This window comes from Nicotiana sylvestris, chromosome 6, assembly GCF_000393655.2.
Source record: "Nicotiana sylvestris chromosome 6, ASM39365v2, whole genome shotgun sequence".
Lineage (NCBI taxonomy): Eukaryota > Viridiplantae > Streptophyta > Magnoliopsida > Solanales > Solanaceae > Nicotiana > Nicotiana sylvestris.
In genome coordinates this window covers 184,517,785-184,589,873 of record NC_091062.1, presented here as the reverse complement: position 1 = coordinate 184,589,873, position 72,089 = coordinate 184,517,785, and the positions used below count along the sequence as shown (strand labels likewise).

The 72,089-nt window shown below is 38.0% G+C and overlaps 3 protein-coding genes, 1 long non-coding RNA gene and 1 other non-coding gene across 5 annotated transcripts; 2 read left to right on the top strand and 3 right to left on the bottom strand.

Moving 5' to 3' along the window:
• Positions 1-13,625: 13,625 nt before the first annotated feature.
• LOC138871795 (uncharacterized) lies at positions 13,626-16,151 on the bottom strand. The gene is made up of 4 exons (XM_070149697.1): positions 15,843-16,151; positions 14,877-15,236; positions 13,991-14,135; positions 13,626-13,819 (listed from the first exon to the last, which is right to left on the bottom strand). The coding sequence occupies exons 1-4, from the start codon at positions 16,149-16,151 to the stop codon at positions 13,626-13,628; spliced, it is 1,008 nt and encodes a 335-aa protein (XP_070005798.1).
• A 13,964-nt stretch (positions 16,152-30,115) lies between these two features.
• LOC138872111 (uncharacterized) lies at positions 30,116-32,726 on the bottom strand. Its single transcript, XR_011400542.1, has 2 exons — positions 32,393-32,726; positions 30,116-31,872 (listed from the first exon to the last, which is right to left on the bottom strand). It is a non-coding gene; the product is annotated as an uncharacterized lncRNA (long non-coding RNA).
• Positions 32,727-33,029: 303 nt separating this feature from the next.
• Positions 33,030-34,295, top strand: LOC104239651 (non-specific lipid transfer protein GPI-anchored 5-like). The gene is made up of 3 exons (XM_009794335.2): positions 33,030-33,454; positions 33,662-33,787; positions 33,972-34,295. Exons 1-3 carry the CDS (start codon positions 33,136-33,138, stop codon positions 34,103-34,105), a joined length of 579 nt encoding a protein of 192 aa, XP_009792637.1. The 5' UTR covers positions 33,030-33,135; the 3' UTR covers positions 34,106-34,295.
• Positions 34,296-36,178: 1,883 nt separating this feature from the next.
• On the top strand, positions 36,179-37,758 carry LOC104239652 (non-specific lipid transfer protein GPI-anchored 5-like). Its single transcript, XM_009794336.2, has 3 exons — positions 36,179-36,647; positions 37,116-37,160; positions 37,387-37,758. The coding sequence occupies exons 1-3, from the start codon at positions 36,332-36,334 to the stop codon at positions 37,503-37,505; spliced, it is 480 nt and encodes a 159-aa protein (XP_009792638.1). The 5' UTR covers positions 36,179-36,331; the 3' UTR covers positions 37,506-37,758.
• Positions 37,759-39,553: 1,795 nt separating this feature from the next.
• LOC104239653 (uncharacterized) lies at positions 39,554-42,309 on the bottom strand. Its single transcript, XR_011400334.1, has 3 exons — positions 42,094-42,309; positions 40,028-41,855; positions 39,554-39,923 (listed from the first exon to the last, which is right to left on the bottom strand). It is a non-coding gene; the product is annotated as an uncharacterized protein (transcript).
• Between the last annotated feature and the right edge of the window lie 29,780 nt (positions 42,310-72,089).

Below are 72,089 nucleotides of genomic sequence, written 5' to 3'. Positions count from 1 at the left end.
TCTTTAAGAAATCACCAATTGACTAAGAATCATGGACGATGTTTTAGTTTTCATGAAACTGAGGCATTAAGTAATTTATTTTAGTTAATTGTCTAATTTTGGAATATGTTAATAATTATGAAGATTTTCACTATTGGAAAGAAGTAGGAAGTAATATGTTCTAGTCTTCGTATGAGTCAGATTTAGTTTTGTTTAGTATAAATTAAAAAAAATAAAAATAAAAAGCTTTTCTGTCAAATGGCAAATGATAATTAATCACAATTAAGTTCAAATCTGATAAGCATTCCGTTACTAACTAAATTGTGTTCTGAAGGTTTAATTAATCATGTTTCTAGTTTTAGGAATTCCTTTACGTTTTAAAAAAACAAGTTGCCATATTCCTTCTATGTGAATCTAGTAGCATATATAAATTTTTGTATTGTGTGTAGGAATGGTTAATAGTTCATATTCATTTAGGGGTGGAAATAACTTTGTTGAGTACAGTTCTTTTCCCATAGGATGTCCGTTCATTTAAATTTCCTTTTATTTTCAAGGCCTATTAATAGAAAATAATTAAAAGCAAAGGATACGAGTTTCTAGTTAACTCCAAATCTTTTATAAGAAATAAAAAGAGTGGTAAAAGAAATTGTGAGGGAACAAAAATGAGTTAGGAACTAATTGAAGACTCCTTGTAGTAAGTAAAAAAAATGTATAACTAAATGTCTCGGATCAAAAAGATAAATAATAATTGAAATATCTGAATACGCTCGAAAATTTTTAGATGTACTTTAAATATTAGCCCATATATTCATACCCAAATCTTGGATTGATATGCTTAAGTAACAAAAAGGATCATGTGCGCATTCCCGCGTCTCGATGTCTTTAAATTCAAAATAATTATGTTTTAATCATGTGTACATTCTGTACCTTGGTTTAACATCTAATTTTAAAGAAATGCCTCGTGTGCATATCACATCTGGGTTCAAACAATTAATAAAATATAATAATTAATTAAGCGGAAATAAATAAGTCATAATCAATAAAATACAAGAATAGTTAAAAATTGATTTAAGCCTTACATTAGTCAATAAAGCGACCGTGCTAGAACCACGGGACTAGAGGGATGCCTTACACCTTCCCCTCTGTCAACAGAATTCCTTATTCAGTCTTTTGTTTTCGTAGACCATGAATTAGGTGTCAAATCTTCCTTTTAATAAGGGATTCAATAAAAGATGACTTGGAACACCAAAACTCAATTCCAAGTGGCGACTCTAAATAATAAATAATCCCTTTTCAAAATGTCACTTCAATTGGAAAAACTCTTCTAACTCAACCACGTAATAAGGTTGCGGGAAAAAAAAGGTATGACAAACCTTACTAGGGGGTGTTGTCATTGCTGTTGTGTTTGTTGAGGCGAACATGGTGACTAACAAAACTGACTGGATATTGGACACAGGCGCTTCAAGGCATCTTTGCGCCAACAAGGAGCTGTTTCACGACTTTGAGGAATCTGCTGATGGCGAGTGTGTCTACATGGGTAACTCCACTACAGCTGAAGTTATTGGTAAAGGAAAAATTCTCCTTAAATTAACTTCTGAAAAAACCTTAGCCTTTAACAATGTTCTGTATGTACCCTCCCTTCGTAGAAACTTAGTTTTTGGTGCGCTTCTCAATAAAGCAGGTCTTAAACTTGTTTTTGAATCTGATAAAATTGTTATTTTTCGTGGAGGAGACTTTGTTGGGAAGGGTTACCTTAGTGGGGGTTTATTTGTACTGAACATCGCTCAAGAGATTACTAATAATTCTAGTATTTTTAATTCTGCTTATATTGCTGAGTCTATTGATTTGTGGCATGGTAGACTAGGTCATGTTAATATTGCTTCTATTAAACGACTTAGAAAAATGGAATTAATTCCTGCAATTAATGTTGATAATTTTTTTAAGTGTCCTGTTTGTGTAGAAGCAAAACATACCAAAAAGCCTTTTAAGAATCTAACTAGTAGAAAAACAGAATTGCTTGAACTAGTACATTCAGACTTAGCAGATTTCAAGAATATTATTAGTAAGGGTGGAAAGAAATACTACATCACCTTTGTAGATTATTTTTCTAGATTCACTAAGGTATATCTTCTTAAGTCAAAAGATGAGGCTGAAAGCATGTTTTTGAAATACAAGGCAAAAGTAGAGAATCAATTAGACAGAAAAATCAAAAGGCTTAGGTCTGACATGGGTGGTGAATATAGTACTAATACTCTAGAAGCCTTTTGTGAGAAAAATGGTATTATACATGAGGTTAGTGCTCCATATACTCACCAACAAAATGGTGTAGCCGAACGGAAAATAGAACCCTCAAGGAAATGATGAATTCTATACTTTTGAGTTCGGGTTTATCTGATAATATGGGGGGGGGGAGGGGGGGATCTGTTTTATCTGCATGTTATGTTCTTAATAAAGTCCCTCATAAAATGTTAGATAAAACCCCGTATGAGTTACGAAAAGTGTCTGCCCCTAACTTGAAATTTTGAAAGTGTGGGGGTGTTTGGCTAAGGTTGGTCTACCTGATTTTAAACAAGTAACTGTTGGACCCAAGATTTTTGATGCTACTTTCATTGGTTATGCTCAAAACAATGCTGCATATAGATTTATGTCTTTGAATGATAGTTCTATTTGTGAATCTAGAGATGCAGAATTTTTTTAGCATGTTTTTCCATTAAAAAATAATGTGCCTAGTGTTGTGCCTAGTAATGCTTCTACATCTATGCCTGTTAATTCTTATATTGTGCCTTCTTCTAGTGTTACTGCTAATGAGCATGAAAATGAACTTAGAAGAAGTAAGAGGCGTAGAATTGAAGCTAGCTTTGGTCATGACTTTATTACTACTTTCTTGACTGAAAATATTGATCTTGATGTGTTGAGTGATAAATTAGTGTCAATCTATTTAATAGAAGAACACCCTAAGACATACAGTGAAGTGATGAGGTCAATAGATGCTAGTTTTTGGAAAGAGACCATTAAAAATAAATTAGACTCTATAGTTTCTAATCACACTTGGGACTTATCTGATTTACCTAAAGGTTGTAAACCCATAAGTAGCAAGTGGTTATTTAAGAAGAAATTAAGACCTGATGGTATAATTAAGAAATATAAGGCTAGACTTGTTATTAGGGGTTTTAACCAAAAGAAAGACATTGATTACTTTGACACTTATTCTCCTATGACTAAGATAGCGACTATTAGAACTCTTGTTGCTTTAGCTGCTATTCATAATTTAGTGATACATCAAATGGATGTTAAAACGGCTTTCCTAAATGGTAATTTAAAGGAAGAGATCAATATGTCTCAACCTGAGGGATTTGTGATTCAAGGGCAGGAGAATAAAGTATGCAAATTGAGAAAGTCTTTGTATGGTCTAAAGCAGACACCTAAGCAATGGTACGAAAAGTTTAATAACACATTAATGGTTAATGGTTTTGTTGTTAATGCATCTGATACTTGTGTTTATTCCAAGATGATAGGATCAGATTGTGTTATTATATGTTTGTATGTGGATGACATGTTAATCTTTGGCCCTAATGTGAATGTCGTTAATGAGACTAAGAATTTTTTGTCTTCTAAATTTGAAATGAAAGATCTTGGAAAAGCATATGTGATTTTAGGGGTTAAAATCAAAAGAACTTCAAATGGTTTTTCATTGTCTCAGTCTCATTATATTGAGAAAATGTTGAAAAGGTTTAATTGTTTTGATGTAGCACCTGTGAGAACTCCTTATGATCCTAGCATACACTTGAAAAGGAATAAGGAATCTAGTATTTTTCAAACTGAATATGCTAAGATAATCGGTAGTGTAATATTTCTTATGAATTATACACGACCTGATATTGCTTATGTTATTAGTAGATTGAGTAGATATACTCACAACCCTAGTAGTGAACACTGGAATGCTCTTCATCGTTTGTTAAGATATTTGAGAGGTACTATGGATTGGTGTTTGCATTTTAATAAATTTTCTACTGTTTTAGAAGGATTTTGTGATGCAAACTGGGTTACTGACAATGATGAAGTTAGCTCCACTAGTGGCTATATATTTACTTTGGATGCAGGTGTTATTTCATGGAAGTCTTCAAAACAGACTTGTATAGCACGATCTACTATGGAGTCTGAATTCATTGCTCTTGAGTTGGCAAGGCAAGAAGTCGAGTGGTTGAGAAATTATTGGCAGATGTGCCTTTGTGGGGAAGACAAGTTTCACCAGTTTCTCTACATTGTGACTCACAGGCGGCAATTGGAATTGCCAAAAATAATGTGTACAATGAAAAAAGAAGACATATCCACGTTAGTCATGGCGCGATCAAATAGTTGTTGAAATATGGTGTTATTTCCTTGGAATATGTAAGATCTGAAAGAAATTTAACGGATCCTTTAACCAAGGGTTTGGCAAGGAGAGTTATCCTTGAAACATCGAGGGGGATGGGGATAAAGCTCATGGATTGAGGAAGTATGGTGGATACCTTTTTGTGGTCAAACGAAGCCATATGAGACCTCAATATGCACTATATTTTCTATCCCTATGGCGTGGTGGTAGTGCTTTATAAGGTTGAGCTTATTTTGCTCTTAATGATTTCATAGCCTTAAGGTAGTCTATGTGTAGATAGACTTGATGGAATCACCTACTTGAGTGTAAAGGTGCGGTCGCCTTTTATGAAAGACTTGGGATGTCTTTGTAGAGCACTCATGAGAGCCAAGGTATGTGCATGACCATAAAAGTACTTTGTTATTATTACGGAGTTTGCATAAAATTAAGGATATAATATGTGTTGTGGGTGTCTCAACTAATGTCCATTCAGTTCAAGAGTACTTCACTTTGTGGATGTTAGTTGTTGCCTCATTTCACTACGTGTCAATTCAAATCGAAAGATATTGACACTTAAGTGCATGTTCCTTCTTTTGCCCAGAATTGTTCTATTTTTGTCTTTGCATTAGTGGGGGATTGTTGGTATTTTTTATAATGCAAAGTCAAAATTTTCTTTTTGAAAATCCATTTACAATCAATAGCCATGTGTCTTTTTATTTTTCAATCTATTTCCAAGTGGCTTCTTGCATGAAACCTTAAAGCCAAGTGTTGAATGGCTTTGAGAAGTCGCTATGCAAATCTACTATGTGTCTTCATGCATGGAAGACTAGTTACACTTGTCAAATAGACTAATATATTTGGACAAGTGTTAAAAGACTCTCCACACTTGTCATACATGCAACTTCCCTAATTGCCTATAAATAAAATGATCATTAACCATCATATTCACTCAATTCTTAACCAATAATTCATCTTGCTAATCATCATTTTTTCCGACAACATTTTAATTTCTGTAACAATTACAGAAAAAACCTTCATCTTCTCTTCTTTCTGGGCAACTGTTTTGTGCAAATTCAAAACTTCCAGCCACGAGTGCACGTGTATGGAGGTTCTGTGGAACCTTGGGGAGCGATCGATCTTACCAATTTGCACCCAGTCGGGCTGAAATCGCTTTCAAGGCAGTAGCTTGCCACGACACAGTATTTTTTATAAGTTGTTCTTCTTTCCTTTTTGTTCTTAGTCAATAATGTCGCGCTCCTTTTTTTCCTCTGCGGGGAGAGAAGTCCGGGTTTCGACATTCATAGGGGGTAATAACTCCTTTCCTTTTTGGGAATTGGGTATTTGAAGAGTCGCCACCTAACGGGTTATGGTGCGTTAAGGAACCTAGAGCGACTAACTCTTGGATTGGTTTGTGTTACCAGAGATTAGGGTAAGGGCTCGAAATGACCTTGAGGGGAAAGTGTTAGGCACCCCTCATGGTCCACAACTGTGGGTCCCGACCGAACTTATACTCACGAATTAGTCCGTTAACAAATAAATAGTTGAATCAAATAATTTACAAGTAAAGCACGTTGGACGTTGTATAACTCAAACAATGAGACAAAGGTTTGAACAAGTTGTATACATAAAGAAAAGTTTAAAACACAAGGAATTTGGGAAGGGGGGGAGGTCCTAGGTTGGTTAGCCTACGATATCACCCCACACAAATGTCCGGTAAACATTTCTCAATGAGGGGCTACACGTGACATTAGTGCATAGTCATCATATCTCATATCTACCCTTCCCACCCCCTTAGTGGTCATTAAAGCGAGTGTTGGTCAGTGATCTCTATTGTATCTATTACTCGTCCCTTCTTAGTGGTCCTGGAGGGATTTAGGACTTCTACCTATAGGAGGTTCTAGACAGACCTCTAAGGTTTAAAGGAGAAAATACTAAGGCGACATGCAAGAACAATTAGGACCTTAGCACATAAGGCAAGAAAGAACAATTAAAGGCTCAAGTTTACCTCCACAAATAATGCACATAAGCAGCACAACTCAAACACAAATTAGAGCCTTTTGTTAAACAGTATCCTAAGACATGATGTCTAAGTGAATATCAAGACACAGAAGATAGGCAGTTTATTTTATAAACTCAGAAGTAAGGACCCTATCAGTTTGCTTACTGATTTATTAAGCTTGTTAAATCAGAATAACATTAAGTGACAGAAATAGTTTCAGAATTGCAAGATTATGAAAACGCCTTATTGGCTTGCCTATACGCGGAATACTGATAACTACGTTTTATATAGTAAAACAAGGCAGGTTTTTTAAAACAGACTCTTGAATCCTTATAGGCATGCTGTCTAATGATAGATTAAGGCAGTTTCTGAAAGAACTCGTTTTAAGGCAAATAAACCATTAATTAAACTAGTTTCGAAGTGAACTGGTTTAAATCTATAGGCAGAATTTCTGGTGTTGTTCCCTATAGGCATGATATCTAGTTGTTTAAAACTGATTTTAGAAACTTGCAGGCATGATGACGAATGAAAAGACACATATAAACTCTTGTTATAACAGAAGTTGAACTGGACCATATCCTATAGGCATGGTATCTACTTGTGAAGTTGATTTTAAGATCTATAAACATGATTTCTATTATTGGAACCACTTGAGACCTATAGGCATGATTTCTAACATGGTAAGGCAAACATAGCAAAAATATAAAGTCATATAGGCATGGTTTCAACCCGTATTCCCCCACAAATATGTAACTACCTACCCTTTTCACTAGTTACCCCAATATTTGTTTACAAATTATTACAGACCATCTGAATGAATTACATAAATAGATAAAAAGAAAAAAGAAGAAGATATAGTATAGGGAGCCTGAAGCAGGCCCAAGTGATTTCCCAAAAACCTCCAATGGCCTCAAATGTCAATTTCATAGATAATATCATTGTCTAGGTGCATCAAAGTTTTCTAAGGATCTCAAGGATTCCGGGCAGTGCTTACACCTAGACTTGGTAACCAAATTGAGTAAGTGCAGTGTGAAAGGGCCAGCCTCAGTGTGCCAGAGTTCAGAGGGTTCTCGGGAGGATCCCAATGCAGTACACACACTGGAGGGGGCAGAACCTAATGACTTAGGAGTAGAATGAGAGTTCTTGACACAGTTTAAAAGGTTTCAGTAGGAAAACAGTATTAAAAGGAGGTTTATTTGAAATGGTTTTGTAAAACACATAGGGAGTTATTGAATAATACAATTTTAAAAAAAGGGTTAGTGATCAACAATCAACCAAACCAAATACAGAACTATAAGAAGTTCATCAGCACTTCAATACATGAAGTCAGACAGGTGCACACATCCTCTTAGGGGGTAATAAGGATTTGGGGTAAGCATAGGGCGCATAGTAAACATAGATACACATAGGTACAGAACTAGAGGGGCCCTTAAAAGGGGGGTCAAGGCTTTTTAAAGTATATCATGAACTGTATAGTTAATACAGAGTTAAGTGGGGTAGTTTCAAGTACCTTGGGTCAGTTATTCAGGGGACCGGGGAGATTGACGAGGATGTCACACACCATATAAGTGTGGGGTGGATGAAGTGGAGGTTAGCGACGGGAGTCCTGTGTGACAAGAAAGTGTCACCGTTACTAGAAGGTAAGTTTTATAGAGCAGTGGTTAGGCCTACCATGTTGTATGGGACCGAGTGTTGGCCGGTTAAGAACTCACACATCCAGAAGATGAAAGTAGCAGAGATGAAGATGTTGAGGTGGATGTGCGGGCATACAAGTATGGATAAGATTAGGAATGGACATATTCGAGAGAAGGTGGGCGTGGCCCCCATGGAGGACAAGATGCGGGAAGCAAGACTCAGATGGTTCGGGCACATTCAGAGGAAGAGCACTAATGCACCGGTGAGAAGGTGTGAGCGACTGGCTGTGGTGGGCACGAGGAGAGGCAGATGGAGACCTAAGAAGTATTGGGGAGAGGTGATCAAGCAGGATATGTCGCGTCTTAGGATTACTGAGGACATGACCCTTAACAGGGAATTGTGGAGGTCGACCATTAAAGTTGTAGGATAAGGGGAAGTTGTGGATATTCCTACAGCGCACTAGAGTAAGACTAGCCAGTTAGGAATTAATCTTAGGATGCCACTGATCAGCTACTGATGCAAGGATTTATCTGTTGGATATTAGCATACCTTCCATCCTTCCCGTATTTCCTATAATTCTTACATTGTTGTTATTTTGTTATTTTATGTTATTTTATGTATTTTATGTTATTTTGTGTTATTTAAGTATGAGTTTATTAATTGTACTAATTTTTCGTCTCTTTTTGCTGTCTTGAGCCGAGGGGCTCTGGAAAACAGCCTCCCTGCCCCTCGGGGTAGGGGTAAGGTCTGTGTACATATTACCCTCCCCAGACCCCACATGTGGGATTATACTGGGTTGTTGTTGTTGTTGTTATTGTTGTTGTATAGTTAATACAAAATCAATAAGCTTAGGAGAGCCAATTACTTTACACAGGAAGGGGGCATGCCAGGGATCAGGGAAACATAGACACATTAAGACATACTAGGAGAGGATCCTAAGGGGTATATAGCATGCAGTAAAGAAGACAATGAAGTAGACATGCTAATTGGAGGTTGAACAACAAAACCATAGGTAAAAGCATATTAGAAACATGACAAATTTAAGTAATAGGAGAAGTATATTGTTTTTGGGACTTGAATTAAAATTAAAACATACCAGTAAAGGGGGTAGTAAATACAAAGTGAAAGAGAACTCAGTAGTCAGCCTTGGCTTACAGCCGGCTGACTTTAGACAGTAGTAAGTGAAACAAAAGAGAGCAGAAAGCTTTTTAGTGTGAAAGAGAGAGTTTTTGAACTGATGTTCATGTGTTTGTGTTAATGAGAGAGTGTGTATATATAGTAGTTCGAAATTACATAAAAATAAGGCAAGAATTATAGTATCATAGTAATTATGGAACTAAATACTAATCAGAATCAAATCAATGCAAGTACTCCTTTACTTAAGGGGTAATCAACCAACGGTAATAGGCAAAAATGATTAAGGAAAGAAATCAAGTAGAGCATAAGGTACAAAATAGACAATTAGGGGGTAAGTACATAGGGGTTCAATTAAGGAAACAGTTAATGAAGAATCAGTAAAATACTCGGTTAACCAAATAAGGTAAGAAAGCAAAATAAAATTGCAGAATATGAAAATAATCGAAAATCAGCATATAGTAAATCATGGAATCAAGGATTCGAAATTACTGATTTAAGGAGAGTAACCTAGGTTCCCATGAATAAGAAAATAAACAAGTTAAAACAGGAGAATCAAAAGTCTAAGGGAAGTTTTTCAAATCAAGCCAAGAAACAAGGAGCTCAGAGTTAATCAAGGAGAGAGTCATGAGTCAATGTTTCAGCATATAAATAGAGTGAGATAGGAGTAACCAAACATAGCAAGCAAAGAGGCAAGTCTTGACCAGTCAAGACAAACACAAACACATAGAGCTGATGTAGGTTAGGCATAAGAAACTCAGTAGAAACACATTTGAAGCGAGGTAGTCACAGAAACTCAAACAAGAACAGGCCAGTCACAAAATCAAACGAAGAAACCTAGAAAAATTAGGGCTTTCAACATAGGCGAGTTGAAGAGATAGTAAACTCACAGAATCAGCCGAAATATGCAAGAAATAGAAGTTTAAACATAAAAAATTAGTTTAATTAAGTTTTAGAAGAAGTTCCGAAAACCCTAATTTTAGAAGAAGACGAAAAGCACTTGGAATCAACAATTCTCGTAAAAAAGTTCCAAGGACAGTGTAAAACATTAAAGAAACAAACTCGAATCGTTATAAATCTATACAGATCTAAGAGATATAGGAAGAAATTAGGGTTTTAGAAGAAATCCATATAGAGATGAAAGAACCTGTCTAGAATCCCAAGGATCGTAACAAATACAACATGATTTTGTTCGAAATCACATAGAAGTAGCCAAGAATAGACAAGTGACGAACCCTAGACGCAAGTCGGAATGGCCCTGGGCCCTTGAAGACCTTAGAGAAGGCAAGTATGGCATTACGGGAGCCATTGGAGGCTTAGAAGTTGATGGGAGATCACCGGGGAAGACCGGAGAAGAGAGGTCGGCGATTAAAGGGGCTAGGGTTTGATTGAGTTAGTGAGAGAGGAGAGGAGATGAGAGAATACAGAAGCGGCGGATTTGGAAAATGTTTTAGGGTTGGGGGTTGTTCGGAATAAAAAAAGGCAAGAACAAATGGGGGACGTTGATCTTTTAGATCAACAGCCAGGATTTGATAGGTTTTGGGTCGAGTAGGGGTAATTAGGGTCTGGGTCGGGTAATTTGTTTAGAAATTGGGCTGGGGTTGGGTTAAAATTGGGGCTACAATTGAAATGCAATCTGGCTATGTTTTAAATAGTCAATTTAATCCCATATAATTTATAATAAATAACAAATACTTTCTAGAAAATAATTTTGTGTACTAAAATAATTTAAAATAAATATTTAATATTTTAAAAATATAGAAGATCATGTTTATGCATATAAATGTAATTATACATTAACAAGGCTAATATTGTAATTATATGCAATTTAGCTTTAAAAATACAAAATGCAATTATAAAAGTGCATAAAAATATTTTAACCATATTTTGGCATAAATATAGAAATTAAATGACTAAATCACCACAAAAATAATTTGATGGATAATTATTGGAGATTTTTTGAGTAAAAGGGAAGGAAATAAATCAATTTATAATCTTTAAAATTATGGGAAAATTATAACAACCTTGTGCATGCTTATATATGCATATATATGCTATTTTGAAGGTATTTATGCATATAAAAATATAGGAAAAAATTGGGTATCAACAGCTGCCCCTTTTTACACGATGAGGATGAAAGAGTTTTCGGGTAAAGAAATGATAGCCAATTTTGATCGGGCGGGATGTTTTGAAGGACACAGACTGCACTTTGGTCTTCGAGTTACCTACATATCCCTGGTTTTACAGGAATCAGGCCATGTATAGTTCTGGATTCATTTGCGGAATATGCCGATGAAATTACTACAAGAACGAACACACGATACGGAAGCGGCTACGGCGAGCGGTTAAAGCTCGGGATGGTTGGGGGGAACTGGAGCGAGATCATTCCTGCTAACATAGCGGTTGCTTGCTGGTTACCTGCATATAAAAGATGCTACAAACATGTATTTGCAAAAAATTAAACATGATGTAAATTCCCTTTGGACCATGAAGGTTGTCTTCGGACGGTTAAAGATGACGTCCTCATACCATGACATCCTGGGGCATGAATTGTTCGGTAAGGGATTCATAGGCCGTGAAATGATGTTCTCGGTTCATGAAGATGGTGCCTTCGAACCATGATGCCTTTGAATAATGATATGCAAGTTTGAGAGATCCTCAGGCCATGGCATGGTGTCTTCCAGCTATGAGGATGACGCCTTTAGACTATGACGCCTTCGGATAGATTGACAATATTTCAGCCCATGATATGCAATAATATGATGTTAACAAGACAAGGCTTAGTCTTGTGAAATGGAGGGCAGAGCTTAGCCCGATTGGAAAACAAATAGATAGTAAAATAAAGCAATATCTGCGCAAAATGGGGACAGTGTTTGGTCCCATGCGAATGTGGAGGCAAGGATTAGCCTCATGCAGGTATGGAGGCAAGGATTAGCCTCATGCAAGTTGGGAGTCAGGGATTAGACTCATGCAAGTAGGGAGGCAAAGATTAGGCTCATGCAAGTATGGAGAGGCAAGGATTAGGCTTATATAAGTATGGAGTCAAGGATTAGCCTCATGGAAGTAGGGAGGCAGGGATTAGCCTTATGCAGGTATAGAGTCAAGGATTAGACTCATGCAAGTATGGGGAGGCAAGGATTAGCCCCATGCAAGTATGGAGTCAAGGATTAGACTCATGGAAGTAGGGAGGCAGGGATTAGCCTCATGCGGGTATGGAGTCAAGGATTAGACTCATGGAGATATGGAGTCAAGGATTAGACTCGTGCAAATAAGGAGGCATGGATTAGCCTCATGTAAGTATGGGGAGGCAAGGATTAGCCTCATGCAGATATGGAAACAAGGATTAGACTCATGCAAGTAGGGAGGAAGGGATTAGCCTCATGCAAGTATGGAGTCAGAGATTAAACTCATGCAGATATGGAGGTAATGATTAGCATCATGCAAATAGGGAGGTAGGGATTAGCCTCGTGCAAGTATGGAGGCAGGGATTAGCCTCATGCAGGTATGAAGTCAAGGATTAGACTCATGCAGATATGGAGACAGAGATTAGTCCCATGCAAAAAGCGAGCAACAAATAAGAGTAATGTATGTCTTAGCTGGAGATGTATTCGATGTCTGATGGCCCGATTGATAGTGAATTATCTTTGTGTATACAGGTTTTGAGAATGCTATCGTTACGTCAAATGTGCCTGCATTCAAAGAAAAATTGTAAGTATTGTGAGGGGAGGTTGGTACGTGCTTCGTCTGCCGGCCTTGCTTTGCTCCGTTCTAAGAGCCTTTCGAGTTCCCTTGGGTGACACCTGACTGTTATGAAAATAGAGTTATCGAAAATATGCAATTATTAATAAAAATAGAGCTGTTTTAGAAACGTATTGATATATCAAGTAATTTGGATGAACTAGTGACTGTAACACATCTCAAAGGCATTGCAGCTATCTCATATTGGAAATTCTGCCCCAGTTTGGTAAATGATCTTGTGACCATTTGGGGATAGTGGATCTTGTTGCCTTCTTCGGAATTTTGAGAATCCTTCTCAAAATTCTGCCTCAGTTTATTAGTTGATTACTAACCTTCTGGCACATGTTGGCGTTGGCTGGACTTGCTCCAGAATTTTTGAGGACCCTCCTCAAAATTCTGCCCTAGTTTTTGATCTTGGGGGAAATAAAAGTTTTATTATGATATGACCGAACCCATAAGGCTGCCTACGTATCCCCTCTTAAACGGGAATCAGGTTAAGCGTAGTTCAATTACATCAGATGAGGAAATTTAAATAATCTAAGCATAGTATCTCTTCACCGTGTCTGAATTGATTGATTTTGGTCAGACTTCTCCGTCCATTTCTGCAAGTATGAGTGCTCCTCCTATCAGTACCCTGTGAACCATGTATGGACCTTGCTAGTTGGGAGAGAATTTCCCTTTGGCTTCATCTTGATGTGGGAAGATCTTTTTCAATACCAGTTGTCTTGGTGCGAACTGTCTTGGTTTGACCCTTTTGTTGAAAGCTTTGGATATTCTGTTCTGATAAAGTTAGCCGTGATACACAAAGTTCATCCTCTTTCCATCGATAAGGGCCAATTGTTCATAGCGACTCCTTATCCACTCTGCATCATTGAGTTCAGCTTCCTGTATGACTCTTAAAGATGGTATCTCCACCTCAGTTGGGATGACTGCCTCGGTACCATAAACCAACATGTAGGGAGTTGTCCCTGTTGATGTGCGAACTGTGGTATGGTATCCCAACAAAGCGAAGGGTAACTTCTCATGCCACTGTTTGTGGTTCTCTACCATTTTCCTTTGTATCTTCTTAATGTTTTTGTTGGCGACTTCTACGACTCCATTCATCTGAGGTTTGTAGGCTGTGGAATTCTTGTGCTTGATTTTGAAAGTTTCACACATAGCTTTCATCAGATCACTGTTCATATTGGTGGTGTTATCAATGATAATGGATTCAGGAACACTGACTCGGCAAACAATTCGATCCTTGATAAAGTCTGTGATGACTTTCTTGGTCACAACTTTGTAAGATGCAGCTTCTACCTATTTTGTGAAGTAATAAATGGCTACCAGAATAAACCTGTGTCCGTTTGAAGCAGTAGGATCGATCGGACCAATGACATCCATTCCCCAAGCAGCGAATGGCTAAGGTGAGCTTGTTGCATTGATCTCGTTTGGCGGTACTTTTATCAAGTCGGCATGTACTTGACATTGAAAGCATTTGCGGACATACTGAATGCAATCCGTCTCCATGGTCATCCAAAAGTAATCTGCCATGAGTATCTTCTTAGCCAAGATGAAACCATTCATGTGTGGACCACAGGTCCCTGCATGCACATCCTCAAGTAGCTTAGAAGCTTCCCTTGCGCCAACACATCTTAATAAACCCAAATAAGGAGTTCTTCTATACAAGTTCCCTCCGCTGTGGAAGAAGTGATTTGACAATCTCCGGAACGTGCGTTTCTGAGTGTGATTTGTATGATCCAGGTATTCTCCTTTTGATAAGTATTCTTTGATGTCATGGAACCAAGTCTTTCCATCTGCTTTTTTCTCGACACGAGCACAATATGCCGGCTGATTATGGATCCTCACCGGAATGGGATCAATGTAGTTCTTATCTGGATGTTGTATCATGGATGACAAAGTGGCCAAGGCGTCGGCAAACTCATTCTAAATTTTGGGCACATATCGGAATTCTATCTTTGTAAACCTCTTTCTCAATTCCTGCACATGGTGCAGATACGACAATATCTTGGAATTCTTGGTGGCCCACTCTCCTTGTACCCGGTGCACAAGCAAATCTAAATCACCGATCACCGACAACTCCTGAATGTTCATGTCGACTGCCATGTTGAGCCCTAGTATGCAGGCTTCATATTCTGTCATGTTGTTGGTGCAAGGAAATCTAAGTTTGGCAGCTATCGGATAATGTTGACCCGTTTCTGATACCAAAACTGCTTTGATTCTCACTCCTTTAAAATTTGCGGCTCCATCGAAGAACATCCTCCAACCATCATATGTTTCGGTAATGTCTTCCCCCATGAACGACACTCCTTCATCAGGATAATATGTCTTCAAAGGTTCGTACGTTCCTCCCACCGGGTTTTCAGCAAGGTGATCTGCCAATGCTTGTTCCTTAACCGCCTTTTGAGTTATATAGATGATATCGAACTTACCTAATAGTATCTGCCATTTAGCCAACTTCCCAGTAGGCATGGGTTTCTGAAATATGTACTTCAGAGGATCCATCCTAGATATGAGATATGTAGTGTAGGCGCAGAAGTAGTGCCTCAATTTTTGAGTTGTCCAGGTCAAAGCGCAGCAAGTGTGTTCAAGCAGAGAATACCGTGTTTTATAAGGTGTGAACTTCTTACTCAAGTAATATATGGCTTGCTCCTTTCTTCCTGTCTTTTCATGTTGTCCCAAAACACATTCGAAGGCTACATCTAATACCGATAGATAAAGTAGCAAAGGTCGCCCTGACTCTGGCGGGACCAGAACTGGTTGTATAGATAGATATTCCTTGATTTTGTCAAAAGCTTTCTGACAATCCTCTGTCCAACTTGTTTCGGCATCCTTTCATAGCATCTTGAAGATGGGTTCACATATGATTGTGGACTGTGCTATGAAGCAACTAATATAGTTGAGACGTCCTAGAAAGCTCATCACATCCTTTTTGCTCTTAGGTGGTGGTAACTCCTGAATAGCCTTGACTTTAGATGGATCTAGCTCGATCCCTCGACGACTGACGATGAATCCCAGTAACTTTCCTGGGGGAACCTCTAATGCACACTTTGTGGGGTTCAATTTCAAATTGTACCTCCTAAGCCTGTCAAAGAACTTTCTCAAGTACTCTATGTGACCTGCAGTCCTCTTGCATTTGATAATGACGTCGTCCACATACACCTCTATTTCCTTGTGGATCATGTCATGGAAGATAGTTGTCATGGCTTTCATGTAAGTGGCCTCAGCGTTCTTCAAACCGAATGGTATCATCTTGTAACAATATACACCCCTTGGTATGATAAAAGTCATCTTCTCTGCATCTTCTTCATCCATCCAAATCTAGTGATAACCCGCGAAGCAATCGACAAAGGATTAGAGTTCATGCTTGGCGCAGTTATCGATTAGGATATGTATATTCGGCGGTAGGAAGTTATCCTTGGGACTTCCTCTGTTTAAATCCTGGTAGTCAACACATACTCTGACCTTCCCATACTTCTTCGGAACTGGCACATTGTTAGCTAATCAGGTTGGGTACTCAACCACCCTAAGAACTTTGGCTTTGATCTGCTTGGTAACTTCCTCCTTGATTTTTAAACTCATGTCTGGTTTGAACTTTCAGAGTTTTTGCTTGACCGGCGGACACATGGGATTAGTAGGCAACTTGTGAGCTACTCTGGAAGTGCTCAAACTGGTTATATCATCATATGACCATGCGAAAATATCCTCATATTCTTTTAGGAAATGAATGTACTCTTCCTTCTCTACCGGTAACAAATGAATGCTGATGCGAGTCTCCTTGATGGTCTCGACGTCTCCCAAATTTACTGCTTCGGTCTCGTCTAGAATGGACATAAGCTTGTTTTCAAAAATTTTAACCTTCTTGACGATTTCCTCGGGTATCTCATCTTCTTACTCTAAATCACTATTCTCATGTTGCGTTGCCTCATTACATGTCACAGACACTGGATCATCAGAAAAAGTAATAATAACATTTTGGAAAGAAAAAGTGTAAAGATAGTAGCGAATAATAAAGAGCAAATGCATTTGATTAAAACTTGAAAAATTGTCCAGACAAAGCACAACTCGATGAATCGAGCATTTATTTTGAAACAAGTAAAGCTTAAAATGAAACTATAGGAAATCTTAAATACCTAGAAAGGCTATAGAAGTAAATTCTGCCAAGCTACCCAGGGAGTCGGCGGGTTCAAGATGGTGTGGTGGTGCAGTTCCTAAGAACTGCACCCTTCACCACAGTCTGAATAGTGAGGCCTTCTTTTTCCTCCTCCTTAATTATGGCAAAACAATCCATATCCTCATCCTCCAAGAACAAATTCTTCAACCCAACTAGTGCTTCTTCCTCTGCAGTTTCCTATATTGTGTCAGCCTGATGAAAAGCTTGTTCCAAACATGGCACTGGTTGCTCAAGAGGGTAATACGGTCCGTGCTACGGAGGCGACCAATCATTGTACTCTTGCCATGTATACTGGTATCCGAGCCCAAATGTGGTACCATGATTTTTCAGCTGTATTGGTTTGGTGATACCTTAGAGGTTCTTTCCCAATCCTTTGTCTGGTTCATATCCAGACCATGCTAGTATGCTTTCTATTTTGTTACTCCACCATTTATCCTTCTTGATGACATTGACCCGTTCGATGTGATGATAGGTTTCCCCTCCTAGCCTTCTTCTATGTCCAATGGTCGGGATAGTTTGACTAGTGTAGATGGGGTTGCTCCCATCTCTGTGGATGATCACCTCCTGATGGTTCCATTCGAATTTCATGGCTTGATATAGTGTGTAAGGCATGGCTCCAGCAGCATGGATCCATGGTCGGCCCAACAGAAGATTATATGAGGTTGGTATGTCAAGCACCTAAAATTCAACGTCGAACCAAGTTGGCCCCATCTACAAGCAAAGGTTGATTTCCCCGATTGTGGCCCTCTAGGACCCATCGAAAGCCTTCACATTCATGTTTCCTACTCGTATCTCATAGAAACCTTTGTCCAACCCCTTCAGAGTGTCCAATGGACAAATATTTAGGCTTGAACCTCCATCAACCAGGATCCTGTCAATGAACTTGTCTTCAAATTGCACCGTAATATGCAATGCTCGATTGTGATTCAAACCCTCGGGCATAGCTCATCTTTGTGGAAGATAATCTTATGGCTCTCCAGTACTTGCCCAACCATGTTGGCCATTTCTCCACCAGTGATGTTTTTGGGTACATAAGTCTCACTCAGTACTTTCATCAGAGCATTCTTGTGTGCCTCTGAACTCTGAAATAATGACAGGATAGATATCTGAGTTGGGACTATGTTCAGATGGTCAACAACAGAATACTCCTTTGCCTGTACTTTCTTCCACATATCATCTGGCCCGGTCTCAATGATAGGCTGCCTAGTAGTGGCATCCTTACTTGATCCTCCCAAATGTTCCGGTGTATAGACTCTTCCAGTTCTAGTCATTCCTTGTGCAGCATCAGATTCCTCTACCTTGGTCTTCCCTTTCTGTCGAGCCTTGGCAACATAGTCCCAGGGTATTGCTTTTGAGTTAAATGGGGGTGTGGTTGATACTATCACAGTAAAAGGTGTGACCACCTCTATTTCAAATGGAGTGGAGGTGGTTGTGGGCGGATCCACCTCTACCTCGAATGGAACTGATGCAGTTACCTCAACCTCGATTGATGACTGAGTCTATACCACAATAGGAGTAAGTGTGATGGCAACTTTAAAGTCATCACCTTCTCGAATAAGCCCAATTGACCCCTAAGGGTCCCATTCTTCATTCATCACTATCACATGTACACCATCACTTCTGTGATCAGGGAGGGGATTATTGCGGACATTAGGTGTGGCTTCCTTTGCTTGTATGACCTTGTTGTCAATTAGCGTCTGGATCTTATCCTTTAATGTTCAGCAATCAGCAATGGTGTGCCCTTTCATACCGGAATAGTACTCACAAGTTTTGTTCGGATTGACCCATTGGGATGGATTTTCTAATGCCACAGCGGGAACAGGGGTGACGTAATCTGTGGCTTTCAACCTTTCATACAATTGGTTGATGGGCTCAGTAATGGCGGTGTATTGTCTGGGCAGCTTGCGGTCGAAGTTGGGTCTTGGTCTTGGATAATTTTGGTGAGCTGGTGGTGATTGGAAGTGGGATGGTTGGGAGTTATAGGTGTGATGAACAGTGGCTGGTTAGGAATATCTGGGAGATGAATGTTGATATGTAGGCGGTGATTCTTGGTATATGGGTGGAGATGTTTGATATGTGGGTGGAGGTGTTTGATATGTAAGTGGAGATTTCGGGCCCTGGGCCACCATTACCGCCCCAACATCTCTCTTCTTCGATATGCTACCTGATTGTAGTGCCTTATTTGTGGCTTGCAGGGCCTCGAAGTTTGTTACCATCACGCTCTTGATTCCTTCTTCGATTCTTTCTCCGAGTTTGATGATGTCAGAGAATTTATGATTTTCGATAACCATCAACCTTTCATAATATTATGGATCATGTGCCCTGACGAAGAATTTATTCATCTGTTCTTCATCCAAAGAGGGTCTGACCTTGGCCGCTTCCGACCTCCAATGAGTAGCATATTCACGGAAAGTCTCAGTAGGTTTATTCTTAAGATTCTGAATGTAGAAGACATCCGGTGCATTCTCTGTGTTAAACCTGAATTGGTCCATAAAATCCGATGCCATGCTTACCCAATTAGACCATTTATTGGGATTTTGGCTGATATACCAAGACAAAGCGTCCCCAGTAAGGCTCCTTATAAAGAGCTTCATCCTGATCTTTTCATCTTTCCCGACCCCGAGAAGCTTGTCACAATAGGTCCTTAGATGAACCCTGGAATCACCTGTACCATCGAACATTTCGAACTTGGGAGGTTTGTACCCCTCTGGCAGTTCGACATCCGGCTGTATGCACAGATCTTCATAGTTCAAACCTTTTATTCCTCGGTCGCCCTCAACACCTTGAACTCAGCTTGTTAACTTCTTGAATTCTTCTGCCATGTTTTTAATGAGCAGGTCCTTCTCGTAGGATTCCGATGCACAAGAGATTGGTTGGGTAGAATGAGGTATAGTTTCCACATATATAAGGTTGCTTTGATGGGTGCCAGGAACTTGGGTATAGTGATGGTCATTGGTGGAGTTTTGGGGATCGGGAATGAGTGGTACTGTATTTTGGGGAGTGTGGTAAGTGGTGGTTGGTGGGTACTAACTTGGTTGATGATGATGTTGCGGTGGAGTTGGTATTGGCAATGGATTGATATTTTAGGGTAGAGTCGCGTATTGATTTGGTGCGGTAGGATTTTGTGGCTGTTGGTTTTGTGTGTTCTGAGGAGGTGTCGGGTTCTTTGTGTTTTTAGTGGATATCGGGGACATTGAGTGTGAGTGACAAGTTTGCCAAGTTGCGAACCTGCTCAAGTTCTCCTTGCAATTCCAGTATCTTTTATTCCAGTCTCAAGACTAGATCATTTGGGGCCGGAGTACTATGGCCATCTGAAGTCTCTACATTCTCAACATTTTCTTTTCGAATTCCACTTAAGTCGTCCATCTTTGTTTTTCCTCTGCATTTTGTGTTTCTTGGAGGATGAGGAGGTGGAGGGCCTCTAGATCTAGTGTGATACGCTGATGAGGCCAGTATGAGTGAACCAACCTAAGGGGATAGGAATAACAATAAAAATAAGCAAAAAACAAAAAAGGTAACAAGTCAGTGGGGATTCGGAAATGCTTGCAGTATTTAAACAGATATTGCGGAAATGTAAATTCGTGTCCTAATTTGGGAACCTCATCGTGCCCGAGGTAGGCCTAGTGCCAAATAGATTTGGAGAACTTTAAATGCCAATAAATACTTTATTCCATAATATAAAAATAGACGAATCCCCAAATGACACTAAGATAATAATAAAATAAGTCACTACTGGCACTTGGCCTTATTATATTTTTAGGAAAAAGCAAATAAATCTAGCCTATTTGGTCCCAGAAGGACCTTCCCTAGATTCGATCTTCCAGACTCCATCATATAGATCCCCCAGCTTGCGCAGCCCCAACAGCAAGTAGGCTCTGGCCAAATGTCCTCCTTCAGCGTTCTAGAAATTTTCAATCCTCTTTATGACTTTGCCTTCCAGCTTGACTATTCCTCACTCCAGATATTTTAGTTTCCTGTTAAAAGTGATTGTCATCTCTTTCCACTCCTCGATCAACCTCACATTCCTCTCATGTATTTCCCGGTGCTCATTCTCATAGTCGTGGACCCTCTTGCGCAACCTGTTGTATTTGACTTGAGCGTCAGCTTCCTCATCTATGATTTTGTTCCCTCGACTGGCCCCTGGTGTCAGATTGTCCTCCAATCATGCTGCGTAGAGAGGCTCGCACCCTGCATGGTACCTGCTTGGCTCAATAGTGTTCTTCTCCATAATGATTTTGCAATGCCACATATGGTGAGCTTAGCACTTGTAAGGGACATCATCATCTTGGAAGTCTGCTCTGAAATGACTCATGTTGACAACCCTTGGTACAACCTGTTTTCTGCCTGCTTGCCTCATAACTCGCATAGGGACATATGGGTATATCCCTCTCAACCCAATCAACACCAAGTGCGGAGCATCCCTAGACATGATAATAAACTCATCTGTTGGGAACCATTTAAACATCCACTGCACCTGTTCCTCGATCAGATTGTCGAAGAACTCTACCCATTCTTTGGCACTTTCCGGCTGAGCAAATCTGTCTGGAATGTACGTCATCTGCTTAGGGTGATGGAAGGCAATATGGTCGTTCCAAGCCCTTCGTGGAAATTCTTGGCGATAGCGACCCTTTTGGAAATGCTGCAACAACAATAACTGCAGCAACAAATTACAACCCTCAAAATGCTTGACCTCTCTTTGACAGCACTCCAGAGCCTTGTAGATATCGGTTATGATCATAGAGACTATGGTATATGTCTATCCATTAATCCTTTCTATCAGAGTCTTGGCGACCATGGCCAACCTAGTGTGGATTCTTCTCTTTTTCATTGGTAACACTATTAGGCCTAGGAAGCACACAATGAATACAAACACTCTGCGGTAGATATGACCTAGAGAAATGAGGGAGATCTCATCATGGTAGGTACGAAAAGAATTGCTATGGCCATACCTCTCGTACAGGTATTCGAAAGGTATATAAGATTCTTTTAAGCACACTTGGTCGACATTCTTCTTCAGCCCCATCATCTTCAAAAATCCCCTACCCATACGGTTTTCTGGTACCAATAGCCCGGGACTATCCCAAGTCAATCCCGCAAGCCCTCCAATTTCCTCTAGAAGCAGTGTCATTTCTATGTTGTTGAAACAAAACACAGCCCTTTCACTATCCCAGAATAAAGTGGCAACTTCGATCAACTTGTTGTTTGGCTCAATATCTAGTAAGGAAGGCAGGTTACCCAGGTACTTTCTCACATGTTTCTTGTCACTTGAGGAAAGGTCCTCCCACCAATCTAGCAGCAATGGTGGGATGTTGCTAACCATGCCGAATCTAGGGATCTCGTGCCTCATTTTCTGCAAAATAAAAGGGTTAAACCTTAACCTCACCGGACTCAACTATTTATACATTTATGATCAATATATCGGCATTTATTTCTCCAAATTAATGCATAGAACGTGGTTGTGTCCATTGGGATTATGGAAAACCCGATAGAATTTGGATAAGGCTTATCTTAAAGGGTCATTATGTGGACAACATAACTGATCCAACTAGGTTTGACCATGATGCATGCACAATTTTAACCAGAGTAAGGTTTCTATGGGGTTTTAGACTGGTACCCTCAAGCGGACAACTCGAGGGGGAAGGCACGGAACCATCGACTACACCACTGATAGACTAGTTTTACCGCAAATAAGCCTTTCCGAATTTAAGGGTAGTAAATAGGAAGAACGCAACCACTCATTAAAACGTTGCTATAGGATTTTATACGCCTAAGTGGAATATAATACGGAGCATGATTTATGCAACAATTAATAACATGTAGTAAAGTATTTGCATGTAGGAAGGAAAATAAATACAATATTTAAATAATTGAAAGACAGTTGCAGGGAAAAGAAAACAAAGAGACAAGTTAGTTTCAGAGATAAAGAACCATAAGCGCTTAAAAATGGACATTTAAATTCAAATAAGGGAGAAGGGTACGGGATAAAGCATGCTTGGACTAATTTGTAAAAAGATAAGTTTGTTATGGTAAGATCCTATAGGTATCCCCAGTAGAGTCGTCATATCGTCGCGCCCCCTTTTTCCCCTCCGCGGGGAGAAAAGTCCGGCGACATTCATGGGGGGTAATAACTCCTTTCCTTTTTGGGAATTGGGTATTTGAAGAGTCGCCACCTCACGGGTTATGGTGCATTAGGGCACCTATATCGATTAACTCTTGGATTGTTTTGTGTTACCAGAGATTAGGGTAAGGGCTCGAAATGACCTTGAGGGGAAGGTGTTAGCCACCCCTCGTGGTCCACAACTGTGGGTCCTTGTCGAACTTATACTCACGAATTAGTCCATTAACAAATAAATAGTTGAATCACATAATTTACAAGTAAAGCATGTTGGACGTTGTATAACTCAAATAATAAGACAAAGGTTTGAACAAGTTGTATACATAAAGGAAAGTTTAAAACACAAGGAATTTGGGAAGGGGGGGTTCCTAGGTTGGTTAGCCTATGGGATCACCCCACACAATGTCCTGTAAACACTCCTGAATGAGGGGCTACATGTGACATTAGCACGTAGTCACCATATCCCATATCTACCCTTCTCACCCCCTTAGTGATCATTAAAGCGAGTGGTGGTCAGCGATCTCTATTGAGTGTTGTTACCCGTCTCTTCTTAGTGGTCCTGGAGGGATTTAGGACCTCTACCTATAGGTGGTTCTAGACAGACCCCTAAGGTTTAAAGGAGAAAATACTAAGGCGACAAGCAAGAACAATTAGGACCTTAGCACATAAGGCAGGAAAGAAGTAATTAAAGGCTCAAGTTTACTTCTGCAAACAATGCACATAAGCAGCATGACTCAAACACAAATAAGGACCTTTTGTTAAATAGTATCCTAAGACATGATGTCTAAGTGAATATCAAGACACATAAGATAGACAATTTATTTTATTAACTCAGAAGTAAGGGTCCTATCAGTTTGCCTACTGATTTATTAAGCATGTTAAATCAGAACAACATTAAGTGACAGAAATAGTTTCAGAATTTCAAGATTTTGAAAACACCCTATAGGATTGCCTATACGCGGAATACTGATAACTACGTTTTATATAGTAAAACAAGGCATGTTTTTTAAAACAGACTCTTGAATCCTTATAGGTATGCTGTCTAATGATAGATTAAGGCAGTTTCTGACAGAACTCGTTTCAGGGAGAATAAACCATTAATTAAACTAGTTTCGAAGTGAACTGGTTTAAATCTATAGGCAGAATTTCTGGTGTTGTTCCCTATATGCATGATATCTAGTTGTTTAAAACTGATTTTAGAAACTTGCAGGCATGATGACAAATGAAAAGACACATGTAAACTCTTGTTATAACATAAGTTGAATTAGACCATATCCTATGGGCATGGTATCTACTTGTGAAGTTGATTTTAAGACCTATAAACATGATTTCTATTATTGGAACCACTTGAGACCTATAGGCATGATTTCTAACATGGTAAGGAAAACATAGCAAAAATATAAAGTCCTATAGGCATGGTTTCTACCCGTATTACCCCATAGATAAGTAACTACCCACCCTTTTCACTAGTTACCCCAATATTCGTTTATAAATTATTACATATCATTTGAATGAATTATATAAATAGATAAAAAGAAAAAAGAAGAAGCTATAATATAGGGAGCCTAAAGCAGGACCAAGTGATTTCCCAAAAACCTCCAATGGCCTCAAATGCCAATTTCATAGACAATATCATTGTCTAGGTGCATCAAAGTTTCCTAAGGATCTCAAGGATCTCGGGCAGTGCTTACACCTAGACTTGGTAACCAAATTGAGTAAGTGGAGTGTGGAAGGGTCAGCCTCAGTGTACCAGAGTTCAGAGGGTTCTCAGGAGGATCCCAAGGCAATACACACACTGGAGGGGGTAGAATCTAATGATTTAGGAGTAGAATGAGAGTTCTTGACACAATTTGAAAAGTTTCAGTAGGAAAATAATATTAAAAGGAGGTATGTTTGAAATGGTTTTTGTAAAACACATAGGGAGTTATTGAATAATGCAATTTTAAAAAAAAGGTAAGTGATCAACAATCAACCAAACCAAATAGAGAACTAGAAGAAGTTCATCAGCACTTCAATACATGAAGTCAGATAGGTGCACACATCCACTTAGAGGGTAATGGGAATTTGGGGTAAGCATAAGGCACATAGTAAACATAGATACATATAGGTACAGAACCAGATGGGCTCTTAAAAGGGGTTCAAGGCCTTTTAAAGTATAGCATGAACTGTAGAGTTAATACAGAATCAAGAAGCTTAGGAGAGCCAATTACTTTACACAGAAAGGGGCATGGCAGGGATCAAGGAAACATAGACACATTAAGACATACTAGAAGGGGATCCTAAGGGGTATATAGCATGCAGTAAAGAAGACAATGAAGTAGACGTGCTAATTGCAGGTTGAACAACAAAACCATAGGTAAAAGCATATTAGAAACATGACAAATTTAAGTAATAGGAGAAGCATATTGTTTTTGGGACTTGAATTAAAATTGGAACATACCAGTAAAGAGGGTAGTAAACACAAAGTGAAAGAGAACCTAGTAGTCAGCCTTGGCTTATAGCCGACTGACTTTAGACAGTAGTAAGTGACACAAAAGAGAGCAAAAAGCTTTTTAGTGTGAAAGAGAGAATTTTTGAACCGTTGTTCGTGTGTTTGTGTTAATGAGAGAGTATGTATATATAGTAGTTCAAAATTAGATAAAAATAAGGCAAGAATCTTAGTAGCATAGTAATTATGGAACCAAATACTAATCAGAATCAAATCAATGCAAGTACTCCTTTAATTAAGGGGTAATCAACCAACGGTAATAGACAGAAATGATTAAGGAAAGAAATCAAGTAGAGCATAAGGTACAAAATAGACAATTAGGGGTAAGTACATAGGGGTTCAATTAAGGAAACAACTAATGAAGAATCAGTAAAATACTCGGTTAACCAAATAAGGTAAGAAAACAAAATAAAGTTGTAGAATATGAAAATAATCGAAAATCAGCATATAGTAAATCATGGAATCAAGGATTCGAAATTACTGATTTAAGGAGAGTAACCTGGGTTCCCATGAATAAGAAAATAAACAAGTTAAAATAGGAGAATCGAAAGTCTAAAGGGAAGTTTTTCAAATCAAGTCAAGAAACAAGGAGCTCAGAGTTAATCAAGGAGAGAGTCATGAGTCAATGCTTCAGCATATAAATAGAGCGAGATAGGAGTAACCAAACATAGCAAGCAAACAACCAAGTCTTGACTAGTCAAGACGAACACAAGCACATAGAGCTGATGTAGGTTAGGCATAAGAAACTCAGTGGAAACACATTCGAAGCGAGGTAGTCACAGAAACTCAAACAAGAATAGGCCAGTCACAAAATCAAACGAAGAAACCTAGAAAAATTAGGGCTTTCAACATAGGCGAGTTGAAGAGGTAGTAAACTCACAGAAACAGCCAAAATTGCAAGAAATAAAAGTTTAAACATAAAAAATCAGTTTAAATAAAGTTTTAGAAGGAGTTCCGAAAACCCTAATTTTAGAAGAAGATAAAAAGCACTTGGAATCAACGATTCTCGTAAAAGAGTTCCAAGGATAGTGTAAAACATTAACGAAACAAACTCGAATCATTATAAATCTGTACAAATCTAAGAGATATAGGAAGAAATTAGGGTATCAGAAGAAATCCATATAGAGATGAAAGAACCTGTCTAGAATCCCAAGGATTGTAACAAATACAGTATGATTTTGCTCGAAATCACACTGAAGTAGCCAAGAACAGACAAGTGACGAACCCTAGATATAAGTTGGCATGGCCCTGGGCCCTTGAAGACCTTTGAGAAGGCAAGCATGGCATTAGAGGAGCCATTGGAGGCTTAGGAGTTGATGGGAGATCGCCGGAAAAGACCGGAGAAGAGAGGTTGGCGGTTAAAGGGGCTAGAGTTTGATTGAGTTGCTGAGAGAGGAAAGGAGATGAGAGAATACAGAGGCGACGGATTTGGAAAATGTTTTAGGGTTGGGGGTCGTTTGGAATAAAAAGGCAAGAATGAATGGGGGTCGTTGATCTTTTAGATCAACGGCCAGGATTTGATAGGTTTTGGGTTGGGTAGGGGTAATTAGGGCATGGGTCGGGTAATTTGATTAGAAATTGGGCTGGGGTTGGGCTAAAATTGAAATGCAATCTGGCTATGTTTTAAATAGCCAATTTAATCCCATATAATTTATAATAAATAACAAATAATTTCTAAAAAGTAATTTTGTGTACTAAAATGATTTAAAATAGATATTTAACATTTTAAAAATATAGAAGATCATTTTTATGTATATAAATGTAATTATACATTAACAGGGCTAATATTGCAATTATATGCAATTTAGCTTTAAAAATGCAAAATGCATAAAAAATATTTTAACCATATTTTGGCATAAATATAGAAATTAAATGACTAAATTACCACAAAAATAATTTGAGGGATAATTATTGGGGATTTTATGAGTAAAAGGGAAGGAAATAAATCAATTTAAAAATTTTAAAATTATCGAAAAATTATAACAACCTTGTGCATGCTTATATATGCATATATATGCTATTTTGAAGGTATTTATGCATATAAAAAAATATAGAAAAAAATTAGGTATCAACAAATATTATCTACTCATTTTCCTTACCGTATGTACTACAAAACTAGAAGGAAATTTACGTGTGATATTGGTGGAACTGTGGAAATTGAACCGACACTTTTTGACTATAGAGATATAGTTACAAACCTAGCTAATCCTTTGAAATAAGTTTATTTCTACTGGTTACCAGTTATAATTGATAAATTCTTTTTCCACTAATAATGTATATAACTTAAACTCTTATTAAATTAACTTTATTCTTAGGTCCATTTTTCTGTCGTCCAGCAGTGGCCACTAAACAAATGTGATTTTGCTGCAATCCTGACTCATCCATCCCCTCAGTCAAAATCAGTGTATTACACAAAGTGATCAAGAACATTAAGAGCGTCGTTTGGTTAGAATAAGACTTATGCCGGTATAAGTTATGTTAGTATAAGTTATGTTGGGATAAGTTATGCTGCATTTGTTGTTTATTCACTGTTTGGTATGTTGTATTAAAAATGACAATTGTATAATTTCTAAGAAGAAAGTATAAGTTATACCGGTACTAATTATCACACCCTCTATAAGGTGTAAGTTATCCCGGTATTAAAACCAGCTGATTTGCTAACCAGGATATTAAGATGGTATTAAATTTTTATACCACCCCTATACCTTCTTATACCCATACCAAACGACCCCTGGCTACTACCTTTTTCTTTTCTTCTTAAATTTTGCTTTTAAATTACTTTATTAGAATGACCAAGCATTAATCAAAATTGCAACTTTAGTTTAGACAAAGCAAGGAGTTTCGATAATCATATAATACTGAATTACTAGTTGTTTTGTATATTTTGACTATTTCATCGTATAACTGTTATCTCCCGTTAGCACATAGGTGTTGGGTAATTTTTCCTGCCAAGACTTAAATAATCAAAACTTGAAACCTCGACTTCAAGGTTTACAAATACTTTATTAACCACTAGGTTATAACGTTGGGTGCATGTAAAAGAACTATAGTTTATAAACTACTTCTATCATTAACTCATGGATAATTAGTGAATGGTCAATTTCGAGCCAGTAAGTAACTGACCAGATGCAATTAAATGTTTAATAATCTTATATGAAACCAAACAAGGAATACAATGGGAACTGAAATTTATTTGCCGACTGTATAAAAATGGTTACCCTTTTCATTTATTTCTATTACCCGTGAAATTAAGCGAAGAAAACGAAAATAATGTCGACTTGTAAATTACAGATCTTATCCTTTTCCAACAAAATCTGCAACTACTACTTTCTGTATAATTCCCATTTTCAAGTGGGAAGCCATAATGGAAAAAGTAATTGGATTTGCAATTAAGATGGCCACAGTCCCAGATGGGAACACAAAATAAATAATTATTAATGAGTAAAAAAGATTAGTCTCTTCAGTTCTGGGACATCCGATAATAAACACTAAAATAAATTAAATTATGCGCAGTGAAATTCAAATTAAGAAATGAATGATTTTATTGAATTTTGAAGTTACATATATCCAGCAGTGGAAAAGAAATTAATGAGGTATTTAGTAGAAATACAATTCCAATGCTTTGTTTTCTTCAGCCATATCTGCTTAACTCTTGTATCTTTTTTGTCCTCCACCTTAAGCCTTGAATTTTGGGAATTGAGCTGCAAAAGTACAACAAAATCAATTAAAAGATGGAACAAGAGCTAATAAAAAGAAAAACAAGCATATTGAGAAAATCATATCGAGTAGAACATTCATTGTGCACCCAGCATACTATTCAAATAAAATTTATATGATTAAAAGTCATATAAATTTACGAGTTTTAAGAATATTTAATTCTTTAAAAACAATAGTATAAAGCAAAAAAAAAAAATTGCTTAATTCTTCAAATAATAATACTTCCTCCGATCACAAATATTAGTCATCCTGAAAAAATGAATTTGTTTCGAAATATTTGACATTTTAGAGAATAAAAAATCATCTATTACTTCTTTTTCCAAACCATAGTAGTACTCTAATTAGTGCAGTGTTAATCAAATTAGACGTTGAAGAGAAATAAGAAATAGTTTTAAAAAACATTATAATACTGTTGATTCAACAACAACACAACCCAGTAAAATTCTACTAATGAGGTCCGGGAAAGGTAGAGTGTACGTAGACTTTACCCCTACCCCGGAAGGATAAAGAGGTTGTTTCCGGGAGACCCTCCACTCAACAGAATGGTCAATATATAATATCAGAAAAAGAACAAAAAAATAGATCTGTAACATTCTAATACTGTTGATTAAGGCGATTAAATGTCATTCTCAAGGTTTGTAAAAACTTTAAAAGACAAATAATATGAATCGAAGATATATATACCTCTAATCTCCTTCATTGAACACTCAGTATCACATTTCATCTCACAGTAGGTATAACCATGGCCTTGTTGAGAACATTCCTGGTGACAAGTGTTGTAGCAATCTTTGAACTCTTCTTCAGTGGCTTCAGCCTTAGGAACATTAGACACAGCTGTTAATACAACCATGCACATCAGAAACACTGCAACAAGCTTTTTGGCCTCCATTTTTATTTTCTTTTTTCTTGTTGTATATATGCTTTGTTTTTTTAGTTTTTAATTGCTTGTGGTTTTACAGTGTTTCCTTTGGACGATTTGGTAATGGTCATGGCATAGGTTATTTATAGGGAATTTTGTTGGAGAATAAACCTTAAAGTAGGGAATAGTTTGTGGATTTCCTATGTTGTAGGACATCTATTAGCTTTGCTTAAATTATGGTTACCCACTCAATGGTCATGAGATTTAATTTGTTACTCATATTTTTATTGGCTAAATCAGGAAATGTTCTTCACCACCTAATTGAACTAATATTATCAAAAATATGCATACTTGAAAGCAAGACGGAGCTAGCATGGGAAGTACAGGTTCGGTAAAATTCAATAATTTCGGTGTATATTTTTTGAGAAATTCATTAAATATGTATATATAATTAAATATTTTATAACTTAATAAGTTCAAATTCAGAACTCATAAGCTTCAAAATGTGGATCTGGCCCTATTTGACAGTTGTTTTCACGATGTATATGATAGTAATTAACTAGAGTAGCAATTATTTTTCTAGTGGTGCTAATTCCAGTACTAACTAGAGATAAGAAAAGTGAAGTGCTTCTGACACCACCACTTTACGCGTATAATATATATCTTATATAACTAGCATTATGTTTTAATCAACAGTTTGCGCAACAAAATAAGTTAGTGATAAAATGTAACAAGAGGTATTGAAAACAAACCAAAATGTTAAGAGTCATACGTCTTTGCATTGATATTATCAGGGATGGTAATAAGGCGGTGCGGATACAAAGCGGTGCAGGTTTAAGCATATACAGGACGGTACGGGTTTAGATATATGTGGGGCGAGACGGGCGGGCGGGTTGAAATAAATTTTTTTTGCAGTTTTGTGCGGGTGCGGGTTAACATTAAAATTTCTTACAAAATTACAACTTTTCCGGCTATCCTTATTTTCTTCGGCTTTCACCTTCGGAAGGTGACCTTCCTACCTTTGTTCTAATCTATGAGAAGCTCTCTAGTCCTGTAGTTTATTAAAAAAAAAAAATTGACTAGATTTTTTAATTCTTATCTTAATCAACTTTTTTCCTAGTTTAATTGAAAATACTTTTAGCACTTCAAATTCCTCTGCATACGTGACAGCTTACAATTTAAATTTAAGTAAATAGAATCAAAATAGACACAATGTTTTCAGTCAGTTGTTTATGGCTTTGGTTTCTATTACAAAAAGATTTTATAGTGTATATCATTGTGAAATTAGAAAAAAACACCTCGACATTTCCAGCCCAAGTTTAAATCATGCTCACAATGAAAATTCCAGTCAAAATCTTAAACAGAAACTAACAAATAAAAAAAAAAATCAGCGGGGCGGGGCGGGTTGAAACAGGACCCGCCCGCACCATTGCCATCCCTAGACATTATATAGTTTTCTTATACCATTAGGTTAAATTGACCTATAATAATAAGTAATTTTTTTTCTATAATCAGGGAGATTACACGATAGTGTAAAAAGATATTCACCGTAAATATATATAAGTTAAATCCAAGAATTGTTAGATATGTGTTTTAATGATAGATAATAACTTAATTTTAATTGCTGGAAAACCAATCCCAAAGAAGGATATCACGAGAGTTGGAAAGATTCTAGCAGAAGACCTGAAAGCAAGAATCAAGGAGTCAAACGTGTGAGTCAAGATCCAAAGGCAAGATTCAAGGAGTAAAATTGCTGTGACCGCGAGCTTTATAGAAAACTGATACTTGATTCAACTATTTACCTAAGGTATCAATCAATCAGTATAGAAGATCAAACAATCAATATAGAAGATCAATCATTCTCCATAAAAGATTTGCAGAAAATATTTTATCATGCATAACAGAGAATATTCATCTCAATGGTTTGCAAGGAAAAGGAAATCAAGGAAGCAACAAAAAGAAAGTCCATTCTATTCTTGGAAGAAATTCATCTTGATTGATTCCCCTTGGGTTGCCTTTCAACCATTACACTATCACGCCGTGAAGAATGGAGGCCAAGTCTTTATATATTCTAGAGAAGATGCAAATGAAGAATATACTTTGATCGAACCAATATCAATCTCTTTGTTCTACTTCAAACAAGCATTCTAGTCTGCTATAGATTTATTGTGTAACTAAGAAGAGCAGAAAGAGAAAAGATTACCGGTGAGGCATTGTATCAAGCATAGAGATAAGAACAATGTGACAAAGCTGTTGGTATATAACAACATCAACCCGTCTGTACTAAGCCACTTCATACTTGAAAGAGGACACCCTTGCAACCCAAGGGGACTGGACGTATGATTCATTCTGAATCCAAACCAGTATAAAAATATTCTATGTCATTTACTTTCTGCAGTTTATTATCCCGCATTCAATTTTTAAAAACCCAATAACACAAGTTAGTCGACTACCTCGAAAAATAAAAGAACAATTACAATTCACCCCTCTTGCACTTTCCGGAATGACGTGCTGAAGAAAGTCACATAGCCTTAATGTGCTCGTACACGCAAAGATACAAAAAATTGTTTACGAACTTTTCCTATATAAGAAGACGATCAAAACCTTTTCAAACAAATAATAGTACAAAGGGAAGATCACCTAATTAGGTAAACAATTGTCAAGGAGATAGATATAAACCATATTCTTTATTGAGGTTTAGTTATGAAATATAGCCTTCCTCAGTGTTGCTAACCATTCATTTGGGAGTAGTAATTAGTTTAATAGTTGGCCAACAAAACTACCTATCTTTTCTTGTTCTTTTGTGCTGAAACTTGCGTATATAACCCCCAAAGCTCTGTTCTTGCTCTGCACTCAAACCTGACAAAAACAAAAACAAAAAAACATAACCAAATTTCTTTTTCTTTTGCTCTTTTCTGAAAATCTGTTTTACCCCCAAAAACAAAAATGGCATCCAAAATCAATGTGATGGCTCTAGTTATTACTCTTGTGGCCTTTTTTGGGACTGGAGCTTTAGCTCAATCAAGTTGCATGACTACACTTGTAAGCTTGTCCCCATGTTTGAATTATGTTAGTGGAAATTCATCAACACCATCTTCATCTTGCTGCACAGCACTATCTAGTGTTGTCCAGTCCAATCCTCAATGCCTTTGTGTTTTGGTTAATGGTGGTGGTTCTAATCTTGGCATTGCCATTAATCAAACTCTTGCTCTTGCATTACCTAGTGCCTGTAATTTACAAACTCCTCCAGCGAGCCGGTGCAATGGTAAGATAAAATTCATTCTTCGAGCATTTACTATTAGGTCACATAAAAGATATTTACAACTAACTGTTTATAATAAGTGAAATTAATAACCTGAAAAATAAGGCAGTTAACCTTATATAGGTTAAAATACACTGATATTGTAGTAAACTCTTGAATAATTATTAAAAATAATGATCTAACTTATTGTTATGTGCTTACATTAAGCAGCTGCAAATGGACCAACTGCTTCAGCTGCAGTACCAGCAAGTTCTCCAGCAGGTTCCACTACCCCATCTGATTCCTCAAATGAACTTCCAACAACTCCATCAGGATCAGGTTCCAGTGTTCCAACAGGTAAATCCGAAGAATTTAACTGATATACACTTACAATAGCAACATATTTATACACTATATCAACGTATTTTAACATGTTATTGTTTGTTGCATTAGTGACATGATTTTCCAAGTTACTAGTCCCACTATACTGATATCGGTGTATATTAGTTGAACTCAAATAAGAATGCTTTCATTGATGTAGGTGCTACAGGTTCTAAAACAGTTCCTTCAACACCTGGATCGTCATCAGCAGAAAACAACTCAAAAATTTCTCTTAGTTTAGTTGGATTCCTACTCTTTGTTGCATCATTTGCTTTCACTTCCAGGGGATTCTGAGTTTTTGGAGCGTCATCAGAGCTTGAGAAAAAAGTTATTTAGATGTCAATGTTGTATTAATAGAACAGTACTACTGTTATTCTTTTGGCTTCTCTGTTTTTAGTAGGAGTATCACATTGGTTGTAATTTAGCTTTTTATTGTTGCTTATTTGATTAATTAATATATTCAGGAGGGCTCTTTGTTCTGTCACTTGTTTTAAGTTAATAATTATTTTTCCATCACATAAACAGATATTTATTCATTTCCCTTCATTTATCTTAGCTTCATAATTCAATCAATATTGGAAGAACATCACCTTTCAAGATTTTCATACATAATCATCCAAAGGATTAACAGGTCATTAATGGTGGGACAGCAATGTATAACTTGCGAATGAACAAATTAGATAAATACAAAAATCTAGATCAGGGTTTGATCGATAGTGTAAAAAATCATTTATACCGTCAGTATAGAGGGTAATTAGGTCATCCAAAATTTTGGAGTAGCTACGGGAGAAATATGTGTGGTAATCAGACGATATCCAGCAAAAGTCAGCTATATGTCTATATATATCTGTTTCATTTTTTTTATACTTTTACAATGATAAGTCAACGTAGCTATACCTATAAAGTTTGAACACTGCATTAAACTTTCTTTTCATTTCCTTTTTTTTCAAATCAAGCTTCGCAACTCTGTTGAAGGGAAGCGGTAAAATTGTTTAAGTATGACCTATAGGTCACAGATTCAAGTCATGTAAACAGCAATTAATGTTTGCATTAGGGTAGACTGTCTACATCACACCTCTAATGGTGCAACCCTTCCCCAGACCCTACGTGAATACGGGCTGTTTTGGGCACCGATATGCCCTTTTTTACCTTCCGAACTCTATTGTCTTAAACCAGTTTATATATGGACTATGGTGGACCACCTTACTTAGGATATTCTTAATTCATGCTTCCAATATTTGAGTTCGACATCATGATACTACTTTCTTGATTATGTTTTTCTTTTTTTTGTCCTGAAGATTCTATTACCATATTGTCCATGTTCTGTTTTGATTCTACACTTACTTTTGAAGAAGCAGTAGCTCCATCTTCTGGTTTACCGTCTGTAATTAATTTCCTAAAATTCCATAGGGTAAAATGAAGGTACAAGTCATAGCCTGATGAAATACAACATATTCTTCAACCTTTTTTCCATTGTGAGGGAATAATAACCAAATTAATCGAGGTCTAAAAACCGCTTTCTGTTTTGAATTATGAACACGAAGTGTGAAAATTGACCTTTGACTCTCCATCCAAATGTGGCCGGTACACATGTGAATATTGGTTCTCCAATCACCGGCCATGACCGCCGACCTATCCAGTTTGACTAAGTTCTTAAGTATAGACGGAGTCAGAATTTAAAGTTTATTGATTTTGAACTTGACACTAGTGTTTAACTCGTTTAATAATTGGATTCGTACGTAAATATTTATACATTTAATAAATTTTGCAATACAAACATAAAGTCTAATCAAAAGTTATCGGTTCTTAAAACACTAACTGCGCATATGACATTTAGTATTTAAAAATGTAGGCACCTTTCTGTCCACATGCTTAAGGAGTTTAACCTGTGCATCCTGAGAATGGAAAAGTGTTTTACATTATTAAATTATGTAAAAATAACTAAACAATTGTTCATAATTAGTAAGTAAGATAATTGTTTTAATTATTAAATTAATAACATGCTACAATAAATTAAAATTCATTAACAATCTAGAAGCTAAGTACTTCACATGATATATTTAAGTTAAAAACATATTTAAGTTGCATGATACACGAGTACTATCTTTGCTTAAATAAGCAGCAAAGATAACCTTTTCTACTCCTTGTATGCTAAGAAAGAGAGATGAAGCAAACCAAAATTTGGCAGCTGGAAGCTATAGAGTGGAAGTACTTGTCTTTTCACAAAAATATAGACCAAACCAGAAAACCAACACCTATAATATATACTGTACCGCTGTCATTTAATAAAAGTCGAATGTAGAAAGAAAATTAATAAATGCATACTCACGGATTCGTTATAAAGTAGGAAAAAAGTTGGTCACCCACATAACAAATCTGTCTTTAATTTATTACACCATCTTTCCCCCTTATAAATATCTTTCTCCTCCTATTCACTCTACTACTCAATATTAGTAACTCCTAATCAGCAGCTAAAACTAAGATTTTGAGAAGAATTTCCAAGATCAAATATTCAAGAAAATGAAGATGTTAGCTAGTGCAAGTTCAATTTTTGTAGCTATTGTCCTTCTTTCATTACATGTTAGTGCTCAGTCGGATTGCCAACAAGTGATCGTTGGTTTAGCCCCGTGTCTGCAATACATTCAAGGAAATGCGACAACCCCATCATCAGGATGTTGCACTCAACTTGCTACTATAGTGAAAAATCAGCCACAATGCTTATGTCAAGTTGTTAATGGTGGTGGTTCAAATTTAGGAATTAATGTTAATCAAACACAGACTATGGCTCTTCCCAAAGCTTGTAATGTCCAAACACCCTCTATTAGCCTTTGCAAAGGTATGTTATGTTTATCAATAATATTCTGCTTTCTTTTTCTCTTTTCTTTTCACTTTTTCACTTTTGTTCAAACTTGATGTATATTTTGTATAATGACATTTTCTAGATAAATATTTTTTTTAAAGAAGTCATTTTTTAAGAAATACATTTCCAATCAAAAGTGAAGAATGACTTCCCTTGGACGAAATTTGTTTTCCTTACAACAATATTAAGTTGTAACTTTATATTAATTATTACTTGTTTTATTTAGAGATTATTATTAATATTTAATGCTTAAATTTTTATCAGATTTAATATTATTATTATTATTCATTTTCTACTGGATATTTTTTGTCCAAAAAATATCACTTTTCAAAAAAATATATTTCATGGAAAATGACTTCTGATATGTTAAACACACTCGAGTGAAGATTTTCAAGTTTATAACAAGTTTTAATTTGTCTTATATTATCAATATAAACATTTCAGGTACTACTCCTTCAGGTTCACCGGGGTCTCCATCCACTCCTTCAGGTACGGATAATACGAGCAAAACTTCTTTTTCTAGTAATATATACGAACAAAACTCATCTTTGTCTAAACCATACTTAGCCCACCTTATTACACCGCGTGGCTTCAAGTAGTTCCCCTACTAGTAACACGCGTATCAAACCCACCTTATCTCACTGCATGTGTATCAACCCTTTGGATGTTATTTTTTCTTCCTATTAACAAAATTAATCTTGTATACTTTTGGCAGGTGGATCGAAGGGTGAGCCAAGTGGAAATTCATCAGGAAACTCAGTCAAGATGCCATACTCTCTCTTATTTACCCTTGTAGCTATCGCGTTTTTCGCCACAGTCTTCACCACCATCTGAGCTCCACTTTTGCGTATTTTTTGCAATGTGGTTGAAGTAGTGTGGAGTTGGCACAGTTTGGTTACGCATTTTAAATTTTTTGTTTACTTTGTTAGTGACTTAGTGTGATTGATATACACTTTTGTAATACACTACGCTTAAGGCTAAGGCAGAGGATTTTATGTACTTAGCTAAATTTTGAGCTGTATTGAGAGTTGATCAAGATTGATTTGTTTCTATCCGTACTAGATAAATCTATTCTTTTTATGAGCTACTTCCCTACTTCTAGTGTATATTCTATTATGCCTTCAATCGTAACGAGTAATATGAATATGAATTTTCAGATAATTGAGTTGTCAATATCACTCTGCCTTATCGCAGTGGGGCGTTGTACCTAATCAAAGGTGGAGAATGCAGCTAGATCTAGTTTGAACCGGTTTTTTATTTATTTTGTCCTCTAATGAATCTCCCTTTCTTTTTCCTCCGCTTTGACATAGACATCTGGAGAATAATCAGTCCACATAAATTTCTCAACTAAGAGCATCATATTTTGCAACTGAATACAAGAAGTTATGAGAAGAGAAGGGGTTTTTTTAACTATGAAGCTCTATCCACCAATATTTCCCAATTAATTGGAAATTAACTGCTGCTGAAGAGTTATAAATCATTATTTTATTTTTCGATTATCAAAAATAACAGTAACCCTTCTTACAATGTTCCCAAATAATGATTCATGTGCAATAAGATACAGGAGCCATATCCACTAACATTAGGAATAAGAATAGTATATCCTGTAGCATAAAAGGGATATAAATAGGAAGGACCTATGTGCTTCCTTATGGTTTCTAGGCAAATTCCAAAACCAATTTTCCCTGCCCTAAAGCATTTTCTTTTTAGGCCATAGAAGACGACCTTACCCTAATGTATAAATGTTACTATTTCTTTATTACACGTCCTGAAGATAGGCAAAGTATGTCAGCTGGGCGCTAAGTTGACCAAACTGATGCTATAATACTCCACCCAAATTCAACCTACTTCATCCTTAAACATTCACATGTCTAGAATTAAGCTCCTGGCCCTAGTGAGCCACGATAGCAGGCAAAGCATTCCTTTAAAATTCATCATACTCAGGCTGGAAAAATCCTTAAAAGATGATGGGAATTCCTCGGTTGAATTAAGAATCCAAACCCAACATTTGTATGTACATTTAAAACAGTAGGTGAACATTTCCGCAGTTTACAGAATTGTTGCATGACAGGATTGCACAGATAAATGCAATCATCCGATGAAAGGCAAACTAAGCCAGCGGACACATGGAAACCGTATATGGGAAATGGGAAACGAGGTAAAGTGACAGCGTATAACTCATCACTTTCTCCCTTTCCCTCCATTTCTACGGAAACAAATTGTAGTCTGCACCTATTTAACTGTGCCACTCTTGCTTGAGTCATAGGTAACACTTTTAACGTTGACCTTAAAAACTCATATGGCAAGTGAAGCGAGAGGTATAAGTTAAACAACCCAAAAAAGTATCATATTTCTACAAAATTTTGGAAAAATAGAAGCACTTAAAATGGGAGCTTTAACTTGGTTTAAATAACCGTGGCACTCCTAGCCCTAAACCGGAGCTCATGGTCCATTTAACCCCAAGCTTGAGTTCATCAATTTCTTCAGCAACAATGAAGCCCGTCAGGTCCATTTCAAAACTTCAATGTTTTGTCTCAATTAATATTCTTTTACGTAAGCATAGTTATGGATTTAACTTAACTGTTTGTTCAGATTTTTCATAAGGTGGAATGAGTGTATCTATTGAGCTCAAAAACGGGCAACCTGTGATGAAGTAGAATGGACATATTTGAAGGGAAGATATACGCACACAAACACAACTATGACAAGTAGACCAAGTAATTTGTAGCAATTTTTTGCCTAAACAAAGAACCACCATAATTAAGGATAAATGACAGATTAACTACTCTCATCTTGGCTACAAAAAGTACAAAGAGTTATCCATATGAAATCACCAGTGATTATAGCTGTCTTTGCTAAGTACAGGAAAGGCAGTCAAGTGATTAAAAAAATTCCAACTCCAGAAGAGGAGAGCCAAGTAAAATATTAGTACGTCGTAGCAGCGGCATACACTTCGGAAGGCAAACGAATGAAACTAGTCTTTATCAAACTGCTAGATTAAAAGCAAGACGGCATTGCTTAGTACAATGACAAAAGTAAGAGCTCCAAAACCTAAAACATGATATAACTAGATTACTTCATAGTACCAGTTTTGTCAAAAGAAAGCTACTATAGACTGAAGTGTGCCATAAAAAAACTGAAACGAAACATAACCAGCAATGCTACCACCGAGAAAGCATGGAGGAGATCATCTTCAACAATGATAAGGAGCCTCTTCAACTATCTTCTTCCAACAGCTCAAACAAAAAAGCACTATACACAAAAAGATGTAAACAAATATAAGCAAAAGTTATAGCAAATGATAGCTAAACACAAAGTAGACATCACCAAAACAAAGAAAACTTAGGATGGCTTACCTTATGAATAGCTAGGTGATCAACAATCTCCAGAGCAAATGGAATTTAGCTGAGAGAAGGTGGGATAAACCACTTAACATGCATAATTGGACTCACAAGAGGAAAGCTAAAAGAGAAGATACCAAAGACCAGGAGGTGAAAGGATAGAACTAACTATTAATTCCCCTTACCAATTTTCATTCCAAAAAACAGAAAAATGGTCAAGGGGAAGAAGTAGGAATTAGATCCTATTCAAAGTAAAGAAGTAAAAATGACAAGAATACAGGTAACGGGGTGATGACCAGCCAATTTAGGCAGACACTGATATACTACAAGGAGATGGAGATGGTTAGGATGCAAGATTGAATGGAAGGGCTAAGAGTTTGGTAACAGAATAAAACAGAAATCCAAGTTGCAGCTATCTAATCTGGTAGGGTCTAAGATATATACAATATCTCTGATAAACAGAAGATCTAAAGTAACATGAAGAAGCAAAGAATGAACAATCCTATGAGAACTAGTATCAAGAATGAAAATTGATGGTTAGATGTTATCTCTATAGCATCAAAGAGTTGACCAACAGTTCTGCAACCCCACAAAGGACTGCAAAGCTATCTATCAATTACTGCAACAGGAGATTCCCACTCAACACCCAGCTTCTTCATCCACTGATGTATGCACAAGCATGCATACTTCCAAGATCTTGAACCCCATAGAATTTAACCACGTCGACACATAAATGCATGAACTTTGAAGCAACCTGGAGAGAGTTGACCAACCTGCCAATGCTCATATTGCACTTCCCTTAAACCAACCACAATTAACAGCTGTTGAAGCTTCACCACTGAGCTTAAGCTGCTCTCCACAACGACAAATGCTAAGCAACTAACACAAAGTCAATCTAAAGACTTCTTTATTCACGATTTACACAAATCTACTAGTACTACCAAATTCAAACTACACTATCCCCTACTTAGCTGCTATTCAACACTCCCACCACACATTCATCAATCTGTAATTTTGAGATTGAGGATACGACGAAGAGTCTGCGTGGCAGAGTCAGTACTGACAAATACGATTCCTGGAGAAGGGCTGTGCTCCCTGGTTGGGGATGCAGGAGCGGACTTGGCCATGGGACGCAAATTAATATCAGATGCTGAAGCAGGCAATTCAAGAGAGACAGTCCTTTTAGGCCTGAGAGAAAACTTGGGCATGGGCAAAGAACTAGGGGGAGGAGAATTTGAATAAGCTGGCCCCGCCCACAGTTCAGTAAATTCATCATTCAAAGAATCCTCATTGCTAGAACCAATATCCACTTTGAGATTAATTGGTATCGGAATCATGCTACTTCTGGCTGGTTTTCTCGATTTCGTTTGACCTTCAGAGTGAGACTTCACAGTATTAACAGGCACAGATGTTAAAGGTGATCGTGTCTTGGGAGACAAGGAACCCGAAGCAGCCTGTTTAATGACATGTTTAGACTCGAAAGCCCGGTAATTTTCCTCCCTGCACCTACCAGAAGGAGGTGAACCAAATGACCCAAATCGAGCAGGGCCATGTTGTACCCTGCTTCTCCCATAGAACTGATTCCTATGCTGAGCAACAACAATCATCTTCCAACCGACTCAAATAACCAATTCAATCAAAATCCACTGTAACTAACTATCTTATCAACAAACCTAAAGATCTAACAAGAAACAACAGAGGTCAAAGATTCATACTGGAGTTCTGAAATGCTGTAAAATGACTACAGATCTTAGATCCTCTTTTCAACCATCAGATCTGAGCAGAACAAAATCGCTACCAGATTTATCTACTATCACCACGCTAACCTTCAGTTTCTTCAGATCTATAAGCCAGTAACAAAAAGGGAAAAGGAAAAAAAATCAGCCAAATTACATGATATCAAAACCAATCAGTATTAATGAAACACACAAATCAAAAAATACGAACTTCTAGCATCACACAACATAACCATTATATCTCAATTTCATAAGGTTTATTCTAATACAAAAATCTCAGAATTATAACTTCATATAAATCTAAGTTCTCAATTTTCATTTTCGAGAGAAGTTTCGAAAATTTACCTGATGTCAGAAAGCATGTAGTGACGTTAGAGTGTCTTGAAAGTGTGGTTTTGGGTGAGATTTTTTCTACCTAAACCTAACAAAATTAGGTGCACGTATGTATATATATCTGAATTTGAACAGTAAATACTATTTGTATGGTTGTCTGTGCATTTGTATTATTACGGAGACACCATTGGATTTGCCGACTAAAGCTTTTTTGAGCCCTGAATCCCCGGATCTGAAAATGAAACCAAAAGTCGTATTTAAATTTCATCATAGGTCCAGCGTGCAATTGTACGATTAGCCCTCTGTATGACGTATAACTACGAAAACACCATTAACTTATATGATACTCCCTCAATCCACTTCTACTCGATATTTGACATGTATGCTAAAAATAGATTTTTATTTTTACTTGTCAAGAGAAGATAAATTTTTTTTTTCTGTTATACTCACAGTATTTATTACTCATTTCAAATCATTTTCTCAAATCCACTAAAATATGCATCAATTAATATGGTAAATTATGCACTTCATTTATTATTTCTTAAGGGGCGTGAAAAGTCAAAATTATTGGCAATTGCTACTGGCATTGTTGTTCCCTGATTATTAAAGTTGTTGTTGTTGTTGGATATGAAAAATCAAAACGTGTCAAGTAAAAGTGAACGGATAATATATAAAGTATTGAAAGTCTAATACTCATACATAAATTTATCAGATCATTTGCTCCAAGTATTTTGAACTCCAATAGGAAATGCTTATTTTAATGGGTGTTGTGTTTAAGCTAGTTAGAAATGCATTAAATAATTTGCTTAATTAATCAAGAAGAAAAACACGTTAGAGATGTCCGATCATTGAGAAATCAGATCATTGCTCGTCCATATATAGTCCAGTTGCTAATCAAAGATGAAACGTGTGATTTCCGTTGTGGTCCTTTCGAATAATCAGAATATTGAAGAAGTGAAGCTAACATTTGGCAAGTGAACAAAAGAGCCCGTTTGGACATAAGAACTTTTTTATGAAAATTTTTTATTTTTTTCCGAAATCAGTGTTTGGTCATAAAATTTCTAATTTTCACTTGAAAATAAATTTTGAAATTTTAAAAAATTCCAAAAAATTATTTTTCAAAATTTTCACTTAGATCACTCACAAAATTTTAAAAATAACCCAAAATTATATTCATTTTCAAACACAACTCTAATTTAAAAATACCATTTTCACTTGAAAAAAAAATTCACTTTTTTTTTTTGAAATTCTACAATTCTTATGTCCAAATGCCCACTTAAACAATTCAAAATTTGCCTATCTAGTAAGACTTGTGAATAATTTAAAAAGACAAATAAATATTTTACCAAAGTTATACCTCCTCTTCGATATAACTTATAAACAAGATAAGAGTTGTTAATCTAATAAAACTTATAAACAAACTAACAAGATAGGTGGTATGAATGTTTTACAAAAGTTATACCACTCCGCAAAACTTATAAAAGCGTGATTTTATAATTTTCAAGTATGTAGCTAGCGTCGAGACTATTTTTTAAAAAATTTCATTCGTCTTCTATATTAATAATATTGTATACGGGTAAAATCGAGCTCATAGTACATCTCGGTATCCGATAAAATAACGAAGCAAGAAACATAAAGGACTCGTGGAGCATTACCAGAAGATCAAGCACGACCAACAGAAGGCCATAATATTCACAACCGGTCGGACATCACGGCGTGAATTTCGGCGCGTATCGATAGAGAACGCGTGATTAATTAAACAGAAAATTTTTTACCTTGTATGAAATTGTACCTAGAGTAGAATTCCCCTACTTTATAAAGGGGAGTCTGATTATTCATTGACCACATTACAACGCATGCATACCAAGGCAATATACTCTTATTTTCTTTGTTACTCAAAGTTCTTATTCTTGTTCATCAGTATTTAGTTACTGTGAGCCCAGATCGAGAGCAGATATTTCATCAATGCTGGAATCATCCCCCTCAAGTGGTTTGATAATCTACTATATCTTTATCTGTTTAATATAACGCAATTTACTGTTTCTATTGAGTTAATCCAGCCTGTTTTTTAGGGTAAACAGTTTGGCGTCCACCGTGGAGCTAAATATAATAGTGGTAATTTGATACAAATTTCTATAACACACCCTATTTTACACTTGTGCTTTGAAGTGTCTTTAATTTCATGTCAAAGTTTAAATGTCGAACCTCCAATCTGCTCCTCTAAACGTGGATGCTGAGTCCGGTCACTATTGCGAGAACAACAATGTGGTACCCAGTAACGAAGTGTCCCCTGTCGATCTCAATAGAGTTCCGGTCGCGGGCCCGATCGGCGCCAACTCACATGTGACCATCAATGCGAATTTTCCTACCGATCCCGAGAGCATTGTCCGTGGGGGAGTCCGATTAGTAGCCCAAAATGCACACAACGGGGAAGGAGATGGGATAAACTTAAGAGTGGTCTTCGAAATGCTACAGGCTCAATAGACAGCGATAGCGCAGCTGCAGAACTAAAGCCGCGCCCCAGCAGAGTTGAGCCTAAGCCATCCCGGGAAATCACTCGTAGAAGCGATCCAGTCACGGAGAGGCCGAGTGAAGCAGAACTAGAGACTAACCCTGAGATCATAAAAATGCCCGAGTAACTGACAAAATAGGTAGAATCGGGAGAGAAAAAAAATTGAAGCCAATCACAAAAAGGGGGAAACCTACCATTCTAGGGTCGACCAAATCACAGGAGCACCACCGATATTGAAGGGCCTAGATTCCAAGAAATTTGTTCAAAAAATCTTTTCTTCCAGAGCAACTCCGAAGCCAATCCCAAAGAAGTTCTGCATGCCCGAGATTCCTAAGTACAACGGAACAACCGACCCAAATGAGCATGTGACCTCCTACACGTGCACCATCAAAGGGAACGACTTGGAGGATGATGAGATCGAGTCCGTCCTGCTGAAAAAGTTTGGGGAAACTTTGTGAAAGTGAGCTATGATATGGTATCACAACTTACCCCCTAATTCGATTGACTCGTTTGCTATGCTTACAAATTCCTTTGTGAAAGCACACGTCGGGGCCATCCAGGTCGAGACCAGAAAGTCAGAACTTTTCAAAGTAAAACAGAGAGATAATGAGACGCTCAGGGAATTTGTGTCCCCGTTTCAAATGGAACGAATGGACTTTCCTCCGGTCGAGGACGATTGGGCCGTTCAGGCCTTCACCCAATGACTCAATACTCGAAGCTCATTAGCTTCACAACAATTGAAGCAAAATATGATAGAATATCCAGCTATAACTTGGGTCGATGTACATAACCGATATCAATCAAAAATTAGGGTCAAAGATGATCAGCTTGGGGCCGTTTCTAGGGTTTAGCTCGTCAGAGCTAGTGACAGATCCAAAAGGGACATTGATCGTGAACCAAGATCGAATAGAGATCAGTATCAACCATACAACGATGATCGAAGGGGTAAAGGGTATGAATGAAGCCCTATGAGAAGTTAAAGGAGAAGCGATTGAGGTCAAAATAACTAGGGACTCATGAGCAAAAACGATTTCAACAGGCCCATCGGGCCTAAGGAAGCACCAAAGTTATCGGAGTACAACTTCAACATCGATGCTGATATCATCGTATCTGCCATCGGACACCTCAAAGACACCAAGTGGCCTCAACCTTTATAGTCTGATCCGGTCCAAAGGGACCCCAACCTAATGTGTAAATATCATGGCACTCACAGCTTCAGAACAGAAGATTGCTGACAAGTGAGAGAGGAAGTAGCCCGATTATTCTATAACGGACATCTCCGTGAATTCCTGAGCGATCGAGCCAAAAACCATATCAAGAATAGGGACTCTAATAAGCAGATCGAGCAGGAGAAACCTCAGCACGTCATTAACATGATCATCGGTGGAGTCGACGTCCTCCAAGGGCCATGTTAAAGTGCACCAAAATATCCATCACAAGGGAAAAACGGACTCGAGATTACGTGCCGGAAGGAACCTTATCTTTCAACAATGAGGACGATGAAGGTATTGTACAGCCGCACAATGATGTACTGGTAATATCTGTACTCATAAATAAATCTCGAGTTAAGCGTGTGTTAATTGATCCAGGTAGCTCGGCTAATATCATCATGAGTCGTAGAGCAGTTGGGTCTAAACGGATCATCGTAGACCAAATTGTGCCTGCAGTCCGAGTTCTAAACGGATTCAGTATGGCATTTGAGACTACTAAATGGGAAACAACACTACTGGTAAATACCACCGGAACCATTCAGGAAATAAAGTTCTACATGATCAAGGAGATATGAGATACAATGCTCTATTCAGGAGGCCGTGGATTCATAATATGAGATTAGCGCCATCCATACTGCACCAGGTGTTGAAATTCCCAATGCAGGATGGATTAAAACAATTTACGGAGAGCAACGGGCCAGAAGGATATGTTTGCATCAATGAGTTGGTCCTTATATACGCACTTTCAATACCAAAGGATCCGAGTTTGGTTGCCAAGGGAGAAACCGAATAGCAATCACTAACATTGGCCTCGATCGAACCGGAGAAGCGGGGGACTGGTGAGGACGACGACTACGGAGTTTCCAGGTCTTTCATAATCCCTGGAGATTCCAATGCCACCAAATCAATGGTCGAAGAACTGGAGCAAGTCATATTGATCGAGCACCTGCCCGATCATAAGGTATACCAGGGCACAGGGATAAATTCCGAGATCAGGAAAAAATCATTAAATTCCTTATGGATAACATATATAGATTATTTCGCTTGGTCTCACCTCGACATAGAAGGAATCCCACCGGAAATAACTACTCACAAGCTGAGCTTGGATCCAAAATTCCACCTAGTCAAATAGAAAAGGAGGCCTCAGTCCAAAGTCAAGCATGCATTCATCAAAGACGAGATTTCTAAACTCCTTAAAATAAGATCCATTCGGAAAGTTAAATAACAGATTGGTTAGCAAACGTAGTAGTAGTCCTTAAAAAGAGGAATAAATTAAGAATGTATGTAAACTACAAAGACTTGAACAAGGCATGTCCAAGGACTCTTTTCCTTTGCCCAACATCGATCTATAATCGATGCGACGGCCTGCCACAAGATCCTTAGCTTTCTCGATGCCTATTTGGAGTACAACCAAATTCGAATGGACCCGAGCGACCAAGAAAAAACATCCTTCATCACTAAATACGACACCTACTGTTATAACGTAATGTCGTTCGGACTAAAAAATATCGGTACCACTTACTAACGCCTAGTAAATCGGATGTTGGAGGAGCAAATAGGAAAATTAATGGAGGTTTACATTAACAATATGTTAGTTAAGTCCCTGCAAGTAGAGGACCATTTGAAACATTTGCAGGAAACCTTCAACATATTGAAAAAATACAATATAAAGCTGAACCCGGAGAAATACGTATCCGGATTGGGGTTCGTGAAATTACTTGGATTCATGTTGTCCAACCGAGGAATCGAGATTAATCTCGATAAGATCAAAGCCATAGAAGACATTAACGTGGTGGACAATGTCAAGGCCATTCAAAGGTTAACCATGCGCATAGCCACCTTGGGCCGATTCATCTCGAGGTCCTCAGATAAGAGCCATCGGTTCTTCTCATTATTGAAGAAGAATAACTTCTCATGGACTCCGGAAGTCCAACAAGCCTTGAAAGAACTCAAGCGGTATCTATCAAGCCCACCTTTGCTTCATACTCCGAAGGTAGACGAACAGTTATACCTGTACTTAGCAGTATCCAAGATAGCGATAAGTGGAGTTTTGGTCTGGGAAGAGAAAGGCAAGAAATTTCCTATCTATTATGTTAGCAGGACTCTAGGCGAAGCCGAAACTAGATATCCTCACCTCAAAAAATTGGCGCTCGCTTTGCTAAGCACCTCTAGGAAGTTAAAACCATATTTTTAATGCCATCTCATATGTGTTGTAACTACTTACCTATTGAGAAACATAATGCATAAACCCGAGTTCTTAGAACGGTTGGCCAAATGGGTCATGGAAATTAGCGGGTACGATATCGAATATCGACCCCGAACCGCCATAAACTCTCAAATTTTGGCGGATTTCATGGCCGACTTCATATCGGCCCTAATACCCAAGGCCTAAAGAGAATTGTTGTTGAACTCGGGGACTTCCTCAGGAATCTGGACCCTCTTTACGGACGGTTCCTCGAACGCAAAGGTGTTCAGACTTGGCATCGTGTTAAAGACACCAATGGGTAATGTAGTTAGACAATCTATTAGAATTGTAAAATTGACTAACAACAAGGCCGAGTATGAGGCAATGATTGCAGGTCTCGAACTGGATAAAAGTTCGGGGGCCGAGGTGATCAAAGCTAAGTGTGATTCCCTCCTTGTGGTGAACCAAGTAAATGGGATGTTTGAAGTCAAAGAGGAACTAATGCGAAGGTACCTAGATAAACTACATGTAACGCTACATCAGTTTAAAGAGTGGACTTTGCTACATGTACCTCGAGATCAGAACAACGAAGCCGATGCTCTTACTAACTTGGGGTTGTCGGTTTATGACGATTAATTCAACTCAAGAATGGTTGTACAACTTATGAAATCGGTAAAGGAAGAAGGCCACACCGAGATAAACTCGACAAGCTTAACCTGGGACTAGAGAAACAAGTATATATATATATATATATTAAGCTGCCATCGGATCCTAAAGAATTGAGAGCTATGCGCACAAAGGTGACCAGGTTCATCCTATCCAAGGATAACACCCTATTCAGGAGAACGTTCGATGGCCCACTCGTCATATGTCTGGGAGAGGGAGATATCGAATATGTTTTTGAGGGAAGTTCTCAAAGGCATCCCCCTGAACCTTTTGGATGCCGAATCGTTGTTTCGTAAGGTAATCAGAGTCAGCTACTACTGGATCGACATGGAAAAATATGTAAAGGAGTTCACACGAAAATGTGACGGATGTCGGAGGCTCGCAACGATGATTCATCAACCTGGGGAGCTACTACATTCAATCTTGTCACCATGACCATTCATGTGGGGAATGAATATCGTCGGTCCCCTGCCATGGGCACCCGGTAAGACTCAATTCATATTATTTATGATTGACTATTTTTTTAAGTGGTTGTGTTACATCCCGTACCTTAGCATTATGGTGTGTCGTAGTAAATCCACATGAGTACGAAAGGGTTTATATCTATTAGAAGGTTATAGAGGGTTTAAGACATTATTATTATAAGACCCCAAAAGTTTAACAACCTTGATACCGTTATATACATTGAATATGGTATTTTGAGTGGAACATTTTTTGTAAAAAAAAAGTATTATTATCAAAAAGAAACACTGCTTTAGATCATTGTCTCATTTTATTTGAATTGCTTGAATTTATGAAGATAATAAATTTGAGTTTCCACGCTCAAAGTGTATTTTTCTCTTAAAAAAAAATTTGGAGTGATTCGAGAGTTTTATACTCCTTTCGTCTTAGCGGTTGATTATTTACCCTATTTTGTATTTTGAAAGTAAAACAACGTCTTCTTTGGACACAATAACAATGACCCAGTATAATTCCACAAGTGGGGTCTGGGGAGGGTAATATGTACGCAGACCTTACCCCTACCCCGAGGGACAGAGAGGCTGTTTCCATGAGACCCTCGGCTCAAAAAGCAACAAGAGATGATATATTAGTACTATCAATAGACTTATAATAAAATAACATAACATAGCACAAAATAACATAAAATAACAAAATAAAAGCAATATAAAAAATATGGGAAATACGAGAAAGATGGAAGGTATAATAATATCCAGCAGATAAAGCCCTGCATCAGTAGCTGACCAGTAGCATCCTAAGACTAACTCCTAACTGGCTAGTCTCACTCTGGTGCACTGTAGAAATATTCACAACATCCCCTTACCCTATAACCTTAATGCTCGACCTCCACAATTCCCTATCAAGGGCCATGTCCTCAGTAATCCTAAGTCGCGCCATATCCTGCCTGATCACCTCTCCCCAATACTTCTTAGGTCTCCTTCTACCTCTCCTCGTGCCCACTACAGCCAGTCGCTCAAACCTCCTCACCGGTGTATCAGTGCTCCTCCTCTGAATGTGCCCGAACCATCTGAGTCTTGTTTCCCCTATCTTGTCCTCCATGGGGGCCACACCCAACTTCTCTCAAATATCATCATTCCTAATCTTATCCATCCTTATATGCCCGCACATCCACCTCAACATCCTCATCTCTGTTACTTTCATCTTCTGGATGTGTGAGTTCTTAACCGGCTAACACTCGATCCCATACAACATGGCAGGCCTAACCACTTCTCTATAAAACTTACCTTCTAGTAACGGTGGCACTTTCTTGTAACACAGGACTCTCGACGCTAACCTCCACTTCATCCACCCTACCCCTATACGATGTGTGACATCCTCGTCTATCTCCCCGATCCCCTAAATAACTAACCCAAGGTACTTGAAACTACCCCTCTTAGGAATGACTTGATAATCAAGCCTCACTTCCACTCCCGCTTCCGTCGGCTCGGCCCCAAATTTGCACTCGAGGTATTCTGTCTTCGTCCTGCTCAACCTGAAACCTTTAAACTCATGGGCATGTCTCCACACCTTTAGCCTCTCGTTGATGCCGCCTCGTGTCTTGTCAATTAGAACTATATCATCAACAAATAGCATGCACCATGGCACCTCCCCTTGAATATGATGAGTTAGTGCATCCATCACCAGGGCAAATAGGAAAGGGTTGAACGCGGAACCTTGGTGCAATCCCGTAACAACCAAAAAATGCTCAGAGTCGCCTCCTACTGTCCTAACCCGAGTTTTAGCTCCATCATACATGTCTTTAATCACTATAATGTAGGCATCCGAGACCCCTTTAACCTCTAAGCAGCTCCATAAGATCTCCCTAGGAACTCTGTCATATGTTTTCTCTAGATCAATAAACACCATGTGGAGATCCTTCTTCTTATCTCTGTATTGTTCCACCATCCTGCTAATAAGGTGGATAGCTTCTGTGGTAGATCGCCCCGGCATGAACCCGAACTGGTTGTCTGAAATAGACACTGTCCTTCGCACTCTCATTTCTACCACTCCCTCCCAGAATTTCATGGTATGACTCAGTAATTTGATACCCCTATAGTTGTTACAGCTCTGGATATCACCTTTGTTCTTATACAACGGAATCATTGTACTCCACCTCCACTCTTCTTTGGACATAAACTTTTCAAATATTTTCTTGAAAATTGTAACTTTTGAAATTTGGATTGGTACTACTTTTATGTATTTCAAATATACAAGTTTTTTAAAAAAATGGTTTGAGGAATATAATTTTATTTACTTATTAATATTACTACTTTCGAATATTGTCACGACCCTAAACCGGACCCAGTTGTGATGGCGCCTCTCGTGAAGACAAGGTCAGCCGACAAAATTCCCAAATTCATTTTTAACAATTTTAATAAGTCAATTTAAGTCATTGATAAGAAATAAACCAAAAATTTAAGAGAAATAGAACAAGTGCAGAAATAGATACATCCCAACATCGGGGTATCACAAGTCACGAGCATCTATAAGGTCTAAATACAACAAAAAGTCTGAAAATGTACTAAATACAGCCTAATGAAATCAAGAGGGAGAAAGCAGTGCTGCGAACATCGGGCAGCTACATTGCTAATCTCCGATGACTCTGCCTCTGAGCAACCAACACCCGCTACCGTGTTCAGAAATACCTAAATCTGCATACACGGTGTAGGGAGTAATGTGAGTACTCCGATACAATGAGTAATAAAGGTAAATGAAAGCTGAGTAGTAAGAAAGCACGTAAATCACGTCAAAACGTTACAACAAATACAGGATATTTCCAACACAGTACAGAAATCATTTACTTCGTAAATCATGCTCAGTTTCGGTGAAAACCTTTTAAAAATAATTTTCAATAGTTTCAAATGTGTGATAAAATAGTGAGTAAACATGATAGAAACATAAGTAGCCATTCGGCAAAACATGTACCATAAACCACCCTTCGGGCATAATATCAATAGAACTAGCCCCTCGGGCTACCTGACGATCACTCGTAATCAGCCTCTTGGGCATAACATAAATCAGGAACCGCCCCTCGGGTAATAACATTGAACAACATCAGCCCCTCGGGCTATGTCACATAACACACTGGGTTCTCGCGCTCACCGGAGGTGTACGGACTCCGGTAGGGGCCCCTTACGGCCCAAGCGCAATATCAATCCATCTCGTGGCATAATTAAATCAGGCTCTCGGCCTCCACATATCATGAATCAGTATAATATCACTCACACTAGGTACCCGTGCTCACTGGGGGTGTACAAACCCGGGCTTACGGCCCAAGCGCAATATCAAGCCATCGCATGGCATAATCAATAGGCTCTCGGGCTCATATCAAGCCACCTTGTGGCGTACAACTTAGGCCTTCGACCTCATAATCATAATCAGTACAACACTATTGCAGCGTGCAGCCCGATCCATAATAATCCTCATAATACTGGCCCTCGGCCTTACTCAGTCAGAAATCTCTAAAAGCCACTCGGGCACAATAAAACATGATGCTCATCCCAAAATATCATTTAAAGTATTAAAATAGAGTAAACGTGGCTAAGTTATGAAAACAATAGAATATAGCATGACTGAGTACAGATATAAAATTAAAACAGTGAGAAAATGGCAGTAAAAATCCCCCAAGGGTCCAAATAGTTGGCACGAGGCTCAAATATGGCATTCAGCCCAAAACATGATGATAGCAAATAGTTTTCAATCAAATACATGGTAAAACAGTCATTTGGGATGGTCTGAGTTATCCCCAGCGGTGCATGGCCTCACGTTCGTCATCTAGCATGTGTGTCACCTTAATATAGCACAACGATGTGAAATCCGGGGTTTTATACCCTCAAGACAACATTTACAATCATTACTCACCTCGATCCGGTCCAAACTCTAGCCCGCAATGCCTTTGCCTCTCGAATCTTTCTTCAATTGCTCCGAATCTAACCAAAATCAGATTCATACCATCAAAATATGCTAAAGAAACAAAGCTCACTCGAACATATCCGATTTACATAAAAAATCCCGAAATTGGCCAAACCCGGCCCCCAATCCCACATTTAGAAACTGGATAAAATTTATGCCAATATGATCCTCATCCTCCCACGAGTCTATACATATCAAGAACACTGAAATCGGAGTTCAATTGACTCCTCAAATACCCATTTTAAGGTCTCTTAATCTCACGCCATAATTACCCATTTTGCACTGAGTTTTCCCAAAATTTCATCACTAATTAGGCCTTTAATCACATATAAACGAGTTATAAAGTCAATAATCTTACCTCCAAGTAATTACCCTTTGGTTTCCTCAAGAATCCCTCTCAAAAGTTTCAATCCCGTTCAAAAATGGTGAAAAAATGAAGAAGGGTCGCGGATTGGCTATTTAATACTGCTCAGGTTTAACCCTTCGCGAATGCGGCCACACACTCGCGTTCACGTAGCACAATTTTCTATGGACCAAAGATCCTCTTACGCAGATGTGAGGACTATCTCGCGATGCACCACTAAACGGACCTCCGCGATCGCGGCTCCCACTTCGCGAACGCGGAGCACAAATCCTCCCTTGCCTCCAGTTCCCCTTCCCGAACGCGTATATCCCATCGCGAACGCGTAGAATGAAAATCATCATCACACAATATACCCTTCGCAAACGCGATGCACCTCCGCGAACGCGATGAACAAAAATGTCTGCAACAAAAACCAGCAAAATTGCCAAATCCAAAGTCCAAAATTAGATACGTTAACCACCCGAAACTCACCTGAGGCCCTCAGGACCTTAACCAAACATGCTAACATATCCCATAACACAATTCAAACTTGTTCCAACCTTCGGAATGCTCAAAACAACATCAAAATACCAAATCATCATCGAATTCAAGCCTAGAAATTCTAAAAACTTCCAAACTTCGCTTTCGATCAAAAAGTCTATCAAACCTCATCCGAATGACCTGAAATGTTGCACACACGTCACCAATGACACAAAGGGCCTACTCCAACTTCTGGAATTTCATTCCGACCCCTATATCAAAATCTCACCTATCAACTGGAAAACGCCAAAATCCCAATTTCGCCAATTCAAGCCTAAACCTTCCACGGACCTCCAAAATACATTTCGATCACGCTCCTAAGTCCCAAATCACCCAACGGAGCTAACAAAATCATAAAAATTCTAATCCGAGATCATATAATTACAAGTCAAAACTTGGTCCCACATTTCAAATTTTAAGCTTCAAACTGAAATATGTTCTTCCAAATCCATTCCGATTATCCTGAAAACCAAAACCAACGATTTACATAAGTCATAATACATCACAGGGGCTAGTCATTCCCGAGAATAGGCGAGCAAAGTGCAATAGCTCAAAATGATCGGTTGGGTCGTTACATCCTCCCCCACTTAAACATACGTTCATCCTCGAACGTGCCTATAGTTGCTCCAAAAACCATCAAATCACTGTGAAACCTTACCATGCACATACCCGGGGGTGATCCCACATCACCCTATCTCATATAGGTCCGAAAACACAATGTAACTGAAAATTTTACAATCCAACCTAACCCATAAACCTTAGAACTATATTTCCACTTCTGAAATCATCTACAAGATCAGAATCTCACATCTATTCTCTGGATAAGCCCGAACAAGCTGTAAAAAACCATACTCGCAGACTCAAATGCCATCACATGATATACCACATACTCAAAACACTCGCAGTGATAACTTCTAATCACAGCAGTTGCCCAAAACAACCGAATACCGATAATACCTCTTATCCACTAAAGCCTCATTCCAACACTTCCATATACTGTCAATGATAACTGAAACATGAAGTAAATCATAACCATTCCTCAGATCAACCATTCACAAAGCCACTCCTCCTTTGGCAAGGACCATAGCAAATTTCTGAGCCGAACCTCGATATTATCCTTCCAATATACTGAAACCGAATGCGTTTGTATCCATTATAGATCCCAACGATCTCATCTAATCCAACACAAATACTCTAGTGACATGACACATTAATACAAACTAAAGCCACAACTCGTGCAATCCGCGCACCAATAAGTAATAATCGAACCTACTCAAATCATGAAAAAAATGACTCAAATGAAAGAGCTGTACCGGAAGTTCACCAATACCACCACAACAAAATGTTGGGAACCCATCACATATCGTAGAACTAGAACACATGAATGTCACACCTCCTTTTTCCGCACCCGAGAGGGTACAAGGAGTTTTTTTCCAATTAAAGGACAATCAAAACGGGATTTGTTTATTTATTTCAGAGTCGCCACTTGGGAGATTTAGGGTGTCCCAAGTCACCAATTTTAATCCCGAATCGAGGAAAAGAATGACTCCATATTACAGTCTGCGTACCAGAAATCTGGATAAGGAATTCTGTTAACCCGGGAGAAGGTGTTAGGCATTCCCGAGTTCCGTGGTTCTAGCACGGTCGCTCAACTGTTATATTCGGCTTGATTATCTGATTTTATACAAATATGAACTTATGTGCAAATTTTATCTTTTAACCGCTTTATTATTATTGTTTTTAAAAGAAATGTGAACATCACTTAAAACACGTCTTTGGATTGCGTCACATGAAATGCACCCACAATCCGGAACACATTTTATTTGATGTTTTGGGATTTGGATTTGGGTCGCATGAAATGCACACCCGTGTTTAGGAATGTATTATTATTAAAATCGTGCCTAAAGCGATTAGCGTATTATTATTTCTGGGTAAGACCGTGGAATTCACTAAACAGTCCATCCCGAATTCTAAATATTCAATTAAACATTTATTGAGGGCCCCGCAATTGGTGCATTTTATTGGGCGAGGCTCATCTCATTTTATTTTTAAAGGACAGTCCTAAAATGCCTACATTTTTCTTATTAAATTTGTCTTTACAAAATAAAAAGAGAAAATGTCTTAATTTATTTACATGTTTGAGTTGTTATAGATGAGTTTCGAATATAATTCATAAAATCTGAAAATGATGCAAACAGGACAGTCCGTTGCCACTGCGGGCCCAGGCCCAACGTGTATGACATAAAACTAGACCTGGGCTATCTTATTCACATGTTACTACCTAGTTACATTATACTAAGCATGTTTCTCAGTTTGTCAAATTAAAAAAAAACTTAGCAATCTAATTTTAATCCTAGATCATTTACATGCTGAAATTAACCAACATTATTTAACTAAACAATATTCCTACCAAATTCCTAAATGGTCTATTCGTTTGAATTTTTGACTTTAAACGAAATTACTACACCATTTATATTTTTAGGCAATATATAGATAGTTCATCCGTTAAGCTATCGTCGGATGTTCCACTATATATATTAAATAGTTACATGATTCTGATTTTTTGCAAGCTAAATAATTTATACATACAAATAAAATTCAGAATATAATTAAATTAAATTTAGAATTTCAACTCTTCATTTTTCGTATTCATGCTTCATATTTCGGTTTACAATAACCAGCGTGTCAGTTGTGTACCTGATATTGGAAGCAAAAGAAAAGGAAGATGAGAATCAACAGCAGTAATAACAATACAGTCCAGCAACAACAGTCCAGCAACAGTAACAACCCAGGAACGGACCGGTGGAGTAGTAATCTCAAAACAAAAACTTCAACCTTTTATGAAACAACAACACTTAATGCTGATTTCAAACAATGAAAGAAAACAGAAGATTTTTTTTTAGTTTTGTTATTTTTATTTTTGAAAGTTTAAATATTTTTCGGAATTTTTCTTTCTCTCTTAAATATTCAACTCTTTTTTTTCTCCTACCAAACCCATTATCTTCCCACTCATCCCCATTACATTAAATAAATATATCAACCCCAACCCATTACAATTTGTTCCCCATGCCTAACATAAACAAATACAATATTCTCCCCACTACATTATGTCTTGTCCCCCATTATGTTAAACAATTATATCAAACCCCACCCCATTATATTTTGTCCCCCATGCTTACATAAAGATTTATTCAAAATGTTCAATTACCAAACTACCCCTCTGACCTTATTGCAATTACCATTTTACCCCCCGAACGCACTGCGATTTACCAAACTACCCCCATTAGCTATAACAATCAATTAATCATAACTCAACCAAAATATAGCCAAGATGACCAATTTCTCAACAATCTTCAACAAAAAATCATATGAACACGATGAACAACACAACTCAAAATTAATGGAAGTAAATTAACCATATCGGGAGTCAATCCAGGTTAACTTAGACCAAAAATGGATGAGCAAGGAAACAACAATATTAACAACACAAATACATGATTCAAACTAAATCAACAAATCAAAAAACAAAACAAACTCAAATTAAATTACTGGACGAATTTTAAACAATGAATAAACATGCATTAAAATCTATTTTAAACAACAAACATGACAGATTAAATGATTTAACAACATTAAGAATTTCTAGAAAATACGCAACAACATGAAACAAATTGAAGAAATAATCAATTAAATTTCAATTTGAATCTAACAAACATTAAACTAACACATATTTACCTAAACAACAAAACAAACATGAAGTAAACATGAAAAACAACTAATTAAATTTCCATTTGAAATCTGAAAATTAATTCAACAAAACATATGAACAAACTAAAAAATTAATATAAATGATAGACATGAACAAAACAAACATTTGCCGATTTTAGATTCGAGAATATCAAAACAAAATACGGACAAAAAATAAAATTCAAAAACTACTAACCGGATCGACACGACATATGTACGGACTGTTTTGACGACCAAAGCTTCGAACAAATGACGATGAACTTGGATGAAAACAATCTGTCCGGAAACGAGTATCGCACCAAGATAACTTGACGCCGAAGGCGACCACGAACGGACGACCAAAGAAGATGGTCGTTTGGCATCATTCAAAAACGAAACAGTGGCAGCCCGTCACAAGCAGAAGGCAGTAGCAGGCAACGAAGTTTGGTTTAGTACGTGAAGAACACGAAGGTGAGGCAGCAGCGCGGCAGCAGCAGCTCGGAGGAAGAAGGAGAAGCAGCGGCGACGACGTACTGGGAACGGGATGGACGACGAGGGCAGTGACAGCAGTAGCAGCTGCGTGAGCAGCAGGTGGACTGTTTGGGACGTAAGGTTGAGGACTGGCTCAGCAGTAGAAGCGACGATGATGAAAGGGAGTCGACGGACTGGCTCATATCGTTGAAAAGTGGTCGACGAGGAGGTCGACGGACTGGTTGTTGACGACGAAGACGCAGTAGTGGCGACCATGGATGTCGAGCTCGATCTTGAAGGTGGTTGTGTGGTTTTAATGGAGGATGGGGGTCGTTTGGACGCGAGGGTGGTTGTGTCGTTTGGTCGAGCCGGGGTCGTGAGGGTGACGTGCGTGTGTGTGTGTCGAGGGGATAGGCAGGGCGGCCATGGATGAGCTTGGAGAAGCTGCAAGGGGCAGCCATGGGAGGTGGGGTTTGGAAGGTTTGGAGAAGATGAAAATTGGGAAGGGGGCGGATGGTTTAGGTTTTTTAGGGTTTTTGGGTTTTTTTTTTTTTTTTGTGTTTTGAAAAAAAATGAAGAAGGGGTGTTGGGTATTTGGGTTAATGGGGCGGACCGGGTCGACCCAGTTTGAAATGGACCGGGTCATGGGGAAGATTGGACAATTGTTTGGGCTTGGGGTTGAAATTTGAAGAAATGGCCCAATCCGATTTTTCTTTGTATTTTTGCTCTTTTTCTTCTTTTATTTTTCTAGAACTACATTATAAAAATACTTAAATTATTATTAAGAACTAAATTAAGTTATAAAAGCGCAAATTAACTCCCAATAACAATTAACGCACAATTAAGTAATAATTAAGCATAAAATTGTATATTTGGACATTAAATGCTAAAAATGCAAAAGATGCCTATTTTTTTGTAATTTTCATTTTTTGTAAAACAAACTTAATTACTAACAATTTTAAAATTAAATCCTACATGCAAAATGCGACATATTTTTGTATTTTTTTAATTTAACAAATAAACATGCACAGACAAATACAAATAATTATTCAAAAATATCACAAAATATCACAAAATTGCACACCAAGGAAAATTATTTTATTTTTTGAATTTTTTGGGAGTAATTTTCATATAGGGCAAAAATCACGTGCTTACAGCTGCCCCTCTTTTCCCGAAGACACGAAGGCTTTTCATGCAAAGATAAAGTGAGCGATTTTTGCCCATCCGAGTACTCCGTGTGAAGCATTTTTTTAAAAAGATTTGACCTAACCTTTGCTTCAGAGGTTTCCTACATATCCTGGGCTAAACAGGAATCAGGTCAATGTAGTTCGGGAAGTCTTGGTAGTTGGGACTACCATGGGACTGCAATGTTACTGCTGTTGCATGCTACTTTTATTGTTTGCTGGCCTCCTTATTACACCATGCTTAAAAAATAAGAAGCTAGACTAAGCTAAAAATTACAGAATCTTATCTGTCTTCCCCCTTGCTCCGGTTGCCTTGCTTTTTGTCGGCTTGTGTTTCCTCTGGTGCCTTTCTACCAAGATTTTTGGCCCTTTGCTTTTCTAAATACTAGTTTTCATCATTTTGTTCGGTCCGCTGGGGACAGGGCTTTCTTCATTAAGCTTTTTGGCGGTTCCTCTGGGGATACGATTCTCTTCATCAGATTTGTTATGCTGGGCATGATTTAATGTTCACACGCCATTTTTCAAGACGCTTCTTTTCTTTCTTTTGACTCATGCGCTTGAATTTTCTTGGGGACTTCTTGTTGCCACCTTCTGCCTTCCGGTGCTGGGATTTTTATTGTCTCCTGCTGGGGATTCTTGTTGTAACCTTCTGCCTTCCAGTGGGGTTACTGACTTCAAAATCTGCAGTATAAGACTGAAAAGTATTCCTCTCGTTATACAGGTGGGCGCCTGGATGCAAAAATATGAAATGTATGCCCGCATTATACTGGTGGGCGACCTAGAACAGAAATGAAAAGACAGAAATGTATTCCCGCATTATACTGGTGGGCGACCTAGAACAAAATGTATTCCCGCATTATACTGGTGGGCGACCTAGAACATGAAATGAAAAGACAGAAATGTATTCCCGCATTATACTGGTGGGCGACCTAGAACATAAATGTATTCCCGCATTATACTGGTGGGTGACCTAGAACATGAAATGAAAAGACAGAAATGTATTCCCGCATTATACTGGTGGGCGACCTAGAACAGAAATGTATTCCCGCATTATACTGGTGGGCGACCTAGAACAAAAATGAAAAGACAGAAATGTATTCCCGCATTATACTGGTGGGCGACCTAGAACAGAAATGTATTCCCGCATTATACTGGTGGGCGACCTAGAACAGAAATGAAAAGACAGAAATGTATTCCCGCATTATACTGGTGGGCGACCTAGAACAGAAATGTATTCCCGCATTATACTGGTGGGCGACCTAGAACAGAAATGTATTCCCGCATTATACTGGTGGGCGACCTAGAACAGAAATGTATTCCCGCATTATACTGGTGGGCGACCTAGAACAGAAATGTATTCCCGCATTATACTGGTGGGCGACCTAGAACAGAAATGTATTCCCGCATTATACTGGTGGGCGACCTAGAACAAAAATGTATTCCCGCATTATACTGGTGGGCGACCTAGAACAGAAATGTATTCCCGCATTATACTGGTGGGCGACCTAGAACAGAAATGAAAAGACAGAAAAGTATTCCTCTCGTTATGTAGGTGGGCGCCTGATTTTAACAACAACTTAGGAGGAAATGCCTCTCCTATGGGTAAAACTAAACTTAGGAGGAAATGCCTCTCCTATGGGTAAAACTAAACTTAGGAGGAAATGTCTCTCCTATGGGTGAAACTAAACTTAGGAGGAAATGCCTCTCCTATGGGTAAAACAAACTTAGGAGGAAATGCATCTCCTATGGGTGAAACTAAACTTAGGAGGAAATGCATCTCCTATGAATGAAACTAAACTTAAGAGAAAATGCCTCTCCTATGGGTAAAAACAAACTTAGGAGGAAATGCATCTCCTATGGGTGGAACTAAACTTAGGAGGAAATGCATCTCCTATGGGTAAAAACAAACATAGGAGGAAATGCATCTCCTATGGGTGAAACTATACTTCGGAGGAAATGCCTCTCCTATGGGTAAAAACAAACTTAGGAGGAAATGCATCTCCTATGGGTGAAACTAAACTTAGGAGGAAATGCATCTCCTATGGGTGAAACTAAACTTAGGAGGAAATGCATCTCCTATGGGTGAAACTAAACTTAGGAGGAAATGCCTCTCCTATGGATAAAAACAAACTTAGGAGGAAATGCATCTCCTATGGGTAAAACTTTGATGATTTCAAACTAGGAAGTGCGTCTCCTATTAATGAAATCTTCACTTAGGAAGTGCGTCTCCTATGCGTGAACTATTTCCTTCTTCCTGAATTATTTACTTACCTGTGTTGTCTTCCCTCGAAACTGCTGGGGATTATTTTGATGGGGATGACTTTTCCTTTTTTTTCCTTACCCACTCTGGGTTGCCCGAAACTCTGTCGAGGATGCTTCTACATCTCGATGATCCGCTGGGGATAACACTGCTGAGGATAACTCTGCTGAGTAAATATGTTATCTTACTCCTTCCAAAATTACTTCCTTTTAAGTAGGATGTTTCATTCCTCTGCAAACTGCTTCCCTTTTTTTCTTTTCTTTTTTTTTCTTTTTTTTTTTGCTTTTCTCCTTTTTTTTGCATAGCTTCTTCCTTCGAAGACTACCTCCCTTAAGACTCGTTTTGCCTTTCCCCGAAAGGAACCGCTGAGGATACCGATTTTCACCAAACTTGTGTTGGACTCCTCAAAACTGCTGGGGATAACACTATTGGGGAATTATTTACTTACCTGTTGGGGGATAAAATGTTATCAGCTGGGGATAACGCTGTTGAGGATAACACTGCTGGGGAATTCTGATTTCTTCAGAACTAGTGCTTCACTTTTCGGAAGGCTGTTGGGAATGATACTGGCCTTTTGCTTTTTCTGAGCACGAGTTTCATCCCTTTGTTCTGTCTGCTAGGGAACAACTTCCTCCATTGAAACTTATTATGTTGGGGGAAACACTAGTTCAAAGACCACTTCCCTTGAGACTTGTGTTATCTTTGTTCTTCCTCGAATGGGTACCTGACTTCCAGAAAATTTTCTAAATGGAAGGAAAATTTTCTGCCCCAGTTTGATAATATCCCTTGTGGCATGCATTTCTGTCATCAATGCCATTTCCTTTACCTGTTTCAAATCAAACAAAATTTGTTAGTTTAAAATGCGGTGGTTGGTTGTGATACTCCTGCTGGGATAGTTTTCCCTTTCTCCTTCCTTGCTCTGTGTTCCACAACTTGTTGGGGATGATATTATTTGCTGAGGATAATCCCTTTCTGCTGGGGATATCCCTCTTCTTTTGTGGCATAGCTCGGAAACTGGCATTTCCCCGACCTTTTAGTCTCGCATGAATTTCCCAAATCATGCTCATTGCTCTCCTTGATTTGTCCACGGGCCTTGGCCTTGAGGTTTATAACCTTTGATTTCGGCAAGGGTATCCCTCTTGACACTCGTCAATCCTTTTGTCAATTCCCTTTTGCTGGGGATATCTTTTTCTGATACTGGCCTCGCGCTTGTTCCTTGCTGACTATACCACTTGGATGTACTAGTCAGATATCATCTTGCATAATTGTAAAGCTGATGGCATATTTTGAAGTCAATTCTCACTTGTTCTGACCAGACAGACTCTACTGGGGAATTTTTCTATGAAAGGAATAAAAAGACAAAGGAAAAAGATAACTCTTTAACAAAAGAAACTATAAATAAAAACCTATCAAACGCAGATACTGACTCTAATGGTCATGACATGCACATGTGACCTATCCTCTGCCATCTTTCAAGACCTTCAATTGGCAATTCCCCATATGATTCCCAATCTTATTCGACTTGTAGTGCCCGAAGGGTTTTCACTATCAAGCCTCTCTCTCATTTTGGTTTTCTCTCAGCTTTCATCGCCTTACGGTGTCCGTAAAGATTTTCACCGATAAGACTCTCTCATTTATATCACTTTCCAGCTGGGAATTTGGAGTGTTGCCGGTATTGACTCTCTCTGCTTTAGAGTCCTTTCCGCTGTGGAACAGAATGTTATATTCATCGGTAAGACTCTCATTTGTCTGACTTGGCATCCTTTGAAGACCGATCAGAAGGTCTTTCTTTGGACCGTAATGTGGGTTTTGGATAGGCTAGAAAGAAAGGGTATTAAAGGCTCAAAAACAAAATAAATTTGGGGTTTAAAATTACAATCTTCGGAATCATATTCGTTTACAACGAGCACAACTCTTGCCCCAGTTTCTTGCTTGGGGATTATTTATTTATTATTATTATTATTTTTTTTTTGCTTTTTATTACACCATGCACACCATGCACACTATGCACACTATGACCGAGCCGTGAAGCGCCTACGTATCCTCTTTGAGGAATCAGGTCAAACGTAGTTCCCAATTCCTCTGTTTTCATTTTACTTTCCTTTTTTTTTGTTAACATTTTTCTTTTTTTTTCTTTTCTTTTCTTTTCTTTTCTTTTCTTTTTTTTCTTTTTCGTTTTGTTGTTTCTTTCTTTCTTTTTTTTTTCTTCGTTGCTACTGATTCCGAACGAGGGGTATGAAAGAAAATAAATAAGGCTCAAAAGGGGTAACAAAGGATAAAGTGTTTAGGTAGCAGAACAAAATGCCTTCGTCATTCCAGTTTTCAAAACATGCCAAGTGCAAACAACACAATTGAACATAGATTTATAGTCTCTTCCGATGGTGCTGGACTTGACAATTATGTTAAACATTTTCCTTTGTCATCTCTAAAGCAGTGTTGGGCGACACTCTCATTATCATGAACGACCCTCATGCCAATTTGGCGAATCTTGCTTTTAACGGTTTCCTTTGTGTTTAAATTGCCCTAGTTCCACATGACTCGAGCTCCGAATATTCTCAAACTGTCCTTATTTTTCGGGGTTTTATGATTAACTTTTAAGATTAGGCCCAAACTGTGTCCGCATGTCATGTCACTAGAATCGGCGCTGAACAAAATGACAAAAGGACTAAACAAAAAGATGACTGGAAATAATAAAAGACCGGATTTTGCATTAGACTACCGGTGAAATGATTTGAATAACAAAACAAACCAGAACAAAACCCAAAAAACAAACTGGACAAAACTTAAACAAACCGCTATGACAAATGGAAAGATAAGAAAGTTTGACACAACCCTAAGAATAATCCTGTCACACCTCCTTTTTCCGCACCCGAAAGGGTACAAGGAGTTTTTTTCCAATTAAAGGACAATCAAAACGGGATTTGTTTATTTATTTCAGAGTCGCCACTTGGGAGATTTAGGGTGTCCCAAGTCACCAATTTTAATCCCGAATCGAGGAAAAGAATGACTCCATATTACAGTCTGCGTACCAGAAATCCGGATAAGGAATTCTGTTAACCCGGGAGAAGGTGTTAGGCATTCCCGAATTCCGTGGTTCTAGCACGGTCGCTCAACTGTCATATTCGGCTTATTTATCTGATTTTAATACAATTATGAACCGATGTGCCAATTTTAAGTTTTTACCATTTTATTATTTTTTTAAAAAAATGTGAACATCACTTAAAACACGTCTTTGGACTGCGTCACATGAAATGCACCCACAATCCGGAACACATTTTATTTGATGTTTTGGGATTTAGATTTGGGTCGCATGAAATGCACACCCGTGTTTAGGAATGTATTATTATTAAAATCGTGCCTAAAGCGATTAGCGTATTATTATTTCTGGGTAAGACCGTGGAATTCACTAAATAGTCCATCCCAAATTCTAAATATTTAATTAAACATTTATTGAGGGCCCCGCAATTGGTGCATTTTATTGGGCGAGGCTCATCTCATTTTATTTTTAAACGACAATCCTAAAATGCCTACATTTTTCTTATTAAATTTGTCTTTACAAAATAAAAAGAGAAAATGTCTTAATATATTTACATGTTTGAGTTGTTATAGATGGGTTTCGAATATAATTCATAAAATCTGAAAATGATGCAAACAGGACAGTCCGTTGCCACTGCGGGCCCAGGCCCAACGTGTATGACATAAACTAGACCTGGGCCATCTTATTCACATGTTACTACCTAGTTACATTATACTAAGCATGTTTCTCAGTTTGTCAAATTAAAAAGAAAAAACTTAGCAATCTAATTTTAATCCTAGATCATTTACATGCTGAAATTAACCAATATTATTTAACTAAACATTATTCCTACCAAATTCCTAAATGGCCTATTCGTTTGAATTTTTTACTTTAAACGAAATTACTACACCATTTATATTTTTAGGCAATATATAGATAGTTCATCCGTTATACTATCGTCGGATGTTCCACTATATATATTAAATAGCTACATGATTCTGATTTTTTGCAAGCTAAATAATTTATACATACAAATAAAATTCAGAATATAATTAAATTAAATTTAGAATTTCAACTCTTCATTTTTCGTGTTCATGCTTCATATTTTGGTTTACAATAACCAGCGTGTCAGTTGTGTACCTGATATTGGAAGCAAAAGAAAAGGAAGATGAGAATCAGCAGCAGTAATAACAATACAGCACAGCAACAACAGTCCAGCAACAGTAACAACCCAGGAATGGACCGGTGGAGTAGTAATCTCAAAACAAAAACTTCAAGCTTTTATGAAACAACAACACTTAATGCTGATTTCAAACAATGAAAGGAAACAGAAGATTTTTTTTTAGTTTTTTTATTTTTATTTTTGAAAGTTTAAATATTTTTTGGAATTTTTCTTTCTCTCTTAAATATTCAGCTCTTTTTTTTCTCTGTCCGTTCTTTTCTTATTCTCCTCTATTCTCTGTCTGTCTTTTTTTCCTCCCCTTTTAAAATCTGATCAAGCCTTCTATATATATATCACATCCCCAAACCCCTAAATCAATTAATAAATCAACATTTTCTCCTACCAAACCCATTATCTTCCCACTCATCCCCATTACATTAAATAAATATATCAACCCCAACCCATTACAATTTGTCCTCATGCCTAACATAAACAAATACAATATTCTCCCCACTACATTATGTCTTGTCCCCCATTATGTTAAACAATTATATCAAACCCCACCCCATTATATTTTGTCCACCATGCTTACATAAAGATTTATTCAAAATGTTCAATTACCAAACTACCCCTCCGACCTTATTGCAATTACCATTTTACCCCCGAACGCACTACAATTTACCAAACTACCCCCATCAGCTATAACAATCAATTAATCATAACTCAATCAAAATATAGCCAAGATGACCAATTTCTCAACAATCTTCAACAAAAAATCGTATGAACACGATGAACAACACAACTCAAAATTAATGGAAGTAAATTAACCATATCGGGAGTCAATCCGGGTTAACTTAGACCAAAAATGGATGAGCAAGGAAACAACAATATTAACAACACAAATACATGATTCAAACTAAATCAACAAATCAAAAAACAAAACAAACTCAAATTAAATTACTGGATGAATTTTAAACAATGAATAAACATGCATTAAAATCTATTTTAAACAACAAACATGACGGATTAAATGATTTAACAACATTAATAATTTCTGGAAAATACACAACAACATGAAACAAATTGAAGAAATAATCAATTAAATTTCAATTTGAATCTAACAAACATTAAACTAACAAATATTTACCTAAACAACAAAACAAACATGAAGTAAACATGAAAAACAACTAATTAAATTTCCATTTGAAATCTGAAAATTAATTCAACAAAACATATGAACAAACTAAAAAATTAATTCAAACGATAGACATGAACAAAACAAACATTTGCCGATTTTAGATTCGAGAATATCAAAACAAAATATGGACAAAAAATAAAATTCAAAAACTACTAACCGGATCGACACGACATATGTACGGACTGTTTTGACGACCAAAGCTTCGAACAAATGACGATGAACTTGGATGAAAACAATCTGTCCGGAAACGAGTATCGCACCAAGATAAACTTGACGCCGAAGACGACCACGAACGGACGACCAAAGAAGATGGTCGTTTGGCATCGTTCAAAAACGAAACAGTGGCAGCCCGTCACAAGCAGAAGGCAGTAGCAGGCAATGAAGTTTGGTTTAGTACGTGAAGAAGATAAAGGTGAGGCAGCAGCGCGGCAGCAGCAGCTCGGAGGAAGGAGGAGAAGCAGCGGCGACGACGTACTGGGAACGGGCTGGACGACGAGGGCAGTGACAACAGTAGCAGCTGCGTGAGCAGCAGGTGGACTGTTTGGGACGTGAGGTTGAGGACTGGCTCAGCAGTAGAAGCGACGATGATGAAAGGGAGTCAACGGACTGCCTCATGTCACTGAAAAGTGGTCGACGAGGAGGTCGACGGACTGGTTGTTGACGACGAAGATGCAGCAGTGGCGACCATGGATGTCGAGCTCGAGCTTGAAGGTTGTTGTGTGGTTTTAATGGAGGACGGGGGGGGGGGGGTCGTTTGGACGCGAGGGTGGTTGTGTCATTTGGTCGAGCCGGGGTCGTGAGGGTGACGTGCGTGTGTGTGTGTCGAGGGGATAGGCAGGGCGGCCATGGATGAGCTTGGAGAAGCTGCAAGGGGCAGCCATGGGAGGTGGGGTTTGGAAGGTTTGGAGAAGATGAAAATAGGGAAGGGGGCGGATGGTTTAGGTTTTTTAGGGTTTTTGGGTTTTGTTTTTTTTTTGTTTTTGTTTTGTGTTTTGAAAAAAAATGAAGAAGGGGTGTTAGGTATTTGGGTTAATGGGGCGGACCGGGTCGACCCAGTTTGAAATGGACCGGGTCATGGGGAAGATTGGACAATTGTTTGGGCTTGGGGTTGAAATTTGAAGAAATGGCCCAATCCGATTTTTCTTTGTATTTTTGCTCTTTTTCTTCTTTTATTTTTCTAGAACTAAATTATAAAAATACTTAAATTATTATTAAGAACTAAATTAAGTTATAAAAGCGCAAATTAACTCCCAATAACAATTAACGCACAATTAAGTAATAATTAAGCATAAAATTGTATATTTGGACATTAAATGCTAAAAATGCAAAAGATGCCTATTTTTTTGTAATTTTCATTTTTTGTAAAACAAACTTAATTACTAACAATTGTAGAATTAAATCCTACATGCAAAATGTGACATATTTTTGTATTTTTTTAATTTAACAAATAAACATGCACAGACAAATACAAATAATTATTCAAAAATATCACAAAATATCACAAAATTGCACACCAAGGAAAATTATTTTATTTTTTGAATTTTTTGGGAGTAATTCTCATATAGGGCAAAAATCACGTGCTTACAATGAATCTATCCCGCAGGATCATACCTCCACATAGCTTCGCTCTGATGCGTGACCTCATCTAAGCACTGGCCCAACATGAAACACCTCAAGTAACTATGCTCAAATCGACAACCATACGCAATTAGATGTCTAGAACCAAAGCAATCATCATAACCACTATGAAGAAATTGACATAGCATTACACAACCCAAAAGGACACAACCGATACGCCATCCGTCGGGTAATACCCAATACTCCTTCTGCTCGAATTCCATTGAGAGACCCCAAAGAAAGCCGCACCACATGTGCCTATAACCAACAAATCCCAATGCCTCGCAACATGGAAAAGTAACTCATAGATCTCCCCAGATCACTATTAAGCTCAATAACAATCGAATCAACACATCCCTCAACAATACAACTCGGAGCCAACCAAGCCGACTCAAGTTAGAACACACATCCATATTGGCCTGCCAATGAACCCCTCATCAAGAAATCCCTGAAGTTGTTCCTTCACTTTTTTAACTCCACCGGTTCCATACGATATGGTGCTCGGCACCAAACCAATACCGAAATCAACAACCCTGTACGGCGACATGCCCAACAGTAGGGAACACATCCGAAGAATCCCTCGCCACCGGAACTGGATCATTGGTAGGAGTCTCTGCACTGACATCCATCACGAAGGCCAAATAAGAAAGACAACACTTTCCATCCATCCACTGGGTCTTCAAAAATAAATCCACTCTACTGAAAACATAATCCGTCAAACCTCGCCACTCAATCCGTGGCATTCGCGACATAACCAACATCGCTATCTTAGTGCAAAAACCTAGAGTAACACAACACTGTGACAACTAGTCTATACCCACTATCACATCCAAAATCTAACATACCAAGCAACAAAGATCCACTCGGGCCTCCAAACCCCCAATACCACACAAGACCGATATACGCGGTCCACAACCACAACCACGACCTAACCTATCCATGAGAACTCCTAGTCTCTAAATCCATACCGCATGCGAATCACCATATCCGATCCCAACTCTACCGTCTGAATACACTACATACCTCTAACACCCAATCATCCCACAAGAGGTACTCTAAAAATTCTTCCGTGCCACCAAGCAAACTCGAATACCAGCCGTCGATCCAACAAGAGAGTGCTGCAATACTAATGAAGTATCATCAACTCAATCACATTGCCCTCTTCCTCAAACGTATACCCTCATCAAGCCACATCAATTAGTAGTATCATTTCCCTAATCATCTGAATTGTCCATGCTACCTAAGAATTTGTGACCTTCCTTTCAAAACTGAACCGTGACCTTACACGTGCAAATCTCAATCCTACACCACATACCGCATATACCATACCATCCTAGGATAAACATGAGAACTTCATATCCCTTCCGAGCCACAAGCAACTACGTACCCAACTAGTCAAGTACTTTCCATTGATCCCCATCTAGAAGAAAATCACTACACAACCCATGCTCCTCACGCTCGTAGAAAATACGTACCTCAAACCGTAGTATAAACCATCAAGAACTCTCTGAATCCCATTTTCACACAATCAAACCGCCGGGACTGAATCGTCTCACTCAACTAGCTACACATGCCACTAAAACCCAAGAGCATTGTCGCAAAACACCTGCAGCAACTCATTACCTCGTAAGTATCCAAAGAACTAATCATGTTCTTACTATGCCGATCCGGCCTACTACCAAGCTATCTCATCTATCTGAGTTTCCTTCTGATTTACCTTCAACTTGATACTCCTTCTTGCTATAACACCACAATTCCTCAACCCAGACTCACCACACGAGACCCAAGCATAAAACTACACCGTCTAAGGCTCATAAGTCGCTGAATACTCTCTTAAATACTCCCAAAGTTGTTTCTCTCACTTTCCTGATACTGATATATAGAATCCCATGACGATATAAAAATACTACGAGTCTTGACACCCTCCAATGAAAAACTCAGTTTCTAGCCAAATATACAACTTGAAAACTTCCAATTACTACATGTAAAATCTTGAACTCATTAGAACCATTCTTGAGAGTCATCCACTCTACTCAAATCTCAGTTAGACTGATCAAATGAACCAAACAACTTGTGCCTCATTAGCACTCTAACACCGCATAATGTAACCTCACCTATAACGAAGCTACTTCTTACTCTATGCACCGCACATCCTTTACCAATAACCACTCAAGACATTCCGTGATTCTCATACACCTATGAAGCATAATATAACCTTTGCCAAAATATTCCTTTACTCGAGCCATCTTCGGTCTCAATCCCCGTAAGCCATAACTGATTCACTCATACACCTCAAAATGGAACCCATATAGCACATAACCGTGCAGTCAACTAATTAATAGCAGACTCCCCCACTTGGCTCGAAGCCATAGATCAAAACACACAATAACTCCTAATGCATATACTTTATTACTGCCCTAACACCATAGTGAGATTAAACTCAATCCTTCATAAGCTCGTGAAACACAGACCATCTAGTACTTTAAATCTTCTGAAAATCTCGCATTCACTCTCGTAACAGTTAAACCCACTCTCTTAAGTGACCCAATTTTAAATTGCAACACATATATTCTACTTGCAAATGAGATCTTCTAACAGACAACATAAGGATCGCACAAACTTTCGAACACTCCGCAAGAAATAACCCACCCGCTTTGCCTCAAACTGACATCCCTTTATACCTTTCCACCGTCATAGACATTACGTAGTCACTTAATCTTCCTGAGTCTGAACTCATAACACAACGTGAAATCTACTTCACTCCCCAACTAGTATCATACAAGGATTCTTCACACACCCATAAATAGGGGCTATATCTCAAATCAAGATGGAAATCAAGCATCAAATAGTTCTTCTGTCCTCAAGCAAACCCTTTTCGTCGCTTCTAAATCATATCAACACATCTCGCAGTCACATCACACCCGTCACGTAGCTATCTAGTCATCACTCCCACTAATAGGGGCACTATCGGACATATAGATCCAAAGGCACATGCTCCCACGATCAACACCTCATAGCTCAAGTTATAGGCAAAATCTGGCCTCAAGTCCTCCAGACTGGCCCAACATCGACACACAGAGATCACATCTCACCCCTCGATCAGGGAATCATAAGCCGCAATGCACAGCTGATACTGAGCGCTCATGTGCATATACAAACACGTGGAAGGAATTCAAAGAGTTACATTTCAAGCTGAATCAAGGATGCATGATAAGAATTCAAGAATGTGAAGTTTTTCCTAAGGTTCTACAGCTTCCCGAGGATAAGTACAGACGTCTCCGTACCGATCCTCAAGACTCTACTAAACCTGCTTATGACTCGTAAGACCTATGTAATCTAGGCTCTGATACCAACTTGTCAAGACCCCAAACTGGACCCGGTCGTGATGGCGCCTATTGTGAAGACAAGGCCAACCGACAAATTCCCAAATTTATTTTTAACAATTTTAATAAGTCAATTTAAGTCATTGATAAGAAATAAATCCCAAAATTAAAGCGGAATAGAACA

Coding starts and splice junctions, on each gene's coding strand:
- LOC138871795 (XM_070149697.1), bottom strand. CDS start 16,151: ATGGATGAAGAAGATGCAGAGAAGATGACTTTTATCATACCAAGGGGT. Junction 15,237..15,842: donor GAAAGTTACTGGGATTCATC/GTCAGTCGTCGA, acceptor ATAACTCAAAAG/GCGGTTAAGGAACAAGCATT. Junction 14,136..14,876: donor TAGATTTGCTTGTGCACCGG/GTACAAGGAGAG, acceptor TTCACAAAATAG/GTAGAAGCTGCATCTTACAA.
- LOC104239651 (XM_009794335.2), top strand. CDS start 33,136: ATGGCATCCAAAATCAATGTGATGGCTCTAGTTATTACTCTTGTGGCC. Junction 33,455..33,661: donor TCCAGCGAGCCGGTGCAATG/GTAAGATAAAAT, acceptor TACATTAAGCAG/CTGCAAATGGACCAACTGCT. Junction 33,788..33,971: donor AGGTTCCAGTGTTCCAACAG/GTAAATCCGAAG, acceptor TCATTGATGTAG/GTGCTACAGGTTCTAAAACA.
- LOC104239652 (XM_009794336.2), top strand. CDS start 36,332: ATGAAGATGTTAGCTAGTGCAAGTTCAATTTTTGTAGCTATTGTCCTT. Junction 36,648..37,115: donor CTCTATTAGCCTTTGCAAAG/GTATGTTATGTT, acceptor TAAACATTTCAG/GTACTACTCCTTCAGGTTCA. Junction 37,161..37,386: donor GTCTCCATCCACTCCTTCAG/GTACGGATAATA, acceptor TACTTTTGGCAG/GTGGATCGAAGGGTGAGCCA.